Source organism: Neltuma alba, unplaced genomic scaffold, assembly GCF_004799145.2.
Source record: "Neltuma alba isolate B1F8T4 unplaced genomic scaffold, ASM479914v2 tig00007612_pilon, whole genome shotgun sequence".
Taxonomy (NCBI): Eukaryota; Viridiplantae; Streptophyta; class Magnoliopsida; order Fabales; family Fabaceae; genus Neltuma; species Neltuma alba.
The window spans coordinates 1-69,134 of record NW_021634826.1 but is presented as its reverse complement, the minus strand read 5'-3'; the positions used below and the strand labels follow the sequence as shown (position 1 = coordinate 69,134).

General features: G+C 31.7%; 5 protein-coding genes across 9 annotated transcripts; 3 read left to right on the top strand and 2 right to left on the bottom strand.

Moving 5' to 3' along the window:
• Nucleotides 1-12,730: 12,730 nt before the first annotated feature.
• Nucleotides 12,731-17,308, top strand: LOC114752920 (protein IQ-DOMAIN 14-like). The gene is made up of 4 exons (XM_028941615.1): nucleotides 12,731-13,216; nucleotides 15,085-15,282; nucleotides 15,600-15,668; nucleotides 16,214-17,308. The coding sequence occupies exons 1-4, from the start codon at nucleotides 12,821-12,823 to the stop codon at nucleotides 16,904-16,906; spliced, it is 1,356 nt and encodes a 451-aa protein (XP_028797448.1). The 5' UTR covers nucleotides 12,731-12,820; the 3' UTR covers nucleotides 16,907-17,308.
• Nucleotides 17,309-30,560: 13,252 nt separating this feature from the next.
• Nucleotides 30,561-33,490, bottom strand: LOC114752915 (RHOMBOID-like protein 2). Of its 2 annotated transcripts, none has more exons than XM_028941605.1 (5): nucleotides 33,204-33,490; nucleotides 31,915-32,078; nucleotides 31,568-31,731; nucleotides 31,171-31,421; nucleotides 30,561-30,989 (listed from the first exon to the last, which is right to left on the bottom strand). In XM_028941605.1, exons 1-5 carry the CDS (start codon nucleotides 33,488-33,490, stop codon nucleotides 30,875-30,877), a joined length of 981 nt encoding a protein of 326 aa, XP_028797438.1. In that variant the 3' UTR covers nucleotides 30,561-30,874. The 2 variants fall into 2 exon arrangements, with proteins under 2 accessions (XP_028797438.1, XP_028797439.1); XM_028941606.1 differs by having other exon boundaries at nucleotides 30,859-30,989; nucleotides 31,167-31,421.
• A 9,933-nt stretch (nucleotides 33,491-43,423) lies between these two features.
• Nucleotides 43,424-46,981, top strand: LOC114752918 (protein COFACTOR ASSEMBLY OF COMPLEX C SUBUNIT B CCB2, chloroplastic). Of its 2 annotated transcripts, XM_028941611.1 has the most exons (6): nucleotides 43,424-43,680; nucleotides 43,765-43,883; nucleotides 43,966-44,037; nucleotides 45,169-45,312; nucleotides 45,506-45,662; nucleotides 46,492-46,981. In XM_028941611.1, exons 1-6 carry the CDS (start codon nucleotides 43,524-43,526, stop codon nucleotides 46,707-46,709), a joined length of 867 nt encoding a protein of 288 aa, XP_028797444.1. In that variant the 5' UTR covers nucleotides 43,424-43,523; the 3' UTR covers nucleotides 46,710-46,981. The 2 variants fall into 2 exon arrangements, with proteins under 2 accessions (XP_028797444.1, XP_028797445.1); XM_028941612.1 differs by lacking the exon at nucleotides 43,966-44,037.
• Nucleotides 46,982-48,428: 1,447 nt separating this feature from the next.
• On the bottom strand, nucleotides 48,429-50,977 carry LOC114752919 (dihydrodipicolinate reductase-like protein CRR1, chloroplastic). Of its 2 annotated transcripts, XM_028941613.1 has the most exons (10): nucleotides 50,842-50,977; nucleotides 50,491-50,613; nucleotides 50,232-50,306; nucleotides 50,085-50,150; nucleotides 49,705-49,800; nucleotides 49,397-49,513; nucleotides 49,186-49,278; nucleotides 49,000-49,101; nucleotides 48,839-48,925; nucleotides 48,429-48,760 (listed from the first exon to the last, which is right to left on the bottom strand). In XM_028941613.1, the coding sequence occupies exons 1-10, from the start codon at nucleotides 50,959-50,961 to the stop codon at nucleotides 48,728-48,730; spliced, it is 912 nt and encodes a 303-aa protein (XP_028797446.1). In that variant the 5' UTR covers nucleotides 50,962-50,977; the 3' UTR covers nucleotides 48,429-48,727. The 2 variants fall into 2 exon arrangements, with proteins under 2 accessions (XP_028797446.1, XP_028797447.1); XM_028941614.1 differs by lacking the exon at nucleotides 50,232-50,306.
• A 10,762-nt stretch (nucleotides 50,978-61,739) lies between these two features.
• On the top strand, nucleotides 61,740-64,754 carry LOC114752917 (BAG family molecular chaperone regulator 1). 2 transcript variants are annotated; one of them, XM_028941607.1, is made up of 5 exons: nucleotides 61,740-62,007; nucleotides 62,264-62,599; nucleotides 62,705-62,961; nucleotides 63,222-63,368; nucleotides 64,239-64,445. In XM_028941607.1, exons 2-5 carry the CDS (start codon nucleotides 62,407-62,409, stop codon nucleotides 64,443-64,445), a joined length of 804 nt encoding a protein of 267 aa, XP_028797440.1. In that variant the 5' UTR covers nucleotides 61,740-62,007; nucleotides 62,264-62,406. The 2 variants fall into 2 exon arrangements, with proteins under 2 accessions (XP_028797440.1, XP_028797441.1); XM_028941608.1 differs by having other exon boundaries at nucleotides 61,740-62,599; nucleotides 64,239-64,754.
• Nucleotides 64,755-69,134: the final 4,380 nt, after the last annotated feature.

Here is a 69,134-nt window from a genome sequence, read left to right as displayed (position 1 = left end):
ATAATAGCATCGTACAAAGTGGAATTTAATTCACAAGTATGCACTAGAATAAACATTAGTTGGGAAAGGTAAAATCCGTTGCCCTCAAGCCTCAAAAGGGAATTCTCTTTATCGAAAAGAAAAAAAAGAATTATCATGATACTAAGAAAGGAATTTAATTGTTAAGAAGTCTCAATAACAAATTACTAGCATAAACATGTTGTCATCCTCTACTCTACTCTAAAATTTATTATTACATGTTCTTTAATTATCAATAGACTTTAGAATAATTAAATTTTTTTGGACTTAATAGTAATTCTCTCATAAAAAAAATAGAATTGTATTATTTTTATCTTTTTTATTTGAAATATGAAACCGCGTTAGAACTTAGAACTCAGAGGAAGAGATTAAAGTCAACCCAAAAATGTCGTGCGGCGACTGAGCATGAGCATTAATAAGCATGTGGGTCCCATTCATCAACTGACCAGCAACCTCACATGCATGACAGGAGGTAGGAGGAAAGTTATTTTTTCTTTTTCTTTGGTAATTTGCAATTTTGCATAACACACGCACACCATTTTCTTTTTTGGTAAAATCAAAAGTAATGTGATTCCCATTCAAAATGGTTCAATCTATATGCCATCATAAAATAGATTCTTGATGTACTACCCCCAATCCTTCATATAAGATCTAAATAATTAATTTAAAAGATTAAATCAGTTAGTTGTAGTTAAGTTAATTAATTATAATAAATAATTGTTGGTTTTTTAAATTATCATGTTTAATTATGTGTGTTGGAACTCTTTTTGGTGAGAACTCCTTACAACTAATAGAATATTTTAAGGAAAGACATTATAAATTTAAGAGATAAAAGAGATTGATATTTTATATTTAGGATCAAATCTAATATCCAATTAGTTTTTATATTAAAAACTGGAGATGGTATCTATTTCTTTTGGGACTCTCTGGGTGATAGGAAGAAAATCCATATTATCCGGTTTTTTTTCCCCCTTGTTCACGGCGGTTTAGGCATTCTTCCAACTAGGCGCGTTAATAAAACATTAGTAACCAAGCACGATTGGAGGATGCTTTCTACTATTTCCTTGTCCATCGATCCTTGCACTTAAGAGTTAGATATATTATCTGGAACATGCTTGCATTACTAAGAAATCTTACAATTCCTCTTTGATGTGGAAATAAATTATAGAGAATGCCAATATTATAGTTAATAACTTGAAATGGATTCTTAATTCCAATCAATCATCCTCTCTACGGTGGCCTATGTAGGAAAATCTTGCAATATTTCTGAACCTTCATTATATTATGTTGTGATGTTAAATTGTTAAAAAGCATCTGGCACTTACACTGTTAAGGATGAATTTGAAAAATGTTTGACTTCTCCTTCGTCCATCATTGGGACATTAGAATCCTTTTGGAAATTTTTGTAGTTTGTTTCTCCCCCTTACAAGCAACTGCTAATGAGTTGGAAGCTCTTCCATTAAACTCTACCATCTCAAGTATTCTTAGATTTTAGCCATCATCGCCTTGAGTTGCCACTAAAAAGTCTTTTCGTGACATCTTGAGTTGTCATGAAAAACCATTTTCAGTGGCGACAACAAAAATTACCACTAAAAAAAATTTTCAATTGCCATATTAGGTCGCCACTTATACTTTGTTCGACCAAATATTTTTAGACTTTTGATGTTAATATTAGGAGTGGTTATTGAAAGTTTTACTTTAAAAAATTAACCTTAATCAGCGACTTTGAAAAGCGGTTGTTGAAAGCTCTTTTTTTTTTTTTGCGTAGTGAGAGAGAAATGAAATTTTGCATACCAATAAACTTTATATTTTGTGGGTTCTTTCTTTTTCTTTTCTTTTTTTTTTGGGGAAGAAAAGGCAAAATGATTAACACTACAATAAATTATCAGTCTACATCACAAGGTTAGTTACCTATAAAAAAGATTGAGAAAAAGATAAAAAACCTATAGTCATTATATTGAGAAACAGTCACCCTAGAAAACAAAAGCAGGAGTTGTTTAAGTTCACTATCCAATCTCCTTTCTGAGGCTTTGCGAACATGAGTGAGATCCATGAGCTACTTCTTGAAGCAAATCAAGATAAGTTTAGATCCTTCCTTAAACAAGTCTTTTCCCATGTGTGCTACCCATAGCAAGATCTGCCTCAAACAAGAGTTGTTGAAAAACATCTGGAGTTATAAAGATTCGATGGAGCTTGAAAACTTGGATAGGAATGCCTTTAAATAGAATAATAGCATGCATTGAAGTTTGCTCTTTAATTTTCCTCTTGAAAAGCAATATTGTCCATTCTTTACCCGCAGATGATGTATCCAAAGAAGTTGGTATAAAAATTGGTGATCTTTTATCTTTAGAGATCTGAGGAGAAGAAAAAGCCATATTGAAGTAAGAAACCCAACTTCAAATTTCCTTTATCACCTTCATAGCTAGGATGATCAACTTTGCCTTCATGTAGTGTCTGATTTCGATTCCTCCGTATAGCATTTAAAAGGATGATCCATCCTTTCAGTTGAAAGTCAAGCTCATCTCATGAAAGTTGCAACATTACTGATTTCAACCACAACAAAAAAGAGTCATAGCTTTGCACATCAATTCTGATTGAGAGACAATCAAACCAAATGGCACGAACATAAGGGCAGAAAATGAATAAGTGCTCTAAGGTTTCTGGACAGGAACAACCAAAAACACAAAACAAAGTAGTGGGCACATGATGTTGATTTAAGAAATCCCCAGAAGGAATTGATTTGTTAAAGAGCTTCTAGATGAAAAGGAGTGACTTCAATGGAAGGGAGAGGGACCAAAGGAATTTCCGAAATTTGTCACCACAGCTATTTATCTGAATAACTTCTTAAAGATATTTCTTGAAACCATCTCTGGCCTTATAAATACCAGAGCTATTTGCAGTCCAATGAAAAGAATCATGGCTTGTTTGGTATAGAATTGGGGTTCATGTAATTTCACGCAAGGTATTTGCAAAATAAAGAGTCTTTAGCAAAGGGATATTCCATTAGTGAGGAGTCCAATTAAAAGAAGTATGCAATAAGAGATCCTTAACATTAAGTAAGTTGAATACCAAGGCAGATCTCAAGTGCATAGGCTACCAAAGATGATGGTTGAGAGGAATTTGAGAGTCAAAAGAGACATTCCATCAAAGGTTATCCATTATAAGACTCAAATTTTCTAAAAGTCCTTTCCATATCCAAGAAGCATTGTAAGACTTTAAAAGAATTTCCATTTGACAGAAATCCACATACTTAACCTGCAATAATATAATATATTATATCATATTGATTGAGTACAAGGAAGGAGATAAAAGGATAATGATGGCAGCAGTGACACAAGGCAAATCATCTAATATATTATATTGTATTAAAGATATATGGATATGGATAAGAGGCAGTGGCTTCAAGGGAGAGAAGATACAAAACCATTATAAATAGGATTGGAGGAGATGAGAGAGCAAGCATCAGAGAGCATTGCCAGAGGTAGCAAAAGAGCATTGTTTGTGACAGCGAATCGGCTAAGTTACTACCTTTGTTCATCTTGTGACAACAGCTGAGTAGAGGACCTTTATTAGATCCTTCGACAGTTTATTCCTCTTTTGTTCTTCCTTGTTTCTGTCATGTTTGGGGATCTTAGAATAATACTATTTATGGTTTATTTTATTATGAGTTTTTAAATTCTCTAGTTGGGGTAGGCATGTAGTCCAAATGGGAAGCTAGTTTTTATCAGTTCTGTTTTTACTCTTTTTATGGCTTTTATGAATATCTTTTAATTTTTATATCTATTTCTCTTATTCTTCATGTGGATTTTATGACTGACCCCCATTGAATCTAAATTATGGGTGATCTTGATGAACTGGGAGGTGAAGAGAGAACCTAAATCTAGAGAAGTAGACATAAATATTTAGGCTAGGGATAGTTCTAGATATTTATGGTGATTTAAGACTATAGCTTCAAGATTTAATTAGTTGTTTGGTTGTCATGGGAACAAATTCAACTCTAATTAAATAGGAACTAATAATTCAGGAGAATATTAGGACACTTTAGGAATAGTTGTCACTATAATAAATTAAAAGTTAATTCAAAGGATAGAAACTAGCAACCCATAGGGTAAATCCTGAACCCTAACACTTTGAGTGATTGATTTTCCTCTTATATTTGATTTTCTCCTGCTTTTAATTTATTATTTCATATTATCTCATTAATCAATTCATTTATTCTCATTGTTACTTATTTGAATTAATAAAAACGCAACCCCCCTGTGGGTATGACCCTAGATTACTCAAGGATTTTTACTACATTGAGCCGTACACTTACGGGAGCGATCATTCCATAGTGAGAATGCACCATACCTGTTTAGTTAGAAGAGATTGATTGATACATTTGGTTGGCCTTATTCCCAAACCACCATGATCCACAAGTTGAAAGAGGAAATCCTTGTTTTTAAGATGAATGTGATTTTTTGCTCTAATGGTACCCTAGCAGAAATTAAGGCAAAGACTATCTACCTGGTTACATACATATTGTGGCAATTTGATATAAGATAAAACATGCAAGTTCGCCGCAAATAGCACTGTCTTAACAAGTGTAAGTTGAGAGATTTAAGAGAGTAATTTGTTTTGCCAAGCTGCTATTCTTCTTTGTATCGCCTCAAGAGCCTGATCATAGATTATCTTTTTGCTTCTTCCTGGATCAATCCATGTGCCCAAATACTTGCCCAATTTATTGGTAAAGTGAATCCCCAAAGATAGTGAGAAGTGACACTTATTTTGATGATTAATATTGGGCTAAACACTAGTGTAGATTTTGAACAATTGATGACTTGTCCTAACCAGCAACAATAAGCATCAAGGGCAAATTTAATTACTACAATATTTTGATGAGATCCCTCAAAGAAGAAAATAGAGTCGTCTGCATAAAAAAGATGAGAAATCAGTAGAGCTCTTTGGCAGATTTAGATACCTTTCCATTGTCCTGACTTTTCCAACTGTGTTACCAAACAAGATAAGATGTTAGCAGAGAGAATGTAAAAATAGGGAGAGAGAGGATCTCCTTGGCGAACCCCTCTCTAAGGATAAATGGCTTCAGTGAGTTGACCATTAATTAGAATTTAGTACTGAACAGTTGAAACGCATTGATATATTAAGTTCAGCCATTTTCTAGGAAATCTCATTCTTTGCATTGTGGCAATGATGAAATTCCATGACAGTCGATCAAAAGCCTTGGAGAAATCCACTTTTAGAGCACCTATTTTTTGTTGTCCCTGATTTGAATTATGAATTTGATTCATCAGGTTTGTAGCTAACATAATATTGTCATATATTGGTCTACCTTTCAGAAAAGCACTCTAGAATGGAGCAATACTACTTTGCAAGACTTCCTTTAACCTGTTATATAGAACCTTAGAACAAATTTTATAGGACACATTACTCAAACTAATTGGTCTAGAATCCTTGAGAGTTTGTGGCCTGTTAGTTTTAGGGATTAAGATAATATTTGTCTTGTTCATAGACTTTAACAGATGTTCTGTCTCCCAGAAAGAGATCACCACATCATATAGATCACATTTAATCAACTCCCAATGCCTCTAAAAGAAATCAGCATGAAAGCCTTCTATACCTAGTACACTATCTTTTGGTAAACCAAAGACTATAGTGAGAATTTCTTCTAAAGTAATTTGTTTCATCGGGAAATTTACATCTTGCTCATTGAGAGAGGGGATATCAACTTGTAACAAGTTAGAATGAATTTGTTCAACTGAAGGTGTACCAATTTGACAATAAATCTCACCAAAGTGATGAAAGGTCATATTGACAATCAATCATCAATTATATTCTTGAAAACTTGTAACACCCGATTCGTTGAAAAATGGGTCGAATATGAGATTATAAGATCCGAATATCTTTAATTAATGAGATTTAAATAACATCTTAATTGAGATTTAAATATATTGAATTAAATAGGAAACATTATAAATAAATGCAATTTCAAATAGAGATTCAAATAAAGAAATTAATAATTAACTTTCAATTTGAATAATATCTTAATTGAAATTTGAGTATATTAAATTAAATGGGGGTGTCATAATTAAATAGCATGTCAATAAGAGGCTTAAATAGAGGAATAAATAATTAATTTCAAATTTTTATCTACTCGCCATAAATTCTGTATCTCTAATTCAAATTCCATTAAAATGAATAAAAAATATATTCCTGTTAGAAGTAAATTTTAAACTATCTTAGATAATGCAATTTATTAAACTTTGAAATATAATCATATAGGTTAATCTGTGCATCGCACAGGGAGAAATTTTTAGTTTCTTGTAAATCCTCAATCCAAGAGCCATCCTCTTTTTTTAAAGCATGAATTAGGTTCTTAGATCTTCGTCTACTATCTACCGCATGAAAGAATCTAGTGTTTCTTTCACCTTCTGTATGCCATTTTAATTTTGCCCTTTGCACACAAAAACTCACTTCACAATCATATAAGAACTCAAGAGTATGCTTTGCAGAGGCAAAATTGTCCAGAAGGCTATTATCATGAATGTTGGTATCCAATTTGAGAGACAAAGATTGCAATTCATTTGCTTGACAGCTTGAGCAATGTTTTTTTTTTTTTCATAAAAAAGAGCCCGGTAGCATGTTGAAATGTGCAAGTTTTTAAAAGGGGGAGAGAATTCTTGTGAGTCAGCGTATGCAGTGATGAGGTGTGTGTGTGTGATCCTATCCACTAAAATGTAATTAGATCTGATTTCAATTGTTAATGCTTCATTTGCTTATTTATATACTCCTCCGGTCCTAATTATAAGACCCAATTGACTTATTTGAGGAGATTAAGGAAGTAAGTTAAGTTGGTTATTTATAAATAAGTGTTGTTATTCTTAAAATATCCTTGCTAATAAGTATATTGGCTAAAACTATCATTATTAGAATTATCTTGGAAAAAATGCATAATATAAGAGAGAAAATGATTGGGTCTTATAATTAGGACCAAATAAAAGTCAAATGGGTCCTATAATAAGGAGAGAGTACCATTTTAGAGTACACTAGATTGGCATGTCTAGGGTGCGTAGTGCTTTCCCTTTATAAAAATCCGGTCCGGTTGAAAACATTAGTACATAAATTAATATATGAACTTTAAAGAATCTATATATGTCATTTTTTTACTTAAAACTTATGAGTGATTTTTCCTTTTTGTTTTTTTGCCACGAGTAATTTTTCCTTATAATGAATTAGGAAGAGAATTGATTATTACTCAACTTTTGTATAGATCGTAAGAATATTTCATTACATTAATAAAAGTTACCATGAAAAAAATTAGCTAAAAAAGGGAAAAAAATCAAGTTAATAACAATTTAGTCATAAACCATTCTTACTAGAAAATGAGTTTTAAATGTAGATTCTCTTCTATTTTTTTGGTAGGATAAGTCTAGAATCAAATAGTTATAAATGCCAATATGTTAAAAACTAGATTGATAATGTATTTTTCTAAAAAAAGAAAAAAAAAATAGGTGAGTTTGGTTTTGGGATTTATTATGATCAAAACATATCTTTGGATTGAAAAAACACTTACAAAGATACTTATAGATTGTCCACCAAAAAGATTCTTATATTGATAATGGAATTCGAACCCACAATCTTGTGAGTTATGAGCCGACTCCTTACCAACTAAAATAACTTTTGTTGCTGTTGGATTAGTAATTGAATGGATGTACCATCGATTTTTTTGGGCTACGCATAGATATGTTCTTTTATTGTAAGTAATTTTATTCGAGACATTAAATGTGGACACTTCTTTAAACAAAAATTCGAACATTAATTTATCGTATTATAAGGAACTAACCATTTTGTTAGATCCAACCCCATTAGTAATATATTATGCACTTTAAAGAATGCACCCATGATTGAATCTGAGGTTAATCAAATTATAATTAAAATACACAAAAATATTATATATATAATAGGGTGAAGGTGCAAATATACCGATGAACTTATACCAAATGTGCGTCTGGAACTATAAACAAACCTTGGATGTAAAAATACACATGATGATGTCAAAAAGTTATAAAATGACACGACCATTAATTATTGTAATATTGACCGTATGTTTAACCTAAGGTGATGATGTGGATGATGACATGGCTTAGAGAGTACGATAAACAAGAGTGAAGATGCAAATATACCTATGAAATTTTGTCAAATGTGCACTTGACACTATACACAAACCTAGGGTGTAAAAAAACCTACTATCATTCCAAGGAACCCTAAGAGACTATATTTGTTTAATTCATTAAAGATGACTGTCTAACTCAAACTTTTGACTAAATAAGGTGCATAGATGTTAAGTTAGTGTTTTAGTCTTCCTCCTTCAAGTGTAAGCCCCCCCTCTTTGCAAACTAGAGGAGACATGACGAGAGCAACAAAGACAGTAGCACTGCTCTTCTTAGAAAAGGGGAGACTTTAATAGATGAAATGAAGAAGTTTTGTGGAGAGTTTTAGCTTGTTTCTCTTTAATGAAAATGCAACAGCGAGGAGAGAACATCATTGGGATTGGAGGGAGATTGAAACGCGATCACTTGAAAGGAGGAGCAAGTTGCACTTGAAGGAGGGAGACAAAACACTAGCTTAGGGTCCGTGTTATCCTTTTTAGTCAAAAGTATGAATTAGAAAAGGGAAAATTGCAAATAAAGACCCCCCAATATATAAAATGGCAATCAAGGACCCTGAATTTGAGAAATTGCTCACAAGGACCCGGTCCCAATTTGTAATTATGAAATCATGGCTAAATTACCAAAATACCCCTCTTAAATTTTTTTTATAAAAAAAACACCACTGCCTCGCTGGAATTCGGCCGCCAAAGCTCCGATGCCGGTGGCCGGATTCCGGCCATTGCCGGCGGCCTTCCTTTGTTTTTTTTTTTTGAAATTGTTTTTTTTAAATGGGGGGAAGTGAGGTTGGGGGATCAAATCCCCCAACCTCATGCTTCCCAAAATTAGGAATGACCATCGAGCCAACAAATTTTTGCTAACATTATAATACAAAAAAAAATATAAGTTAACTCATTTACTCTTGTTCCAGGTGATACAACAATACATTTAGAAATAACAAGTTCTGATTGTAAAATAACACTTCTAGAATGAAAATTTAACAATATGTTTTTTTTATAACAACAAATTTTGTTGCAAGTGATAACAACAATATATTTGAAAATAACAAGTTCTGATTATAAAATAACAAGTCTGGGATTATGATTTTAACAATATGTTTTTTTATAACAACACACTTTGTTTCAGGTGATAACAACAATATATTTAGAAATAACAAGTTCTGATTATAAAATAACTAGTTTGGAATTAAAATTTAACATCACCTTTTTTTTATATAAAAACACATTTTATTCCAAGTGATAACAACAATACATTTGAAAATAACAAGTTCTGATTATAAAATAAGAAATCTGGAATTAAAATTTAACAACATATTTTTTTATAACAATTAATTATTTTATAATTTTGAAAAATAAATTATTTATAACTTATAAAAAGTATTTTTAATCTATTTAATTTTCTAAAAAATAATTTTTATCTCCAATTTATAATCAGAACTTGAAGTGTAATTTATTATAGATTAAAAATACTTTTTTATTGTTCAAATTCATAAATAAAATTTAAGGAAAATGACAACACACTTTTTTAATTTTTTTTTTTTAATCTATATATCTATACAACTCATTATAAATCAAACTACTTCTTATAAATTATAAATAGTACAATTTATTGTAGATTAAAAATACTTTTTGATTGCTAAAATTTATAAATGAAATTTATCTCTAATTTATAATTAAAAATACTATTTTATTCTTTAAATATAAAAACTATTTTTAATATTTAAAGAATGAAATAATAAATTATACTATAATATTTAAATACTTAATAATAAATTTTAATATTTAAAGAATGAAATAATATAAAAATTTATACTATGATTTATAGATTAAAAATACTTAATTATAAATGCTTTATAATTTATAAGAAGTAGTTTGATTTATAATGAGTTGTATAGATAATAGATTAAAAAGTATTTTTTAGAAAAAATAAATATATTAAAAATATTTTTATAATTTATAAATAATTTATTTTCCAAAATCATAATATAAATAATTTTCTAAAAAACGTGTTGTTAAATTTTAATTCCAGACTTGTTATTTATAATCAGAACTTGTTATTTCCAAATGTATTATTGTATCACCTGAAACAGAGTGTGTTGTTATAAAAAAAACGTGTTGTTAAATTTTAATCCCAGACTTGTTATTTTATAATTAGAACTTGTTATTTCCAAATGTATTATTGTTATCACCTGAAACAGAGTGTGTTGTTATAAAAAAAACGTGTTGTTAAATTTTAATCCCAGACTTGTTATTTTATAATCAGAACTTGTTATTTTCAAATATATTGTTGTTATCACCTGCAATAAAATTTGTTGTTATAAAAAAAACATATTGTTAAATTTTCATTCCAAACGTGTTATTTTACAATCAGAACTTGTTATTTCTAAATGTATTGTTGTTATCACCTGGAACAAGAGTAAATGAGTTAACTTATATTTTTTTTTGTATTATAATGTTAGTAAAAATTTGTTGGTTCGATAGTTATTCCTAATTTTGGGAAGCATTAAGTTGGGGGGATCAAATCCCCCTAACCTCACTTCCCCCTATTTAAAAAAATACAGTTGCAAAAAAAAACAAAGGAAGGCCGCCCGCAATGGCCGGAATCCAGCAGGGGTGGCGGAGCTCCGGTGCCGGCGGTCGGATTCCGGCGAGGCAGTGGTGTTCTTTTTTTAAAAAAAAATTAAAGAGGGGTATTTTGATAATTTGGCCATGATTTCATAATTGCAAATTGGGACCGGATCCTTGTGAGCAATTTCTCAAATTCAAGGTCCCTGATTGCCATTTTATATATTGGAGGGTCTTTATTTGCAATTTTTCCATTAGAAAATCATCTTTGATAAATTAAACAATTGTAGCATTTTAGGGTTGTTTTGAAATGATTATAGGTATTTTTACACCCAAGGTTTGTTTATGGTGTCAAGCACATATTTGGGACAAATTCATAGGTATATTTGCACCTTCACTCTTTTTTATCAGACATGTTAAGCCACATCAGCATCCATGTTAACGTTCATGTCAGCACCTTCAGTCAAACAAACAATCAGCATTACAATAATTAACGGTCATGGCATTTTTGCAACTTTTTGAAATCATCATGTGTAGTTTTGCACTCAATATTTCTTTATGATGCCAAACACACATTTAGTATAAGTTCATAGATATATTTGCACCTTAACCCTAAATAATATAACTATAAAAATAACATTTAGATACAAAATTATTAATTTACAGGTAAATAAAAATAAATATTTATGTATAAATCACAAATAATTAAACAAAATGTTTGATTTATTTTTCTCAAACTCAAAATGACATAATTTTAAGCTCAGTAAGGGGAAAAAAATAAAATTCAACCTAGTCAGTACTTTTAGAATTCTTATTAATTTACATGATGATTTCAAAAAGTTACAAAACTTTCACAACCGTTAATTATTATAATGTTGACCATTTATTTGACCAAAAGTGTTGATGTGGACACTGACATACCTTAGAGAGTATGATAAAAAAGAGTGAATATGCAAATATACCTATAAACTTTTGTCAAATGTGCACTTGATACCATACACAAACCTAAAGTGCAAAAATACCTACTATCATTCCAAAAGACACTAAGATGCTATAGTTGCTTAATTCATTAAAGACGGCTGTTTGACTCAAACTTTTGACCAAACAAGGTGACATAGATGTTGAGTTAGTGTTTCAATCTTTCTCCTTCAAGTGTAAGCCTCTCCTCTTAGCAAACTAGAGGAGATGTGAAAAGAGCAACTAAGAGAGAGCAGTATTGCTCTTCTTAAAAAAAGAGAGACTTTTATATATGAAATGAAGGAGCAAGTTTTGTGAACAGTTTCAGTTTGTTTCTCTTCAGTAAAAGTGCAACAGTGAGGAGAGAACATCATTGGGATCGAAGGGAGACTGAAACATGATTATTTGAAAGGAGAAGCAAGTTGCATTTGAAGGAGGGAGATTGAAACATTGGCTTAGGGTCCATGTCACATTTTTTAGTTAAAAGTTTGAATTAGAAAGTCATCTTTGATTAATTAAACAATTGCAGTATTTTAGGGTTGTTTTGAAATGATTATAGGTATTTTTACACCTAAAGTTTGTTTATGGTGTCAAGCCTTATTTGGAACAAGCTTGTAGGTATATTTGTATCTTCACACTTTCTTATCAAACTCTCTAAACCATATCAGCATCCATGTCAGTGTCCACGTTAGCACTTTCAATGAAATAAATGGTCAACATTACAATAATTAATGGTCATGGTATTTTTGTAACTTTTTAAAATTATCATGTATATTTTTATACCGAAAGTTTGTTTATAGTACTAGACACACATTTAGTATAAGTTTATAGGTATATTTACACCTTAACTTTTTTTAATATGTGATGAGCAAAGAAAAAGAAATGCAGCGCGTGATGCGAACTCTTTCGAAGCGCGTGCAACCGGACCTTGACATCCGAGCTCTCACATCCAAATCCGCAACTGCAACTACATAATCCGAGTGTTCCCTGCCTCTTGAACCATTCCAATTCCTTCACTCCCCCCCCCCCCCCCCCCCTCTCTCTCTCTGAGACCTAAATTCCGGAACCATGCTCTTCTTCGCTACAATCTCCACCCTTCTTCTTCACCATTGAGCCATGGGCTTTCTCCGGCGACTCTTCGGCGCCAAAAAATCGGTTCATTCCTCCGCTTCCTCCGGCAAGGACAAGAAGAAATGGAGCTTCAGCAAAACCAAAAAGGACAAGTCTCACGGTTCGAAAACTAAAGGATCTGATCTCAGTCACTTTGATTCCTCTGCAACGTTCTCCGACTCTTTAGATGCCAATAAGCATGCCATTGCTGTAGCGGCGGCCACGGCCGCCGTAGCAGAGGCTGCACTAGCCGCTGCCCATGCAGCCGCCGAGGTAGTCCGACTAACCAATGGCCCCACCGTCACTCGACCGGTGAGCACGACACAGGCCAGCACTAGCCAACGCCGGTGGGTGGAGCAAGCGGCTGCCGTTAAAATACAGTCCGCTTTCCGGTCTTATCTGGTCGGTACTGAATTTCCCCTTTGACATTATTACCCTGGAACTACGCTGCGTGCTTCTTATTCCCGAGATTAGGCCTTCTTGCTGAATTCACTCGTTTGCTTGGTTTTCCGATTTCAATTTTGAATTCTCAACGATAATTTCAAAATTCACTTGCCTCTCTGTCTGGGTTAGCTGTTGCCGATTTTCCAACATTAAAGTGATTTTTCCCAGTAGCCAAACGCTAATAATATATTCATATTTTACATGCTTTTCAATATCGTAAAAATATTTTATTCATTTAAACGATATTTTTCGCGACAGTGGTCATCGTCCCCTCCTACCGCACCACACAACCTCATTACTTCCAAAAATAATTATTTATAAAACCAAATTTTCTTTAGTGGACAGAATTCTGGAAACTGCGCTCTCCAGTGTGGAGTCTGGACAGAATAAATAAGTTGCCGCCGACAATTCGGCACGTGTGTGATTTCATCTTCTGACTCATCCCACATATTCGTCTAAACTTCCCCCTGTAGTTTTCACTGTAAATTTACAATTTTTAACTTTTTTGTGTGCCTAAAACATAATTGGGGTGTCACACGACGAATTACTGTTCGTCACCAAGTGCTCTAGAAATTTTTTTTATTGTTTTGTTGGGTCACCTTTAAATCGAGAGGGTGTTTCTTTGTGCTTTCTGTCAAAACGTCGGTGTTGTGTGGTGACGAAACTTGGCAATGGGTTTCTGTTTGAAGTTTGAATGTGAGAGAAATGAGAATAATGGTCGAGAAAAGTGGATATAAGAGCCCCACATATTCGGTGAGACTTTTTCTATTGCCTTTCCTGTAGGGAAAGTAGAGTGACCTATATAGCAAAATAAAGATATATCAATTTCAATGACTATTGTTTTGTCTCGAAGAAAAGATGAGAGGATGCTTAACCCCATAGGTGGGTGGCTCTGTGCCAACGCATCATCAACTATGTCCTACTATGAAATGTAAGGGAAGGACACTGAGGGACAAGTCCGGAAGTAAAAATTTTCGGTGCTGGGGTCTCTTAATTTATGAGAGAAATAGAGAGTAGATACAACCATGTAGTGGACTTTGTCTGAATGGTAGGCCTTGCCAAATGAAAAGCACGAAGCTACTTTTGGAAGAAGGAAAAGTGCTTTTCAACATATTTTATATTAAAATTTTAGTCATATTCTAGTCTTCACGTGAAAGTTTCTAAGGGTAAGAACGCAAATAGTTGGGTGTATACTTTTAGGAGGAATTAAAGTAAACAGTAAGGCTGCTAAGTTCATTGGACTTGTGCTAGGACTGCGAAGGTAGGTAGTGTAGCAAAGGAAGTTTCAGTGAATTAAAAGGAAGCATCAATAAAGGAATTTTTTGCCCCTTTCAAAGTGGCTGCATGTGAGTATGGGGTTTATTAATGATTTCATTCACCAGTCTATGCTCCTTTACATGCTTGCTAGTCTGGTCTATCTTTCTTTATTTAATCCTGTTTGGTCCGTGCTATATTTCATACCGAGGCTTCAAAGACTCATGCTTCAACTATTCAATGCTTGAAGTTAAAAGTATATTATTTACTCTCTACTTGTTAATTGCTAATTCTAGCCAATCAAAAAAGGAGGGCAAAAATAATTAATATGTACATGATTTGGGCATTGAAGAATAGTGAGTCAAAAACCTTTAAGCACTAAATTCCACATTTCTGAGATTCAGAGAACAATTAGTTGAGGCTTGTAATTTTCAGCGGCTAAAAATTATACTACCTCATCAAGGATTTTCATTGTTTTTCTTCTGAAAATGTTCCTGAGAGCGTAATTTGATTGTTATTGGATAGTGTTGTTAGAGCAAGAGAAGCTGAAATTTTTGGGATGGATTTTACAGGCAAGGAGAGCACTACGAGCACTCAAAGCATTGGTGAAGCTGCAAGCACTGGTGAGAGGCCACATAGTGAGAAAGCAAACTGCAGACATGCTCAGGCGCATGCAAACATTGGTCAGACTGCAGGCTCGGGCACGTGCAAGTCGTGGGCACGTGTCAGATCATCTGCCTTCTAGCAAGTCTTCACTGCTTTACCACCCTGTAAGAAAACTTATTTTGCTTTCTGCATGATAATCCAGATTCAATTTTTAATAACCAAAGCAAAATGTGTTGGAAAGGCTAATACAAACCTTGGACCTCTGCTCATATACTACCTCGCCCTTATCATCTGAAGTAGCCTCAAATGACCTAATGCAAAACTTTTCTTATATACAAAATGGTGTAACCTGTCTACGTTGGAGCTGAGTGCATTCAATTTCATAAACTTCTCTGCTACTACCTCACGCTAATATTCATTTGCACATTCAAGGACTTTTATATGCAATTTACCTGTCTGATTTTTAATTATTTAACCGCAGGTCCCTGAAGATCATGAGCATCCACTTCGTGCCTATAGTACTAAGGTTGATGGATCATCGATCCTAAAGGTACCTGTGATTCTTCCCATAAATTGCTTTTTGATATCTTTTTATGGTTTCAATGGTAATTTCTTCCCCCAAGAACGAATAATTAAGTGTCCACAATTAATAATCATATAGATTACAGCTCAATTACATTTGGGGGCATGACCTTAAAAAATTACACTTAACACCCTAGGCTATTTCCGAGGAGTGAAAATATTACTAATTTGTCAAAATGAAAGTCTAAAAATCACATGACTACCAGAAAATAAGATGTCTCCACCACGTCCTTCAACTTTACACATGCTTGAGATACTACAACCACGTAGTTTTTAGGCATCAATTGCACATGATATGCATAACTGGAGTCTGATAGCTTGTGGTATCATAGATGCAATTTTGATTATATTGTTCAGGGAAGTTGTGTATGGTTTCTTCTAAAAAAAGTTACTGAAAACAGTTAGACATGATGAAGAAACCGTTCTGCTTTCTTGCTCGTTGACGTGGCATTTCTCTTTTTTGGAATTGATTTATTCCAATTTTTAATTGCATTCTTGTGTATAAACTTGTAGAGATGTAGCTCCAATGCAAATTTTAGGGAGATTGGCCCACAAAGAGCACAGTTTGGATCACATTGGTTGGATCGTTGGATGGAAGAAAGTATTTGGAGCCACTCCAGAGACGCTTCACTGAGAAATGTGCGTGCTGATGATGAGAAGAGTGACAAGATCCTTGAAGTGGACACATGGAAGCCACACCTCAGGTCTCACCGAAGTAGCAGCTCCTTCCACGCATCTCAATACTACATGGCTTCGGACTACCTCAACAGTGAGATGGCATATGACTCTCCATCAAAAAGCTCGGCAAAAGCTCTAAACCAAAGCCTCTCATCACTGAGCTCCTTGAAAATTCAGAAAGGGAAAGAAGTAGCATCAGCTTCAAGAACTGCTGAGAATAGCCCACAAGCACTTTCGGCTTCATCTAGACCTGGAAGTGGAGGAAGGAAAGGCCCTTTCACACCCACAAGGAGTGAGTGTTCTTGGGGTTTCTTTGGCTATCCAAATTACATGGCCAACACTGAATCATCAAGGGCTAAGGTTAGATCTCAGAGTGCTCCTAGGCAAAGGTTGGAATTTGAGAGATACAGTTCAAGTGGGAGAAGTGTTCAAGGGTTCTGGGATTCAGATAGGGATGGAGATTTCAGGAACAGAGTCTATCCATCTTCAACCCACTTGAACAGAGTTGGGAGTGCCAATTTAAGGTGATGCCTGCATGTGTTATTATAACCCAGTAACCTCCAAGAACAAAAGGGAGAAAAAGGAGTTTCCTTTTTCTGCCCGGATTATGGGTGTTTGGAAGCAGTTGGATTTTGCTGTGGAGATCTGGATTTTTTGTTTCAAGTGGTCTAACTTAGATTGGATTTTTTTTGGAACTAACTTTGGCTGAAGTGAGGACCTTGAAATTTGTGTAACAATGGCTCTTGGGAATGGGAAGTATTTTGCAGGGATCTCAGAGATCCAATCTCCGTATCACTACCCTGCAATAGTTTCACATGTAAATTATTTGACCTGGCAATCTAAAGTATTTGTCCGTACACTGCTGGTGTGAGAGATGTATTGTTTTTAAACTGTAAGTGGGTATGGTTTTACCGTGTTGTTTATTTTTAATTTGTTTTTTCTATAGATATTCTTTGCTTTAAATTAATATTTTCGTATTCCTTGACAACGTATTGATAGTCATTTAGTTCTTTTGAAGGATAAAAAGGTCATTTTCTCAGTCCATCAAAATATCCTTTATACGGGATGCATAGTTTTCATCAACCAAGTTAATAAGTCGATCAAATTAATTATACGTTTTTGTTTTTTTCGGCCAAAAATTTATACGTTTCTTTTAAAAGAAATTGTTCCAAACTTTGGTGCGTTCATTAAACGGTGAAACCTCCTTTTGAAAAACAAATGAAATTCAAAATTCTTAATTCCGTTCTCCTTAGGAGCATGAGGACTTGTCAAAAACTTTTTGCATTAATAGAAATGATTATCATTCATGTTTGTGGGGCCACGAAATTATCATCATAATAATTCATGATTATCATTGGTTGGCTGTTAACGTGGGGATTACATTGGCATAAAAGAATAAGATCATTAAATAATGCACTGAAATCTTTTAATATTCTATTACCAAGGGGAAAAAAAGCAACATTTCTTTGATTATTATAACATATTTCATATATAAACTAGAGATTCGTCCCATACATTACATTAAAAAAAAATTGTGACAAGATCATTTTGGGAGACACAGTAACTTATAAAACCTATATCACAAAACAACAATGCACACTGTCTAATACTACCTCTTATCCTTAATATAAGATCCAGTTAATTAATTTAAGATATTAAAAAAGTTACTAAATTACTTAATTATAATATATGTGACATGAACTCTCTAAAATATTTATGTAAATCAATAGATTATATATATATATTAATTTATAACTGAGGCAAACCAATTTAGAGAAAAACGATGAATATAAATAGTTTAAAATAATTTAATAACTATTTTAATCTATTCAAATTAATCAACTGCAACCTGCAAGTCACTGACAAATCGTAATATTATTCACCAGTTAAATATGACATAACTTCGTATACATATAGTATAAATTATATAGATATCTAGATTAATATATCCATGGAACTTCCCCAAATTTTGAATGCTTGAAAATAATTGGAGCTCTTTTCATGACAGGGATAGGATAATCATGATGTACCCACCAATTTCCAGCCCTCAAAGTGACTAGTTCCTGAAGGGACCAATGCTTTGTTATGAAATATGATTTGATGTATTACATTATGACATATCATCAAGTATGTCACACAGTTTTAATTAAATCAAAATCTTAATCATTTGTCTTATTCTTTACTACAGAAGTTCCCCCTAAATTAAGCATGCTTGTGAAATAGCAAGAATCTTGTAAAGCTAGTTAAACTTAGACTTGGGTTAGTTGATAGGTCTTTTCTCTTACCCACGAAAATGGTCATATCTAACTCTTGTAGAACATGATGGCACTTTGAAGCTTTAATTAAAATTCAACTTTAACCACTAAACTTCTAACTTCTAAGTTGTGAAAATTTTTCTCCTCAACATAGAAAGAGACAAATTTTGTGTCTTCCTTTGGGTTTCCAAATCTGTCCAATTTATCATCTTTTGCTGTCTTGAAATACTTGTTCTTGGTTTTTGGTTGCATTATTTAGTCAATTATATATGGCCTATAATTTTACATCTAGGTTATTTCTTTACATTGCATTTAATTTTCTCATTTTGATTTACTACACACCATCCAAATTCTCACAAAATTCTCATGAACTTGATGAAAAATTGAGATAGATGTTTAGAATTCAATTGCCTATAGCCATAAAACCTAGTAGTATGAAAGCTCTTATTTAAATGGGAGGTCGCAAAATCGATCCCATATATAAACCCTGAATCCCATATATAAACCCTGAGTCATATGCAATGCTATAACTTGCATAAGTCATGAGGACTAGTAGTAACCAATTGATCTAAAATTTAAAGGAAGATGCTAGTTCATATATATTGATTAAACATATGATAATTCTATTATAACCAGTTTAAGCACAGTGCATATAATTTAACAACTAACAACAACTAGCTACTTTATCAGTTCATGGCCAATATCAATTAAAAATAACATTGCAGAATTATCCACTACAGATTCACCTGTCGAAACTATTTTGGGTGGTCCAATCTGGGGGGAAGAACGCGAAACAAAAGGACAAGACAACGGAAATATACAAGGAAACATAAAAATCTCCGTACTTGGTTTTCTCTTTTTCATGAAAGTACATTGAAGAATCTGTTACCTCGGATACTCTCACCTCAGTACATAACATAACAGTTGAACAGCATTTAATTTACATTACTATTTATAGGCAACTGCTTCTGATCTTGTGATGTTGGAGAATCAGCTCCCATATTTTCCTCTTTTTGCTGTTGCTTTTTACTTATGTTTGTTAGCCTTGCCTTCGCTTTCTTTTGTTCATCAATGCCCAAATCCTGAATCATAAACTTTCTCTCTTTTACTGCGCTTTTGTACTATAAAGTTTTACGCTTTCCATTATTGCCTCAATCATGTTTCTTTTCAAAGTCTTAGATATATAGATGCTTTTATCTTCAACTGGATACCCAGTAGCTTTTTCTTCTTTTGGTAAGCTGGAAAAGCTAATGCAACCAAAAATAGTATTGAATTTAAAGCAAGAGGGAAAAATAATGATGAGTTACTTACTACTGTAATTTTACTCTGTGTTTGGTAATATATATATATATATATATATATATAGCACAAGTAAAAATCATACGGTGACATCATTTTGGATGTCCACTACAAAAAACAATAAATTAGCAATGAAATTTAATTAGCAACGGATTAAAGACGGATTAGTGATAAAATTCCGTTGCTAATTCCAACATCATTAATTATTTAGTGATAAAATTCAAAATTCTGTCACTAATTAGTACTCCCTCCGTTCCTTATTATAAGAGACGAATAACCGAATTACGTTGATAAAAAAAACAATTAAAATTAGTTAAGAACAATCAATGTGTAAAAAGTATAATTTTTTTTTCCAAAAATGCCCTCATTAATAAGGAGAGAGAGCATGAGAGAGAACAATGATAAATTATTAAAAGAAAGAGAAGTGGGAAGGAGAGAGACTGTGAATTGGAGACAATAAATATGGGTAAAATAAGAAATCAACACAAAAAAGTAGAGACAACTTTTAAGTGTCTCTTATATATAGGAACATACCATAAGCATCAAATGTCTCTTATAATAAGAAACGGAAGGAGTAACAGATTATTGACAGATTAACGACCAAAATTAGTAACGAAAAATTTTTGTTACTAATCCGTCACTAATTAGAAATAGATATCTTATGAAAATTCTATTACTAATTTGTGACGGAAATTTTCCGTCACTAATTTCCATCACTAAATTTTTTTATTCTGTAAATTTAAAATACCACATAGCAATCACTCATCATCATTACTCTCCACCTCGCCACCTGTTCTTTCTCCCTCATGTCGCCACATCATCCCATCGTCTAGGTCATCACCTCCTCTCCCACGATGCCACGTCATTGCCTCTTCCATGGTGTCACCACATCACAAATTGGATTATTTGTGAAGGAGTAGTGGTTCAAACTTAACACCTCCTACATGCATGCTGAAACTTTTGCCAGTTTAGCTAAGAAACACCTGCGAAATTTTTATGCAAAAATATATATATAATGTTTCTAATTACAAATACAAATATATATAATAACTATATTATTATTTATTATTTATTTCAATTTAATTTTTTATTTTACAAAAAAATATTTAATCATTAATATTTCTATTCAAATATTAAATAAACTAGTAAGTATATTATATTTATTATTTTATTTTTATTTATAATATTTGTATTTTTCATTTATTAATATTATTGAAAAATTATCATATATTATTTTTATTTTAATAATAAATGTTAAAAAGAATTGTTATATATTTATATTGTAATCTTTTGTGACAGATTTGTGATGGAATAGTGACAAAAATTAGTGACGAAATTTTTCTATCGCTAATACCATCACAAAATGTTTTGTCAGGGGAGTTAGAGACGAATTAGTAACAAATTCCATCACTAATTTTCATCACTAATCCTTTTACAACAAAATTAGCGACAGAATAAGATTCTGTCACTAATCAGTTAGTAATTTAGTGACAGAAAAATTCTATCACTAAATTCCATCACTAGTTTTTGTCACGGAATTTGTTACGGATTAGCGATGAAACTTAATTCCATCATTAATATCCTGTTTTTTTTTTTTTTGGGTAGTGGTCATAGAGTTGCTGCTGTTAGGATCAGAAGGGTGAAAATTGGGGGGAAAAGGAAAAGAGAAACGCTAGTAATAAATCATATATATTTTTTGTTATTTATTCTGATGACATGCTTGTGGTTGAGATTATGAACAAAATGAAAAGATTTTTAAAAAAAAAAAAAAAAAGAACAAGGGTTAGTGGCCATGATGATATAATGTTTTGGGATTTTCTTCATTGTGACGGCCGGAGAGTATAAGCATTTTCCTGCGAATTGGATAGGGACGATAATGCAATGTCAATGAGTTTTTTTTGTCTCTTATCAAGTTAAGTAATGTTAATGGCTCTAATTCCAAACTGTTTTCCTTTTTTTTTTTTTTTTGGGGCCTTCCGCAGAGAGGACTAGGTATTCAGATAAGGAGACCAAATGCACAGAGAAAGTCAAGTACACTTTAATATCCTTAATAGTTTTCTCTCCTAATATATTTCATTTTTCACAGGAACTACAATTAAAGTTTGCACCAAATTTGGGTAGGAATACTGGTACTCATGTGGATGTAGGACAAGGAAGAGACAAAAGCTTGTTGTATAAAGACATGATGGAGAAGATTGACCAGAAGCTTGAGGCCTAATTAGTAGTGAAAGGCCACTCTCATCAAATTTGGCTTGCTAATTAATGGTTCTCTCTATTTCAACCATTTAGTGGCCTCTACTGCCCAATGCATTTGGATATTCCTACTACATTCAATGCAGTGGGAGACCTCATTATGCATATTTCATAATAATTTGGGCGAATGGTACATTGGTTGGTTGGAGTACTTATATTATACCAGCTCTAATTCCTAATATAAGAGTTCAATATCTAATTTGTGGATACTAATTAAAAAAATTAGTTATTGGCAAGAAATATATATTTGTTTTTCTAAACTGATCTCTTTAATCATATTCATTAAAACTGTCTGATAACAAAAATCCCCTTAATATGTGTAATTAATTGAAATATTTTGAAGAAGAGTATAAATCTTGGGAAATAAAGAGGATTGAAGTATTATATTTACAAGTAAAACAAATCTCTTGTTTACTCCTTATATTTGAGAACCGGGATAGTATTATTTTAATAAAAGTAAGGAAATCAGGTTGTTCAACCAAATTAATAGCTTAGTAAGCCCAGTTCTACCTAAGATATCAGGTTGATCTCCAGGCCAAGCCAAACCAAGCGATGGTTCAAGGATCAAGGTGAAACCTAGTTCCACTTAGCCTGTGATATAATATATTATTTTAATAATTCAATGTTTTAGTTTTGTTTAAAATTCTAAATTGATTTCTTCACTTAATAGTTAATACCGAGTGAAAATAACACAATTATTGAGTATTATTTATAATTGTTGCTTTTGATTCTAATACTATTTTTTAAGGAAACATAATTTGGATGAAGATAATTATATTTTCTTGGTACAAAGATAATTGTATTTTTGTTCAAAGACAAAAAGATGCCTTTGAAGACCACTTTGACATGGCTGATCCCTTGTGCTCTCAACTGCTCTTTTATATGTCTTGGACCACAGTAGCCACTTGTTGGGTCCGTTGGGTTGTGGTCTTGTGGGCCTTCTAGTAGGCTGTGGATGTCTTGCAAGTTATAAACTTGTTAAAATAATACTAACATTAATCATACATATAATTATAATTACACACACGCATATCAATTTTCACTAATTATGAAAATTTTTGCTCTCACAATGAATTTTTTTAATTTATTTTTAAAATAAGCTTGAAACTTGAGTTTTTATAATAGTATTTTCAATTTATAATTATAAATTGTAATTCTTTTCTACGTTATATATTTAATCTACACAGAGAATTTGTATTTTTAATCGGTACCTTATAATAATGAATCATGCCCCATTTGCTTTTTTTTTATTTTAAATAAAAGGACACATTTGTTCAACCTAAATAAACTAATTATATAAAAAGATCAATTAATCACAGTCAGTCAATTTGAGCAAAATTCAAATAAACCAAAGAAGAATGCCAGCTTAAAACATCTAAAGCTTGAAGATAACATACAAAGCAATAATCAATAAAACAAAAAACTAACGGTAGAAAAATATAAGCTCGAAACTGATTCAGCACTTTGAAGACTAACCAAAGTTTGAATCCCATCTTATCCTAACTACAATATCACCAACATAGACACTATTTGAGGTCCCAAAAAGAGAAGTATTTATCAATAAGATAGGGGACTTAAATAGTTATCGAGATGAGATGGGAATGAAATGCAGAATCCCTTTCATTTAGGAATGCTGATTCTTATAAACTTTCTTTTTTGGTCATCATTTACCTAATGGAAAGGAACTCACACCCCAGTTCATAATATTTACAGAGGACCGAATTCGCAACTTCTTACATATTTAAGTCAACAAGGTATTTAGTGTCAGTTGAGGCTTAAAAACGTGAGCTCCATAATAATTTTGATGAAATGTTGATTTGCGATCAGAATGTGGTGGCAAGGTATTAATTTGCAGTTTTCTGTGACAATTAATTTGCACTTTCCTAATGTAAGAATTGAATTACAGAAATTATTTGTATTACTATTGATTATTAAATGATACTCCTCTGGTCCTTAATATAAGACTCATTTAACTAATTTGATTAGATTAAGGAAGTTAGGTAAATTAGTTAATTATAAGAAAAGTAACACATTTTTTCTAAAACACCATAATCATCTTTCTTAATACTTACTCTCCCTCTTCTACTTAATTATGATTGAGGGAGTATCCATAGGGGTAATTTAGAGAAAATCGATAAATATGAGAAATTAGTCTTATATTTAGGATCAAAACCACTTCAAGAATTGGGTCCTATATTTTTTTTGATAGAGAAGGATCGAACTTAGTTTGGAAGAGGATTTGGGAATGGAAGGGGCCTAGGAGAATACAAATATTCATGTGGGTTGCATTTAATGGGGTTTGTTAATCTCTATTCGGAGGAATAAAATGATAAATACTTCCCCAATCTGCGTGCTATGTAGGGAAAAAGAGGAGGATACACTTCACGTTCTCCGAGACTGTGTGATAGCAAGGCAGATATGGAGGGCGATCTTGGGAGGTAGAAGATGAGAAACTTTTTTCAACCTGGCACTGAATGAGTGGTTTATTCAAAACCTTAGCAGGAAAAGAGATGTCTGGAGGGATTGGAAAATAGTGTTTGCTGTAACTGTTTGGTTTCTTTGGCAATGGAGGAACCGTAGCTTATTTGAGACTGATTTTGTTAGACCAAGCGATCCTGTGGCTGCAATTTACAGGCATGTAAAGGAAATTAGAGAGATGTTAGAAGGAAGGAGAAGGGAGTACAAGAGGTGTATATGCAGATCAAATGGAATAAACCTGATACAGGGTGGATCAAAATGAATATTGATGGTGCTGCACGTGAAAATGACGGGATAGCTGGATGCGGAGGAGTTTTTCGAGACAATGAGGGCAGATGGATTGGAGGATTTGCTCAAAAATTGGGAAGATGCAATGTGGAGGATGCTGAGTTGTGGGCACTATTTACTGGGGTGGATCTTTTGAAGCAAATACCCCATAAGAGAGTGATCATTGAATCAGATTCCATGATTGTTATTCGAAAGTTGGAAGAGATGCTACTAGGAGGAGAAGGTAGCAGCAGATTTATGGAAAGAATAAATGGTCTTTTAAGATCAGGGTGGGAGCTGCGGACGAGTCATGCCTTTAGGGAGTGCAGTGCAGTAGCTGATTAGTTAGCCAAATGGAGCTTCCTTTGATCCAATGAAATACAGATGTTATGGGAACCACCTGATGGGGTCCGATGTTGTTTAGATAGAGATGTTTTGGGTTGCACTAAACCCAGAAGCCTTTTACGTTAGTTTTATTTTGGGCTGTTAGCCCCCTCTTGTATAAAAAAAAAAAAGCATTATTTTTTCATTGAAAGTTTTTCCGCCTTACCAAGGCTCCAGTCCAGACTAACTTGATTATTATCTGCTCTAGCCCTAAACCCGCCCCCCGAAGGGGAGGGAACTAGGATATCAATTCTTTTTCTTTATTTATGTTTGATATGCTCTGATCCTTTATAATGTGTAACTACTTTTGAAATCAAATCTTTTAAGGCCACAATTTCAAGGGGTAAAAAGATATTTAAGTTTTATTTTATCTATATTTTATATGTGCATATAAAATTGAAAATACTAACTTAATTATAATTCAATAGTTTGGTTATAGTTGGATTAATAATATAAATAAAATCATTCTTCTTGTAATTATGAAGAGAAATTATTCTTTGACCCTAATTAGAAATACAATTCTTATTTTACCAAAAAAGAAAAAGAAAAATACAATTCTTAATTTTATTATTATGTATGTTGGGAAATAGGTCCACCCTTGGTGGATTGGACTAAGCCCATTTACATTGGGGCACTTGTGCGAATAACAGAACTATTGGGTCACAGAGTGTGATTCTTGCGTTTTGTTTAAATTGACAATTTTGGAGAGAACAGTCATGCAGCTTCAGTTTATTTTGACTGGAGTTCCTGATTTTGGGAGAACGTGAAAAATAGCCAGATAACCGCTTCCCTTTCCTTTACTCTTCTCTGGTGCATTTGCTGTGTAACTCATCTGTCTCAGTTCAATCAATAACTGGACTGTCGCGTGGCCACCTGCAAGAACACGAGTCTTCTCCAGGTATGCCCGAAAACCATCACTATAAGTATCAGTCAAGCACTCGTTTAAGCTTGAAAACTGAAGTCAACATGATGTTAAGTTCTCACTTGACGTATTTAATCATGTTAAAATTTTTCATCTCACAATCATCATTTTATGTTATTTACAACATTAAAAAAATTATTTTTTGTAATATATTTTTAATTTATTTATGATTATAAAGTGTTTGTGGTCCTTGACGGGGACTTGTAATCTTGAATTAGTGGAGATGAGCATCATAAAAGAAGTGTACAGAATCTAAGTATAAACGTGTGGTTATTCGTACGTATGATCATGAACATACCTATATACATGGATACGTTCCAACCACATTTGAAATATTTGATGATGACTGTAAGCTTTTACGAATTAATTTCATGAAAGATTTGATCATAATGACTTATTATTTTCATTTTATATTTTTTTACATATTTAAAGTATTATATTATATTTTAGGATTAAGATGTAAATATATTTATGAATTATTTTGCTATAAGCATGTAACACCATAAATTTTTTTAATTGTAAAAGTACACATAACGGTGCAAAAATCCCTCGGCTATTAAATCATGTAACATTTATTGTTTAGCAAACATATGTGTCAAGAAAGTGATGCAAAAATACACATAACGTTTTTAAAAATGGTGCAAAAATATTATGGTCATTAAAAACTTCATATGTATTTTTGCCGACAACAATAGTGGTTGGTGCGCAAGTATAGAAGCCTAATTTAAATATCAGAAATTTAATTACTATTTATTAATTAGGATTTGACTTTGAATTTGAATTCGGTTAGGTTTCAATTTTATCAACATGATATACTACCTCTAGTACTAAACATAAGATTTAATTTGTAGTACAAATCACGTTATAAAATAGATCTTATATTTTGTATAAAAAGGTAATATATTTTTTATTCGCAAGGCTCAGACTCAAAATTATTCTCTATTTTAATATATGGAATATATTATCAATAGTTTTAAACTAACGTGTAGTTTGCTGGCAAAAAAAAAAAAACACGTGTAGTTTAACTATACGACAAAATTATTGTTACTTATTAGACAAGTGTATATCTCCATTAAATAATCTCATGCATGTACGGACGAAGTGGTAGGTATAGTAATCTTACATTAAAGAATAATATATTCCGCAAATGATGTACGTTTTATTTTATAAGTAAGATTATCACCTGTATTACAGCAAAGATTTCCATTAAATTAATTAATGTAAGCAAAACAGGTGGACTTATTTAAGAGGTTGAATTAAAGGGCACAGATCAATGTACCTGTCAACACAAACAGGCATGTATATTTTATACATACTCTCTCTCTCTCTCTCACACACACAGAGGCAAATATACATATATCCTATTTATAAAGTAGAGAGAGAAAATAGTTTTTGGTCCCATTAATAGAACACTGAGAGAAACTTTTTTGTATTAATATGTAATTTTACCCTTCATTTATTATTGTGGTAATTTTGTTTACATGAGATATAACGTATATTATGCAGGATAAAGTTCGAAAGTTGTTGAATTTTAAATGAATGTCAATAGAGTTTAGGTTTTTTTTTGTCCGTATAAAACATGTTAAAAGTTATTTATAAATAGGATCAGAGAAGTGTATATATGTACATATATGTGTGTGTATATATGTGGAGGAATTCAATAAATGTAGGGTACGTGTATTATATGGAATAACGAGGTCTTGAAAAGAGGGCAACAATAATAATACTCCCTCCGTTCCTTATTATAAGAGACAAATAACCGAATTACGTTGATCAAAAAAACAGTTAAAATTAGTTAAGAACAATCAATGTGTAAAAAGTATGATCTTTTTTCTAAAAATACCCTCATTAATAAGGAGAGAGAGCATGAGAGAGAACAATTAAATTATTAAAAGAAAGAGAAGTGGGAAGGAGAGAGAGTGTGAGTTGGAGACAATAAATATGGATAAAATGGGAAATCAATACAAAAAAGTAGAGACAACTTTTAAGTGTCTCTTATATATAGGAACATGCCATAAGCATCAAATGTCTCTTATAATAAGGAACAGAGGGAGTATGCTACAACGGCTTTGCTGGTTCATTGGGGCATCCATATATGCTTCGTTATTTAATGTGGTCTCATCAAATATTAGAACGTGTCAGATATATGATCATCGCTTTCAATCAATTAGGGTGAGATCATGCATACATATGATTAACGTTTTAATATTATATATCATTAACGATGGATATTTGAAAGTTTCTTTTAAGATCAATATTGTCATGGGAGTGTTAAAAAAGAGCAGATTCATCCTAGCCATTACAAGGCTAACATTGATAGTTAAAAAATTAATGTTAACCGTTAAACATTTTTAACAACCAGGAGTAATATTATTGCTTCTTTTTTTTTTTTTAACACTTTCAGGGTAATATTAACCTTAAAAAAGAAAATCTTCGAGATATCCGCACTCCTATGTGAAGACTTGATAGGCAAAATCATATTGAATCATAATCCATATGGAAAATAAGTCCGTTATTCATTATTTATATTTAAAATCCATATAATATACAACCAGGATCGAGAACTTCAAGCAAATAATATTGTTAATATGAAGGTGGTTGTTATTTTCATGGCCTGAGCTTGGATTTTCACTCCCTCTAGTTGCTGATACAAGGGCTTTACCCATCTGAAGTTTCTCCTAAACGATTCTGCACAGAAATCCGAAAAAGTGAGGAAGTCAAATCGCTATGAAATATTACCCCGATCCTTAATATAAGACCTCATTTGATTTTTATTTTAGTCTTAAATATAAGGCCCCAATCCATTTTGTCTCTTATATTTAAACATTTTTTCCAAGCTAATCCTTCCAACAATAGTAATTCTAACCAATACACTTGATTAGTAAGGATATTTTAGGAAAGACAATACATATTTATCACAAATAACTAACTTAACTTATTCCCTTAGTCTCTTCAAATTAGTCAACTAGCTCTTATAATTAGGACCGGAGCTAGTAGTAAATAGAGAGAATTATAATGAGAAAATAATTATTAAACTGTTCTAATAAAAACCTAAACAGCCTGTAATAACAAGTTTCATAATAGCAAATAACAACTCCTGGGACTTGTTTTTTTTATCTCATTGTAATTCTCCCTAATAAATACTCAAGGTCCTTCTTAGACTGATATGTCTATGCCAATTTAGAACCAATATAACGAAAAGAAATTAATTATTAAAAAAAAGAGAGGGGAAGAGGTGGAGATGAGATGAGAGAAGCATACGAATCACAGTCAAGTTCAGGCTGAATAGTGAAGCCCAAAGAGACGCCACAGAAGCCAGGCAAGGAAGCAATGGAAGTGAATATGGGACTGTTTGAAGCTATGAGGCCCATTACGCATCTGCATGCGCTTTGCCTCTCATAGCTCGAAGAATTGGCTATGAAGCTCAACCCCGACATTGCCTCACAGCACGGCGACCATGGCGTCGGCTCCACCCACCTGCCGGCGCATGTCGAGAAAGCCTCCGCCACGTCCAAGCATTTGAACTCCATGGCGGAGGCCATCCATACGAATGGGGCCCACCATGCAAGTAGTATTAGTGATGCCCCTCTTATCCTTGCCATCTCAAATTCTTCTGCACTCTCATGCTACGTACCCCGTTGGTATAAATATGAGCACTTTTGAAATTATTCAGCTGGTGAAGCATATGGTTGGGTTGGTTGGGAATGTGGAGATTGTGAAGCTTTGCATGAAATTTGGATGAAGTTTAGCATGTAGGGCAAGTTTCGTTGTGAATAATCTCACTCACTTTGATTATTATATTTACATTTAAATGATTAATTAAGTTTTTTATGAGTAACATATAATTATGACGTCAAAGGTAAGTTTCGATGTAAATTTGATCACATTGAGACGGTTTCAATTCAATTCAATTCAATTACACGTTCATGCAAAATAGAAATTAAAAGTAATTATAGCGGTTTGGAAAAAATTAAGACTTTCTAATGATGAAAATGTATTTTGTTCAATCTCTTACTACCTCATTTATAAACGATAAATAAGATCTTATAATCAGAATTAAAAATAGTATTATTTAAGTTGTATATTTGTCTGTTGTCTTTATTTTGTTTTTATAATACAATATTTGATACCCAATTTTATTTTGTCCAATTCAGGCATTGTTTTTATTTTATTTCAGTTTAATAGTTTGGGAGGAAAAAACACTGACTAGTTTTTATTAGAACACAATAAAATTTAAAAAATAAAAATATATATAAGATGACTAAAAGAATTGAAAAATTAATCAAATTAAAACCAATAAAAGTCAAGGAACATCCACAAAAAATTGAGATGATAAAAAAATGTTGAATAACAATTATACATTTCTTAGAAAAATTATATAATTCGGTGAGCACCCAGTGGAGACAAACAAGCGAACATCAGGGACAGAAATAAGGCAGAGAGGATTCCATGTACAAATAAATTCTTTATATATTGGAAACCTAAAGATAAATCCAGAAAGACAGACAGACAAATAATTGATAATAAAGAAACGAAGATCAAACCAACCCACTTTTCTAAAAGCTACAACTTTACATAGAGGCAAAAGGAAGAATCCCTCATGAACAACACTACAAGAAAGCCTTCTCTTTAATTTGTCTAACTAACATCACATTTCCATTTAGAAGTTGGAACACAGCTCAAGTAACGACACCAGTGGCAGTGATCATACCCATTCTCCTTCCTGAATAGCATCACCAATGCAATAACGAATCTGCCATTATATGAAAAAACATGTCAACTCAGTACTTCTTCACAACAATAATCACAGACATTAACGTTGTTTGCTGTAATATGACTTGGATCAAGACCAAGAACCCACTTAAGAGGTTATTTTGTGTTTCAGGTGATAGTGATGTTTGTTATGAGGGTTTTGATTAAGGCAAGGAACTTACCCAGCAATAAGCAGAAAAAGAGAGATAATCCAAAGAACATATTGGTAAGCCTTGTATTTTGACTTGATTCTGACATTGGAGGGAAGATTCCGCTGCTCTAACCACCCGAATTGTGGCCGTGCCAGCAAGATAAAACCAAGGAGGAACCCCGTCAGGAATCCGCCGATATGAGCAAAGTTGTCAACATGTGGCAAAATGCCGATGGCAAGGTTGATGACAACAATAACCAGAAGAGTGAGCAAAGCTGCTGCCTGTAAAAGAAGAGAAGGGCTTCGCATGTTAAGGTTGTTCACAGCCTCAAGTTATGATGAAACTAACTCATGGCAAAGAGAAAATCTGATAGTGTTTCAGTTTTCACAATTAAAAGAAGAGAACAGTTGGATAAGTACAGACAGACCTTATTGGTATAAATAGTCCAGTTGGTAAGAAGTTCAGAAAGCATCGCTCCAAGAAGTCCAAAAAGAGCACCGGAGGCACCAACAGAGATGTTGTTTCTTATAAATAAAGAAGACAATACACTTCCGCCGAATCCAGATATCAGGTAAATGACTCCAATCCTCACTGCAAAATTTTTCACAATAGAAAAATATAAGGCCACATCCATGCGTCCAAGTTAAATTTGAAAAATAGAGTGATTATAAAATTGGTAACCATCATGATGATGTTTTTGCTGGTTTTGTGTACACTTAACAACATGAAATCAATTATATTTAGATCAAACAAACTGGAAAGGGGGTAACATACAGAACCCAAATTGTTGTTCCAGGCGAATGCCGATGAAGACAAGGCTTAACATGTTTGCAACCAAATGAATAACTCCAGCATGCAACCAAATGCAAGTGAAAAGTCTCCATCCCTGATGATGATTCACAACTTTGTCCCATTGAAGAGCTCCCATTTTCGTTAACCTTTAAAATCCAGAAAGAAAAATGCTTCAAGTCAGTAATTTAGCTAAACAGAAGCTCTCCTAGCTGAAGAAACTAGGCATCCAAATAACTGCAACTTATACAATTGGAAAACAGAGCCCACCCTTGCTCAGATTTCTGTTTTTAAATAGAACACCAAATGAACTACATCAGCCAAATTCTAAAGTAAATCCGTAAGCTATCTACCAAAACAAGGCACGCTTCACGCCGATACACCAATTTTTAAAGTCCTTTCTTTTCTACTCGTTTTTCCCTTCCCTGTACTATGTCCGTCCAAGTTCTATACAGGGCAACTTGAAATCATGCAATACTTAAACTGCAATTTGAAGATAATATGTCGCCAAACGATTTTTTCAAAGCTGTTATTTACAGGATTCACACATGAAATACAATAACCCAGCACAGTCACCTATAGCAAGCAACTACATTTCAGTAGGATAGCATATAACCAATTGAAGAGCTTCCTTCTTCCTTTCTTTGTTTATTTTCTTTCCTAATAAGTACCACAAAGATAATTAAGATTAAAGCATCCTTATTTATTATATTTTCTTTCTACAAAAGGAGTGGAAGGGTATGAAGGATTTATTTATTTAAAAAAAAAATCCCAAAGCACTTAAGCAGTAAGAGGCTAGGAAATTAATTACCGTTGGGAACTTATCTACCATTCCCAAGCAGACAATTGACAATATAAACCATGAGACTTTACGGGGAAATTTCCACCTTATGATTAACAAAGTCATGAATGAGATCAGAAAAGGAAACTGGGCTATCCGCAGCCACTAGAAAATAAAATCCCATTTTGACCAAATTAGCCCAGCAATTACAGGGACCAGTAATAGAAAATCGTTCCAATTTCATGCCGTAGAAGTGACAATTTCAACTATTATCATCAATGCAATCATATGGCCCGAAAATCAAATTAAGAAGGACCCAAATCATAAATTCATAAAGTTAGCCCAAAAAAAAAATCCAAAGACCGCATCCAAGAAGCTAAGAATCCCTCCGAAAAGAAAATTAATAAGTTAGCGGCATATTGATACCTTCGGAGTGATAAAAGAAGCATCAAAGTGAAGACAGAGAAATTAACAATGGGAAATTTGATCTTACGTATTAGAAGAAGGGCCAAACAAGGGATTCTCCTGCAAAGGCTGGAACGATAACTTGCCAAGAAACCTAGCGATACACTTGGGCTGATCATCAAAAACTCGATGTTTGGGGCAATTATTGACATACATGGTAACAATGAAAACGGCAATATTGGCTACAACAAACATAGGAACAAGCCATGATGTCCAATGGGTTTCTGGGTCATAAACATAGGACGAAGCAGGGTAGCTGTGGTTGTCTGCTCTGTTCTTGGTTCCACCGCCTCGCTCCAGATCTCGGTCAGCCATAAGAGTACTCCAACTGGGTATCTCCAAAAATGAATCAAGAGTCGATAGTGGAAGAGGTGGAGTTGGTGAAAGGCTTAAATGGAGAGAAGAAGAAGAAATAGTGGGGTTGTGCCGTTGTGGTGTTGCGTTGTAATGGCGATGTGAGTGAGGAATTTCAGGATATATAACCGCGCAGTAATCAATCAATCGAAAAGATATATAAATGATAGAATGATACCGACTTGAGAACTGATTCCCTCCTCTTTCATTTGTACTGCAAACTAAAGTACTTGCAAATTGCAATAATCTAATTTAAATCATTTGAAGGTGATTAGCTAATATACTTTGCTGATGAGTGATTAATAATACTACCTCCTGTCTTTAATATGAAATCATATTTAATTTTTATTTTAATCCTAAATATAAGAGTTAAATCTATTTTGTTTCTCATATTTATTTATTTTTTTTCAACATAATATTTCTAATAATAATAGTTCTAACCAATAAACTTGATTAGTAAAGATATTTTAAGAAAGAGAACATATATTTATAACAAATAACTAATTTAATTTATTTTCTTAATCATCTCAAATTAATCAATTAGTTCTTATATTTAGAAGCGGAGGTAGCATTATTTACTTCTTTTTTTTTGTTAAAGACGCCTACTCTGATGACTTTTATTTTTAATTTACGTGTATCTGCAATGACACAGGAGAAAATCGTTTTATACTATGAAAATTATGGAACTTACTTTTAATAAGGATGATATTAACAGGTATTGTGATTTTAAATTTTTTTTTTTACTAGGGTTGTAATTTTAAATATAATTACTAAACGTACTTTTAACTTCATTTCTTGATTTTTATCAAATTAGTTAAGGATAACTTATATTTAGAACTAAAAAAAAATATGTTGAAGTCGCAAAATTTTAGGAAAAATAATTTTGTACCTATAAATAAAAAATTTTGTGTTTATCAAATAATGGATTCTTTTTCCCCTAATTAAATAATAGATTCAAACTTTGTTAAGAACACATTACCTGCGATATGATAACTTGAAGAATATCATTTCAATAAATAATTTGGTTTTATATTAATATATTGTTAATAAATAATAAACAAATAGCAAATAGACAATGATCATCAAAGCTAACTATCAATATTCTGGCCTAAACCCATGGGCATGAATATTCCCAAATGTTGGCTTTGTTGAGTCTGTAATATACACGTGTGTATGTATACAAATATATATGTGTGTGTATTCATAACGAAGTACCTATCTACATCTCATTCACAGTAATTTTATCAAAAAAATATGAATAAATTATTTTGATAAATATTTATAAATTATTTAAATTAAATTTAGATAATATTGGCACACGATAATGTGAACGTTGATTCCTATTGCTCATGATAAATGGACAAAGGTTATATGATTTAAGTTATTAAAAAAATAAATAAACCGGGTGGCCCTTATTAAAAAGATCGGCCAGATGTTGACTACCACGTGGCGGGTAATGAGTGGCTAGGAAGACGACAGAGAGTTGGCGGAAGGAACAGGGGATAGTGGCCAGCGAACGCGGTAATTCGCTTTCAATTAAAGATGCTCTAAAGGTACGGGAAGGTTCCGTTGAAGGGTTGGGAACACAAAAACACGCCTTCCGAACTTTCGAAGTAGGCCACGTGGAGCGTCGTTGTCGGTTTACTTCTCACCGCGTGGTCTAAACCGGTGAGCTTAAGTTTATCCCTCCTCTTGTCGGTCTCGGTCCCTTGGCAGTTGGCTCTTAGCCCATTGGCCTATTAGGCTCCTCATATAAGCTTATAGTTTTACACATGCATGCATACATACATATATACATATATACATATATATTGTTTGTTACAGTTTTTTAGCAAATTGAGATGATAAAAATTTCATTAAACACATTTAAGAATATTAATTTTTTTAAAATCCAGTGTATCTTTTATGTAAGATGTTCTAAGTATTTTTCATGTATATTAAAAAATAGTTAGATTGTACATTTGTTTTGAAAACCCAATAATGATGGTAAAAAAAAATTATAATCCTATTAATTAAAAGAAACTCTCCGGAAAAAGAAAAGGGAAAATCTCTTATGCCTTCTTAAGTTCAGAAAGCTATTAAAATTATAGGGATAAAAGTGGAATGTCACCCAAATTTTACTAAGCATCTTGTAGTAGTCACAAGTTTGATGGAATACATTAAAATATATATAAATTTAATTATTTATGAATATTTAATAGTAGTACTCTTATAGGACTCAATTCTTGAGTTGGTTTTGGTCTTAAGTATAAGACCCATTTTTTATATTTATTTTTTTTTTTTAATTACTTTTATGGATACTCCCTCAACCATAATCAAGTAGAAGAGGGAGAGGGGTATTAAAAAAATGATTATGGTGTTTTAAGAAAAATGTGTTATTTTTTAATAATTAACTAACTTACCTAACTTCTTTAATCTAATCAAATTAGTTAAATAGGTCTTATATTAAAGATCGGAGGAGTATATCTAGAAAATAATTCAACTCTTTTTCCTAACTAATCAGTTGTCACAAGGTAAAATACAATGCTTAATTCTTATAATTTGTCTTTATTTTGGTTTTAGTCTCTAGACCATAAGTTTTAATTGCTCAAATTCTTATTAAAATATAGAATTAATGTTTTGTTTGAAAAAAATTGAGGAATAAAAATATATGATTTGAAGTTCTAAGAACCAAAATCAAAAATAAAAGTTGGCCAAAAAAACCAAAAATAAAGGCACCAAATGTTGTGTTAACACAAATAAATACTATGATAAGTTTTACCACTTCACAAGTGAAATTTATTACTCTCTTCGGTTCAAAATATAAGTTAAACTTTATCTATTACGTGTATCAAGAAACTAATTAAAATCAATTTAAAATAATAAATGTGTAAGGTATATATTTGTTTTTCCTAATATACCCTTATTAATAAAGAGAATAAGTAAAAAATATAATAAATAAATTAAAAAGAAAAGAAAATATATGGGAATAAAATTGAAAAAAACTCATTAAATACTTGGATAAAAATGAATGTTGTTTTATAATAAAAAAACCAACTTTTTTTTTTAAAAAAATGTAGCTTATGTTTTGCTCCGGAAGGGAGTAGTACGGGCCAAAAACAAGTGAAATTTATTATTTGGTCTTTCAATCATTCAATTGAATAAAACGTGTTATACTGAGAGAGACACGATTCTCTTCTGTTGTACCTACTTTTTGTTTACTAATAATATACGCCTAGCTGTAATGATTCCATTAGTATTTAAATTGTGTAAAGAAGGGAGAAACAGAGGACAAGATGGGAAGTGTGAACATGAAAAGAAGTTGGCCATAGCCATAAGAGAACGTAATTCAGAATCTCAAGTAAGTTGCCAGCTTTCTTAAAACTGGCAACTTTCGTGAATGCCTCCAACGCGTCTGTCAAGTGTCAACTCACTTTTTATTGCGTCTAGCATCTCAATTATAAGATATTTCATATTTATTTAATTACTAAACTGTTTTTTTTTTTTAAATATGTATTGATAACTGAAAGAGAGGTTGTTAACAATTTAAGACACATCACGGCAAGTATTAACTATATATTTTTTCAGCGTATTACAAAAATATAATGCTGAGTTGTCAATACCTTTCATGATAGCTGTTAATCATTACGCCTTAAATTATTAACGACTACTCTGTTAATTGTCAATACATACTTTAAAAAATATAAGAACAAGTTAGTAATTAAACAAGTAAAATTTCTTGCAATAAGGTCTTTTAGAACTTTAGATTAATTTGATGATTTTAAAAAAAAAATATTTAATTATCTTGAATGGTACTTTATTACAATTTTGTTCAAAATTTCCTGTGAAGTGATGGCTTGGGTAGTGTGATCAAGAAACTGAAGAAATCCCTTATTGATACGATGAATTCCCAAAGACGGCCTATTTTGAATTTTTGAAGTACGCCCGCTTTATCCAAAGCCAAGATGCCCGTGGCACTTGGAGTGGAGAGCCAGCTAAAAGAAATTCTTTAAGAAGCTTTCCTTTATAGCATATTATGTCATGATAAAAAAAAAATTTTTGGGACTGAAATGTCATGACAATAAATTTAACAAAGTTACAATGACAAGTTTGTTTGAAAGTAAAATTTTTAAAATTAATAATTCACAATAAATTTAACAAAATAAAAATGTTATACAGAGAAATGAGAAAAGTGTTCTGCAAAAAACGAAAACGAATCTACGTAATTATACTATTCTAATACTTTTCTTTGAATACTTATTGATTATTGATTACTATTCTCTGGGGAAAAAAAAAGTTTAGCGGAATAAAAATCTAATGAAAGAAAAATGCAATAGTATCAGTGCTCTTATTTCGAAAAACTTCAATGGGTGTGAGATGTTGATTAGAAGAAAGAAGAGAGAATGTGCATCATTTTTTTTTCAATGCAGTTATATAATAATATTTGTTAAATTTAAGTACTCCTCCGCCTCTTAATATAGAACCTAATTATTAAGTTGATTTTGATTCTAAATATAAGACTTATTTCTTATATTTATCAATTTTTTCTAAATTATCTATATGGATACTCTCTTAACCATAATCAAGTAGAAGAGGGAGAGAAGATATTAAGAAAGATGATTATGGTATTTTAGAAAAAACATATTATATTTTTTATAATTAACTAATTTGCTTAACTTTCTTAATCTAATCAAATTAGTTAAATAGATTTTATATTAAAGATCGGAGAGGCATTGTTTATGCCCAATTAAAAATAGCTCTCTCAATGTGATAATTTTCCTATTAATAAGATTTAGACCCAAATTTTTGCTTAACAAGGCTGTCCCCTCCTTTCAATCCAACCACTATTGATTGTACCTCGTGTTTTTAACTCTCTAAATAATGATCTTACTTTATATTTTGAATCAGTAACATATTATGTGCAACAATATTTTGAAGTAAATATTTATTTATGTTTATATGTTACTCCTCCGGTCCTAATTATAAGACCCAATTGACTTATTTGAGGAGATTAAGGAAGTAAGTTAAGTTGGTTATTTATAATAAATAAGTGTTGTCATTCCTAAAATATCCTTGCTAATTAAGTATATTGGCTAAAACTATTATTATTAAAAGGATTATCTTGGAAAAAAAAGCATAAATATAAGAGACAAAATGGATTGGGTCTTATAATTAGGACCAAATAAAAAGTCAAATTGGGTCTTATAATAAGGACCGGAAGAGTATAATAACAGTGCGTTATCAATTCAATTATAAGACATCATTTCGATTAATTGTGAGCCACGTAATTAATTAAGTTACCCCGCGTGACAAGTTTACATTTAGTCTAAGCGTGATATGGATGCGAAGCGCGTGAATATGATTAGAGAACTTGAGGCGGCAACGATACGCCGATGCCCAAGCAGAGCAAAGAAACCCCTATGCACATAAAGTAACAACCATAAGAGATAATTTAGGTCATTGCAAGCTGCAACACCCAAATTATGGTGCTTAATACCACTTGCGGATCTTAATATAAGAATTAGTTTGATTTTTAAATCTGAATCTTTTTTATTTCTCATATTTTTTCATTTTTCGTAAAGTAGTCATTATAATAGTTACACATGTTAAATATTTTATCAAATAATAGTTCTAACTAATATGTATGATCAGCAAAGATATTTTAGGGAAGACACCATATATTTATTACAAATAACTTACTTAACTAATTTTCATAATTTACTCAAATTAGCCAACTAACTCATAACTTACTTAACTAATTTTCATAATTTACTCAAATTAGCCAACTAACTCTTCTATTAAAAACCGGAGGTAAGATAAGAATTAGTTTTATATTTAATTTGGACCAAATATAAGATCCAAATTCACTTTGTTTTTTATATTTATCTTTTTTTTTTCAAAGTAGTCTTTATTATAGTTGTATACTACCTCCAATCTTTAATATAAGACATCGTTTGATACCTATTTTGTTCCTAAGTATAAGACCTCAATCCACTTTGTCTCTAATATTTATGTATTTTTTTCCAAGGTAGTCCTTTCAATAATAATAGTTCTAACCAATATACTTGATTAGTAAAGATATTTTAGAAAAAAATAACATCTATTTATTACAAATAATTGACTTAACTTATTTTCTTAATCTCCTCAAATTAGTCAACTAACTTTTATATTTAGGACCAAATGTAGTATGTTAAAAGTTTAATTAAATGGTAGTTCTAGCCAATACATATGATTATTTAGGATATTGTAGGAAAGTAAGCACATTTTTATTACAAATAACTAACTTAACTAGTTTTCTTAATCTATTTAAATTAGTCAATTAGTTCTACTATTAAGGACCAGAAGTAATATTAACTATTTATTTATCATAAAATACTACTACCTCAGGTCCTTAATATATGACCTTGTTTGATTTTTATTTTGGTCCTAAATATAAAACACCAATACACTTTGTCTCTCATATTTATGGATTTTTTCCCAAAATAATCCTTCTAATAATGATAGTTCTAATCAATACACTTGATCAGTAAGGATATTTTAGGAAAAACAACACCTATTTGTTACAAATAACTAACTTAATTTTTTTTTAATCTCCTCAAATTAGTCAACTAGCTCTTATAATTAGGACCGAGGTAGTACTAAAATCGAAGTGTTATTATAAAACAGGGAAAGTTAGACAGTGGAAGAAATAAAAGAGAATAGCAAAATAAGAAATTAGATGACAAAGCAAGGGAGTACTACCTCTGATTTTTAATATAAAACCTCGTTTGACTTTTATTTTGATCCTAAATATAAGACCCCCATCCACTTTGTCTCTCATATTTATGTATTTTTTTTCAATATAGTCATTTTAATAATGGTTGTTTTAGCCAACACTTGATTAGCAAGGATATTTTAGAAAAAACAATATATATTTATTACAAATAACTAACTTAATTTATTTCTTTAATCTTCTCAAATTAGTCAACTAACTCTTATAATTAGGACCGAAGACAGTATTTCTTATTCACTAGTATCGATGCTAATGTTTTGTACGTGACTTTTATTTATAAGTCTCAAATAATTAATGTCTAATCGTAGGATTACATACTGGCAAAAGCAAATCACAGGGCTAAATAAAATAAAATATAATGGTACAATATACAACATTTGAACGTTACAAGGCATGAATTATGAGAAACCCTCTCCGAGCTGTTTATTAGGAAGATTAGAGAGTTTAGGACAAAAGCAAGAGTTATGAAAACAGATATAGTATTTATAATAATAGGACGCTAGTTACTGTGATAAGTTTGTCAATTGACAGTCACGTCCGGATATTTCATTAGATTGTCATTAAATAACTTATATTATGGTAAAATTAAATGTCAATTTACTAAAATATTCTTTATTTAAGGTAAGAATATTTTAGATGGGGATGGATATAAATAATGTAAAGACATGCCACCTACGAGATTGTTTGGATTGACATTAATAAAAATAACTTTTATTTTATTTAATTTTTAAAAAATTTAATTTAAAATAAAAATCAATTAGGATAACATAATTTATGTTTGAATAATTTTTTTTAAAAAAATTGCTTGATAGAAACTTATTCAAATTATGATATATTGAAAAGTCTCAAATCTCAAGAAAAGTCAAAAAGTTTACAAAAAATTACTTCAATTTTAAAGTGAGTTTTAAGAAGAACTCAATTGCTTTTAAAGCCACGCCAAATATATGCATATATATAAATATTGCCATTTAATTTGAGTCTGAAGTCCTTTTCAAGTTTAGAAGCATTGGTCCCATTTGGTACAAAGCATTAAAAATGAAGGATTGACATTGGGATTGCAATTAAAAAAATCATTAAAATAGTATTTAGTATGAGTAATTGTTTATTATACGGAATTAGGCAAAACCATAGAGGTAAGATTGGGGAATACTACTTCTCCTCATGATATTCTCCAATCCCACATACATAGGTTTGACAAATCCCATATAACAAGCAATCTCTTATATTAAACACTCTTTTAATAATTTTTTTCAATTGTAATCTCAATCTTAATCCTTCATTTTCAATGTTTCTTTTCAAACACAACCAAAGGGTAATGTTGCGGTGAAGGAGAAATTCTTGTATACTCTAGGAGTGCCACCTCGTATGCTCTGACCAGGAAAACAGTGACAAGTTTCATTTTATGGGTCTCACCACTTTCTTAACTTTTCGCAATATTAATGTTACCCTTTTCCCCCACCTTCCTCTCAAGCGTGACACGGCAGGAGAGACCAATATCTCAAGCAACGACTATCTCTCTTTCTTCCTTCTTTCTTCAGAGCAGTGCTAAATGAGCGTTTGATGAGCTTTTGATCCATTTGAGCTACTTTTCATTGCTTCGTTGTGGTGACAGAGAAGTAGAACCAAAATAAATATCTATATTTGATTTCTATGACTCCTTAAATATTTAACTTACTTATGCTTCGTTTTCGTTTTCATTGTCTCTACTATTCTATCACTTTAATTTTACTTTTACATAAAATTTCAGGTACCCAATTTGCTCCCTTCCTTGAGTAGCAATCTATCTTTCAAAATTCAATTTTGTTATTTTAAATAGAAATTGCAATCCAAAGCTTCAAAGGAAGCATAAATAGTACAGAGCAACATCTAACCTTCCTCATCAATCTCCTTATCATGGTAAAGAGATGGAGTCCACTTGTGTTTTCCAAACACAAAATACTTATCCTTATTATTATTCCTCCTGTCCTAAGTATAATACCCATTTTGCAGTGTAATCATTTTGTAGTGTAATTACACTACAAAATGGGTATTATATTTAGGACCGGAGGAAGTATTTCATTGCTTCTATACTATGCTTTTTTTTTAATGCCTAATTATATGTTCACCCCTTATCTCTCTGTTTTTTTCTAAGACATTTTTGCTAATTGTCTATTGTCCTTGTTTTTTTTTTTGACAAAAATACTCTTATTAATGAAGGTGTTCCCACGTTACTCCCTCCATTCTTTTTTATAAGAAACAATCTCTTTCATAATGATGTCTCAAAATATAAGAAACAAATTATCTTTGTCTAAGATTTTTCTACTTTTATCCCATCAAATATATGTCATTTATTATATCTATAATAAATTTTCATTCATTATCTCTCATGTAGTCTCGTTACAAACAAATGTATAATTAAAAAAATATATATTTATCTTATACATTTATTACTTTTAGCTAAATTTTATTAACATTTTGAATTGTCTGATCCTAATAGTTGTTTCTTATAATAAACGATGGAAGGAGTAATTAAAAAGGCTAGTATAAATAAAGCAAGTACTCCCTCCAATCCTCATTACAGGGCATTTTTAGCTAATTCTCACATACTAAGGGAAAAAAAAATTAAAACATTAAACTTGTTCTAAATTGATAATTTTTTCCGAGTTATCCCAACTTAAATAATAAAGATAGAGAAACAAGGAATTTGATGGGCTTATTAACACAAAACATTAATTAATGATAAGAGTAAAATTAAAAAAATTATGAGTTAATTGATGATTTATATTTATTATTTTGAACAAAAAATAGTTTTAAAAGATACATAAGAGAGAGTGGTAATTAATACTCTTCCTATCCTTAATATATGATCCAATTGTTGAGTTAGTTTTGGTCTTAAATATAAAACTCATTTTTTATATTTATTAATTTTCTCTAAGTTATTCCTATGGATATTCCCTCAACCATAATTAAGTAGAAGAGAAAGAGAGTATTAAAAAAGATGATTATGATATTTTAGAAAAAATGTGTCATATTTTTATAATTAACTAATTTATCTAACTTTTATAATCTAATAAAAGAGTAGTAAAAGACAAAGTGTTCCTTGCTACTATCCTAATTCCTACTCACGCCCGTGGCCTGAGCCCTATGGTTGGTTAATGGACTTGGGGTCACAGTCTCGAATTCCAAAACCCAAACATCCCAAACCAGCAAATAACTGCCGAATTGGGATTCTTGCTAATCCTTGACCCCGCCATTTCTTAGACGATGAACGGTATCTCTTTATCTCAGTCAATCCCGCTGAAACCCCGTTCTGCATTTCGCGCCAAAACTAGCTCCAGAAAATCCTCTGCAACCATCTGTGCTCGTCTTGAGGATTCTCAACAGCAACAATTAAACCTCTCCGTGCTTCGCTTCACGTTAGGTGAGGAAGCTTCTGACGCTTTTTTTCTTCGCCTGTAATCGCGTTTGATCGATTTCGTCCCCATTTTGATCGTGTTTGTTTCAGGAATACCTGGATTGGATGAATCGTATTTGCCCAGATGGATTGGATATGGGTTGGGTTCGCTTCTGCTCTTAAATCATTTTGTTGATTCTGGTTCAACTTCTATCACTCCAGCGCAGTTTGTAAGCAAATCTCTGCATCTAGATTCTCTTAATTTTATTTCCGTTATGGGTTTCAGTTGGTCGTTTATCTTTTGATTTGTAGACCACAGAAATTTTGGGGCTCTCTCTGGCTTCTGCTTCTATTGCTTTGCCTTACTTAGGAAAATTTCTCAAGGTAACTTTTCTATCTAATACTTGTTCATTATGTTTACCTGCGTTTGTGACCAATGCTCCCCGTGTTTATTCAACTGTAAATAATTGATGATAGCAAAAATGCTAGTGACGTTCAACTTGAAATTTTGTATTTTCTAATTTTCTTCTACCAATGGAAATTTTGGCTTGTCTTCTTCAATTATGCGAGAAGTAAGAGAGTTCTAAACTAAAATTCCACCGACGTTTAGAATGCTTGAATTATGTTAATGTTTTGGGTTCATGTTTGATCAGAAAATTTCCATTTTTGGCCATTTCTGGAAATTGCAAGATGGTGGAAATATGAACGGCTTGTAATTTAGATTTGCCAAATTACTGATGTTTCTGTCGGGAGAAATACAGCATAGAATCTCAGGTCATTAAGTAGATTTGGGACCATGGGTGACACAAATAAGATTAAAAAAATGAAGAAAAGGAGAAGCTTTTGTGTTAAAGTTTGAAGTAACATCTTATCTCTACAAGTCAGAAATTTTGAGAAGCTTTTGCTTGCTAAGGAATAATTCGCTTCATGGATAAGCGTCCCTGAAAGAACCACAAATGGTGTGCAGAAGTCGGACACTTTTGTAACATTTGTTTATCAAATTTAATGGAAAATATACCACCCACACATATTTTAAGATTACTAGCATACTAGCGGAATTTATTATGTTCTTTTTAGGGATGTGAATATGAAATTGAAACTGACTAGATGCGCTCAAAAGTACATTAAGAACTGATTCATCTCCTGAATTCTTCTTCAAGTTCCTCTTTTTAACTGTTATTATTTTATGCAGAGCTAGTGCATGATATTCACTATAGGTTTATACTGTAAATTTCCAAATCATAAGGTTGAATAATGAATAACTACGTCTGCTTACCTTTCCAAGATATTTTCAAAATTTTCATACTTTAAATTTTAAAAATTATTTGAGAAACCAAAAATATAAGATTTCCTTTAGAATAATAGCATAATGCGTGCAGAAATGGTTTAGTATATAATGTTCTTTTTCAAAAAATTAAGCTGTATTAACTTTTTAATGTAAATTGCATCTGGAGCTCACATATAAAATAATCATGAACATCACTGATCCTCAAACTGGTCTCCGAATCTATTCAGGGTGCTCAGCCAGCTTACCAAAAAGCTCAACCTGATGGTGCTGAGCAAATATTTGTTATGTCTCCCAGTCTAGCGGGTATTCAGAAGGAGGACCTGGCCTGGGCATCATATGTTCTATTGCGTAATACAAATGCCATAGCCGTGGTATGTCTCATGCTTAATGATTATGAGTTTTAATGAACAGTTCACAGGTTGACTAAGAAAGCAATGAAATGAAAGAAAAATAATAGAAATTACAGATGTACAGTAAATTTTGCAATTTAGTGGTAGAGATCATTTTCAAAAGGAAAATTTGTCAATTGAGTGTTCACTGAGCATATGATTTTAATGTGTTCAGTTAATTTCAATTCAAGGGGCTATATGTGCACGGGGCTACTGGAACATACCAGAAGAAAACTCATCAAAAGAAAGTCTTCTTGGATGGTTTCAGGAAAAAGTAGAAAAAGTTGGTCTCTTTGATTTGAAGGACACACTTTATTTTCCCCAAGAAGCAGGTATGGCCATTTTCTTACTTCTGGTTAATTACATAGTGGAAGTTGAACTATGATGGCCAGTTCATCTGCTTATGTTATTGGCACTATGCAATGACGTTTAAAAGCATCCGTATGTTGTGTTAAATTTTGTAATTGTGTGCAATGTCCTTAGAAAATTTTAAGTGGTTGATGCTGTTCTCTTTCCTTCTACTGGATCGATGGTAGAACTGTGTCTGGAACCAATGTAGTTTTTACGATGTCCTATGTTTCTCTGGGAATTGAGTGGTTGAAGATTTGTCTGGTATTATTGACATAAAGATCACGAAGGTTCCTATTCAATTCTTGCTCATCAAACAGAAAATGATAGTTGGACATTTTGTGATGTTTATGGTGATGTCATATCTTCAGATGCTAGTCTGTAGTTGTCTACAGTCGGGTATAGGTTGTATATGATATGAATCTTATGGTTAGGTTCCGTTGGGTGCTCGAGGCTTTTTATCCTCACACCTTAAAATTTCTTTTCCTGTTTACTGACCAAACTAAATGTACTAGAAAGAACCTGGAAATTTAACTGGAATGATTTAGGACTTTGTGCTGGAAATTGCAGATTTTAAAGAATTTTTATTGAGATTTATGTGCATTATCTGTGGTTTCAACTAGCAATGCGCTTGAGTTTGAGTCCTGCTAATATGAGGCTGAAATTTATATTATCAACTGATGTCTTATTCTATTTTTTTGGGTGAAAATTGATATCTTATTCTATCAAGTCTACTCCATAGTATGAATGCTGTTCACTCTGCAGATTATAAGGCTTTGTTCATATAAACTGAAAGTCTGATAGATATATCAGATTCTGAGTTTCAGGAATTTCTACCGAAAGGGGCTTGCTCTCTCCTGGTGCAACCATTGTTACAAGTTCCAAGCCAGACTGCCAACGGACCCCAAAATCCTGAAGGTTTTATTCTTCTGGCCTCGACTATGACGTACGCATTTACCATGAAAGACAGAGCCTGGATTGCAGCTGTGGCCGACAAGTTCAGAGACATGGATAAACTTGCCAATTTGTGAATGCATTTACATCTTTCAGGTGATGAGTCAGCAAGTCTGCAATTTCGATATGTAACCTTTTTCTTCGAAATATCTGTGTATATGTAATCCTGGTTTAGTGTAGAAATAGGTATTGGTTTCCTCATTTCTTTTTTTATGTTTCAATGTTTAAAGTTGAAAGAAGCAGCATGTAATTTGATAATTTTGCTAGCATTCAATGAGAAAAATGTTGAGCATTTAGAAGTTTTGCAAGAGATTTTTCGTATGATACTATTTATTTGTTGTTGGCTAGAGATAAAGGGAGTGCCTTTTTTTTTGGTCTAATTTGTTTAATACTCGTAGTCCTCATTTTTTCTTAATTGTCATGTATTGTGGAGAAGTTCCAGGACTTGCACCTGCCTCTGATGTTGCTGGTGAATAACTGAAATCACATTAAGTCATTGATCTGCATAGCAGTGGGATTATCCAAGATTGATAGAACAATAACTTGATTTAATGATAACTAAAAAGATGAGATGCAGCAAAGTATTAGACTTGTTTGGCCAGAAAAAGCAAAGCATTGAACTTTCGTGTCGGAAGTTTTTGATAACTTTGATACAATTTGTCTAGCAGCATCATGGTGATGACCACTATGATATATATATTTTTTTATATATATAGACATTAAAACCCCACAAAATGTAGAACTACAATGATAAAATTAAATAATGCCGTGAAGGGTCTAATCATCTGGGTCCTCATCAAGGTAATGCAAGTTATTTGGATATTGAAACTCGGATAAAACTGAGCAAGAAATACATACATACATATATGTATGTGTGTATTTATGTCTGTATATTCAAGGACTAATATGGTGTTTTGGAGATAACTGCTACAAACATCCACACACCATATTTGCAGAGACCTTAATATACATCTGTGATGGAAGGCCACGAAATTGGGAAAGCTGAATTTTTCCCACTGTACAGAACCATGAAGATATTTCACCACGAAGGTTTACTGAAAAGTAAACTGCATATGCTTATAATATTATAATGGGCTAAGTTTCATGAATACAATTCCTAATTTCATCTCTTCTCCAATGGAAGAGTAAAACACACGCATACGCTCACATAGTTGTGAAACAGTTTGTCGTCGTAGAAGTCTAAGAGTGGGCAAAGAATTAATTACTTAAAGTCTTTTATTTTTACATTTTTTTGCAGATAGGCTCAATTTCCTTCCTTTAACTCATCAGTTTGATATTTAAAATAAGTGAAATTTAATGATTTCTTATGAAAGATAATACTGTTAAATATCCTCAAATAATGTTCATAAAAACGAAGTATATTTATGCACACTTTGTAATTCAAGCTGTAGCTCACTGAACTATGGAGAAGGGTTTTCTTATGAGTCTGGTATGCATGTTGCATCCATAGCGGTTGTTTTATTTGCATTTTGTCCTATGATTTGATTGATTCTATGCTTTCAGCAAAGGCATAAATCTAATATGTTTGTTGCTTTGATGAGATGATGGCAAGCCAAAAGCAATATTGTTTTTGTTAGTAAATCGTAAGCTATGTTAGAAGGCAAAGTTTAAATTTTTGCTTTTGGTTAAATGGTCTCAAATGCGGCTCCTTATATGTGACTTTTCAAATTATATTCTAACCTCTAAGGAGAGGGGATTGGAAAAGAACACATTTATAGACATGCTAAGCTTTGGTCTTAAAGAACAAAGAACCCGTCTAGGGGGGAAAAAAACAGGAGAACCTCGGTTTTGGTTTGCCATGTTACTATCTCTGTTGGTGCAGCCCCTACTTTCTTTTTCCCCCCTTGTCCCGTTTCAATTGTGATTGCTATTACAAAAGCTCTAAAAGAATGCTTTCTTCATGTCTGAATCCTCTTTGGATACATTAAATAATCTCTGACAAAATGTCTGAATTCTCTGAAATAATCTTTCTTTCGACCATATCCGTGATGCTTGTTTCCAGGCTGATGCGGACGCCCATTAAGTTTCAAACCGCAAAGTTTCCTTCGAGGATCTCAAAAGGATCTGAATGCTTTTACAGAAACTTCTCCAGGCCATATACCAAATTCTGCAGGGGTAGCAAGAATGAAATGGTTGAAGCTCAACGATTGATCAAACTAAAATGTACGACTTTACATTATATTACCTTGAGGCGAACTACCCTTCTAATTGCTAGAAGCAGGCCTGGCATGAGACACTGTACATTTGTGATATCATGTTTCAGAGTGTAGATCTGCAGCCAACAAATCTGCTTATCTGAAGACGCATTTCTCAGAAGTAGAATCAAATTAATTCATGTTTATATACCTCTCCTGGACCTGAGAAGTGAACTGTTGTGCTGGATGGAAGGCCTGGAAGGACCAAGCTGTGCACTCGAATTCCATCTTCTCCCAGAACTTGACCCCTTGCCTAGTGGGACAAATACTTTATGACCATGTTTTCCTTTTATCTTTATCAATCAAGGCTGTATTATTGACGTTATTTTATGCTTACCAAGACTTCTGTTGAAAGATCTTCTCTGTTGTAGATTTGACCAAGGTTAGAGAGATTGTTGGCAATTTGGTTTGCGTTTACCGATGGAAGATCCTGTTCACAAAGGATATGTTCATATATCACTACCAGCTATATCTTATCTTGAGGTTGGTCTCCTATGCTGGATACACTTTTTCGTAGTAGATTTATAGATAAAAGAATGAAATCTTACATTTGGAGTAGCCTTTGATTCCACAATTTCGACATTGCTGTAATGAAAGGAAGCTGAAATGGCAGCTTGTTGGAGTAATATTGATCCTATGGATAGGGTTGGTGCAACCAAGACACCCTAGAATTGAACACAACCAATGGCGCCACAAAACAAACACGACTTAGGAGCATTGTTTAGTCCAAATTTGGAACTCTTTCAATATCATTATGGAGAATAACAAGCACAAAATGTTGACCCCCAAAACAGAGGAAACACAAAGGTTGAAGTAGACATTGTGTCATTATCATTATATCTCACCCTGTGCTCACCATGCTGGCCTTCTCGCAGAATGCAGATAATGCAGCCACTGTATCTACTTTAAGTCTAGGCACGTACACCACACTTCTCATTCCAAATGCTGTCGCCTGTTTTGAAGAATGAACCACCACTTTTCACCTCAGTAGTAAGTAATGCTAGAATCTAATTTAAGAGTGCTATAATCTTTATTAGAATTAAAACATGAGGAGAAATTCTTATGGATGAACCGATGAAGACTGGTACAGTTATAAAACAATAAGCGCCTTAGAAGCTGCATATAAAATTTGTGCAAGTTTTTGTCTTTTTGAGTGTATTTGAGCTATGATTACTAGATGATTTATACAAGCAAACTGAGCAGAAGAATGAAGGGTGGTAGCTATGAAGACCAAACCTGCTTTACGTTGTCATAAACTGAGGAGGGGTCAGTGAAATCGACGACTACTGCATTATCTTTGGACTGTCAAAAAATAAAATGCCATTCAGTACCCAAAACGTTTATCACTGGAAAGTTTCTTAATGAATATTTGATTCACATTACCTGAGATATTGATCCTAAAACCATAGTGAGGTCATTTAGTATTGGAATCTCCAGAGGCTCTTCCATGTCACTCACCTATGAAGCACAATGAATTCATACCGGATTAAGGATTAATATTCTGAAGGAAGGTAGAAACTCAGTTAAGATAATCCGTCTACATTATATCATAAACATATGTTTATAAATATATAACTCATTTATTTTTGTTTGTTTATATTTTGTTAGATTTTATGTACCAAAGGGACTGAAAAGCAAAGACCTTTCCGATATCTTCTCCAACATGGTAATTATCCACTGCTCCGGCCACCTCCATGCCTCTTGCTTTGGTCACTGCCACGACAGCTGCTCTTCCTATTTCCTTTGCAGCTCCATTTATCACAACCTTCTCCACATATCAGAACAGAAAAAACCACTCATGAGCTCATTTCATTATGTTTTTGGGTCAACTAGATGCAGGCCTCATGCTTTACAGAGTCCGATACCAGCCACAATGTTCATGACTTGTGAGTAATGTACCTTTTTATGGATTTTATATGTTTGATATATGATACATGATATATTGATTCGATGAAGTAGTAGTGTGAGAATAATGCATTTGTAAAGCCGGTACCTTTATGTTGCTTTGTGTGAGTTGTGCTGAGCAGGATTTGTAATGCTTGCTTCTTCTGGTTTTGACGCTTCGAGAAATGAAGAAGCTGGAAGGATAAAATTGGCAGCTTAAGGCTGCCATGGCTGCTTCAGTCCAGCCACGAACCAAGATAAGCCTTTAATTTTCGTGACCATTTATATTTGCGCACGCCATGATAAGGTGTTAAGGGGGTGAGCTTTTTGTGATTATGTGGGCCAGTGAGTATTGAAATGGCCATCTGTTGGCAGGGTAAGTGGCCCATTATGTGCGACCCAATGGACGATAAACCCGTCATGCTGGCATATAGGCACTCAAATATGCAAATACTACCAACGAGAGTTGGGTCTAACGGAAGGGGTTAGGTTCTCACAATATGGTGAACCAAGGTTTGAATCTCTGCTGGGAGATCTGCCCACATTTAGTGCCCGACAGTGCCTCGAATAGGATTGCCTCCAATAGGAGAATACCTATGCTTTAACAAAAAAAAATTATACAGATACTCCAATGCCGGAATCACAAAAATAAATATAAATATAAATAAATTAAAATACACTTTTTTTCAATAAAACAAAATATACTCGAATGCCCAGCATGCTTATCACCTTGATCAACCGGCCTTGTCTCCTCTTTTTTCTTGTTTTGTCTTCTTCTCATCTGCATTTTCTTTCATTTGAATCTGTGAACCTTTTTGGCCTGAGAATCCGTGAACTATTGAGGTCAAAATTGAGGGGCTGGATTTCTTTTCCCCATGTTTCTAAAACTGAAATGGGAAAGAAATTTTAAATTGAAAAAAAAAAAAGTGTAAACAAATCCAAGTAGACACACTAGAGAAGCCGAATAGCTTTGGTCGGTTTTGGTCGGTTGTAGGCGGGGAGCCTTAGGCTGCGAACTCTCATAAGGCGACAAAAATTATCATCATATTTTTTGTGGAATTTTTACTCATAATTTTCAATTTTTAAAGCTCTAATCTTTTGACGCTTGTATATAAATTTGTTAAGTTACAAGTAGGATAGGAGGAATTGGTAGAGACTAAAGGAGTTTACAAATTAATTTTAATATGCAAACTTGTTTTGAAAGTTTTCACTTGGAAGTGTTAGGTACCTGAAAGTTTAAAATCGTAACAATATTATCACCTACCATTAAAAATTTTAACAACTAATATCATTAGTTTAATGGTTAATGTTAATTATTTAATGATAGGAGATAATATTATTACAATTTTAAATTTTTGTGACAAATTTGTACCCAAAAAAACTTTTAGGTGCCCAGTGCTCCTTAATGAAAACTTTTAAGACAAATTTATATCATAACCCTTATTTTTAATACCCACAATACTTGAATCTAATAATAATATATATCAAATAATGAAATAAAAATTCGGTTTTTTTTTTTGTAGAGGGAAAAATAAAAGATGGAGGGAAATGGTTTGGTTAAGGCTGGAGAAAGAAGATGTCAAAATCAAAATGGTCAGTTTTGCAAATGGGAAGGGAGCATGAAAGTTCATGAAAGACTTTGACTTGTGAAGGATCATAATTGCCAATATTGCGTGCCAACGATGGCATAACAATACAAATACATATTGGCCTTTCAATTCTTTCTGCGTCATATCCTTCTCAGATTGCCTTCCTTTCTTTGTTCATCATTGAAACAATTTCGTCTCTGCTTAATTAGTTAATATCATTATTATTAATTCCTCTGAAAATTGTAATTTCTGTAAGTTTTAGATTGAACAGGACTTGTGGATTTTGGTCATATCATGAAATGTACCCATTTGAGGATGTTGCGTGTTGTACGCTTTTGCAGATTTAAGTTTTCATCATCTCATGAATAATGATGAATCTCCCCCTCACAAAGAAAGGAATTGTTCTGCTGAGTCCAAACTTTTCTTTTTCTTTTTCTTTTTGGAAAGCTAATTATTTCCCTGCTTCTTTGGGTTTTGCCTATGAACATTTCAAACTTGATCGAAATTTCATCAATTATAGACAAGACTTATCAAGAAAGTATTTTTATAATTTGAATACTTCTTTGGGTTTTGTATGGTACTCAATATTATTGAATCTTGATTAACTAATGTAAATCCGATTTGGGGCAGTTTTCCCAATATAAATTTTTTAATGTATAAATTTTGAAATATCAATCTTTTAAAAAAATTAAAATAAAATGCATTCCAAATTAACCTCCAATTTAAAAAAAAAAAGGTGGTAACTTCAACTCTGGAAAGTGCTTAGTCCCAAAAGAAAAACTCAGTTCAGTTGAAAAAGTTCCCATCAAAGTATCAATACCTTAACCATAACAATGAAAATAAAAAAGCTATTTTGATTAAAAAATAAATTTTTTAAAACAATGAATGTATTTATTTACATATGTAAGCTAAAACATATCAATACAAAAATATATAAAAATTTTAATCAAATTATGCTATTTGGCATTTGCAAATCATGAATGCTAGACCTATATGAGTTACCATTTTTGCAAGAGGGTTGGATAAGAGGGGGTATATAATTTTAGAAAATGATGGTCCAAATATATAATCATTTTGTATTTTGTAAAAAAAATAAAAATTAATAATTGATAAATATTCTATTTTGAAAAAATTATATATTTAATGCAATAATACATAAGAAATAGTAAAGATTGATTAAATTTTGATGACAGAAAAATAACATTAAATTTCAGAACCATTAAAATTATTTTTTCTAATACTATAGAAAGAAGTAAACTAAAAGTATAAAGATAATTTTAAAAGGATTTATATTTATTTTAAAAATTAATATTATTGTCAAAATTATTTTGGGATTATTTTAATTTTAAATGTAAATTTTTATTTTATTTTATCTCATAAATTTACAATGTTCTCCTAAATAATACTAATGATTGCATGTGTTAGAGGAAGTTTTATTAATTAGGTAATTTTCAATGAGAATAATTAAATGAGATATTTTAAAAAAATTAGCAAAAATTTATTATAAACAATTAACTGAATTTTCAAACTTTATAAATTTATTATAACTCTTATATTTAGAATACGAAGGAACAAATGCTTGGTCTCAAAACCTCTCAAATCAACTGCAAAAATAAAAGAAAAAATTGGGAATAAATTTTTATTTGAGAAATTAATGACAAATGGTTTTTAAAAATTTTATGTAACTCAGTTTTTATTATGTGCAATTTATCCCTTTTTTTGTTGTATGACGTGAAACTCAACTTTTTTGGGTGTAAACTTCTTTTCCGTGCAACCTAATTTTCCTCTCTTGCAATTCACCGTGTATGCATGCCAGGATGTTAGAGCGTGCCGAACTGCCTTTGCCTCGGGGGAAAGTATCGAGCCAATAGACTTTGGAAAAGGGTTGCGATTTTGGAAAATTTTCCCTTCATCGGACCTATCTAATCTCATGTCGATATTACACTAGTTCAATTCTTAATATAAAAATTAGTTAATTAATTTGAGTATATTAAAAAAATTAGTTAAATTAGTTATTTGTAATAAATAGATGTTTTTTTTTTAATATTCTTGTTAATTAAGTGTATTGGATAAAATTATCATTATTATAAGGACTATCTTAAAAAAAATAAATATAAGAAAAAATAGATTAGGTCTTATATTTAGGACTAAAATAAAAGTTTTATATTAAAGACATGAGGTAATAATTCTTTAAAACCAATTTATCTTATTCTAGAGTACTTTTTAAGGTAACTATTTCTAATTTTGATCATAAATAAAAATCTTTTAATAAAATAAAAAGAACCACTTATCATGCCATTTTCATCTCATGAACTGCTTCATTACGTGTATGCATTTCCAATAATGTAAGAATTCATTAATTTGAATAAGTTAAAAAAATTCTTTGGTTTTCCTAACATACTTCCACATAGTATCAGATTATATATGAGTTTATGAGTAAGATAAATTAATTTTGAAGAATAAAAAAATATAAAATATATATATATTAAGATCTTACCTTTAGTACTAAAATCAACTTTTCAATCAACTCATATAAAAATTTTAATAAATTACATAAGTCACACGGAATGCGATTAATTTTTGTGACATAGTCTGCACTCATTGAACCTACCCTTATTTTGTTAAACAAAGCGAATTGCCTCTAACTCTAAGAAATAAGAATTTTGTGACTAACTTCGTTGTTCATTTATTGTTCCCACAAATTAGATTAAGGCATTGCTAGTTTTAGCTGGTGGACGCAACTTATGAAGCTTGCATTATTAAGAACTCTTTGTTAAGATGTTGTTAGCTTTTAATTTAAATCTAGACATCATACATATTAGTATATTACTATATGTACGGCCGGATGTCCCCTTTTTTAATTAATATTTCCTTGTTTACAATAATTATTTTTCTTCCTGACTTGTTTCTTAGAAAAAATTTCAAAAATCTCAAAATCTACAAAATTCCAAGTCAGCTATAATGACTAGATTAGAATTTTAAAATATTGGTAAATATATAATGTTATCCTTTAATTTTCTTTAAAACCTCAAGTCACTCTCACCAATCACAGGAGACAGTAACTTTTTTTTTTGAATTTTTTTAATATTTATAATATAATTAACAACTCTCGCAATAATATTTAGTTTTTTTGCCATGTTGGATGACACAATGTTGACGTGGAATGAATTACAGATAATAAAGATCAAATTATCAAAGTTAAAAAAGTTCAAGAACTAAGTTTCAAAGGAGTTACAGATTTAGGGACTAAGTTACAATAAATTATAATTGAGAGACTAAGTATTAAGTGAGTCAAAATTTTAAAGATTAAAATATTATTTTTTCCTTTTAAAAATTAAATTTAACACGCCAGAAAATATTTTATTAACATTTAAAAATTCAATGTCAATTTTTTATTAAGAATATTAGTATTAAAAAGCTAAAAATATACTTTATAAAATTAAAAGATCAGAATAAAATTTTATGTAAAATTAAATAATTAAAAGTACACTTAGTTTTGACTAATTTAAATAAGTTGGATGAAGTTGAAATGTAAAAATAGTTCCCTTAAAAGTGTCTTTTATGCACACAACTCAAATCCAAACTATTGTGTTTAAAGCCTAGCCTCTTAAATTTCAGCAGATATGGCACACATTTTAATATAATAATTATATATATTAAATTAACATAATTATCAAGGGTAAATAAAATCTTAAGAGGTAAGGAAACCTTGATTGCCTATTTGGTCTAAGCAAAGACAAGCTACGCAAAATATAATTACGCAAGTGAAGTGAAAATATGACAATTTAGTGACTTCTAGAATGAAACTGCACCAAATAGAAAAGCGACAATTGCATATAATTGTATTTGATTTCTTTAATTGTTTTGATTAACTAAATTTATTCCAATTTTATCTAGAGAAGAGGTCTTGTGTTTCTTTTCTCAAACCCTGTCAAAGAGGAAGTTGGAAAGCAGTTGAACAACGTCAATATTTTAAAAAACTCTATTAATGGTAATCCTGACAAAATGCTACATATTCTCCTATCAAGTTTGCACAAACAAATAAAAATTTAATACTTTTTGGATAAATTTAGTTATGCAGTAAATTGTTGTAAGAAAAAGACAAAAACTCGAATATAGTAATTCTTTAATATTATAAGTGATTAAAATTTAAGTAGATAGTAGAGTGTATATTTATTAAAAAAAGAGATTTTTTTTTCTATTTTCCACAACATAAATTTTTAAAATGACTAAAAATAAAATATTTTAGCAAGAATTTATAATCAATATAATGAAAATTGGATCAATCAATTGTGATTGGGTTGAGTGAGAAAACTATGTTGTGAGATATTCATACTATAGTTCAAATAATAATATGATAACATTTAAATTTGTACAGGCTATTATATCTGTAATTGAAAATACATTAATTAAATTACAACTTCACAATGACCAAGCTATTAAATATTAATATCAATCCTCAATATCCTATATAAAATGTAGAAGTTGAAAGTGAATTATTTTATTCATTATTTTCTACATATGTAAATGTGATGTCACTTAATATATTTTAACTTCTTTAGGCATAAGTGTTCCTTTATTAGAGGCAATTATATTCGAGATACTGTCGAGCATTTCATGTGAGCATCTCTCTAAATACAGATTTGAACTTTGTTTATCCACATTGTGAGAGACTAACTTTTTTTACTGGACTCTATGCTGTTAATTTTTTAAATCTTACTTTTGGTACAAAAAAAGACAAGTTCTAACTATCAATCCCCTAAAATGGGTTAGATAAGGATCCCTAGATCATGGTATGTTTTTAATCATATAGGACTAAATAACAAAAAAAAAAAGCTAAATTTGAAAATCCCTTAATAGTAACCTGAATAATAAAAATTCCTTTTTAATCATATGGGACCGAATAAGGATTTTAAAGTTTCCTAAAATGACTATATTGCTTTTTTTTTATTTTCTTAAAAAAACATCTTGTTAACGGTGATATCAATATTGTTAATAGTGATAATAAACTTGTTAATCACATTATTAGAGTTGTAAAATTTTCCATTTATGATTTCATAACGTCACAATCTCTCAAATCATATTGTTAATGGTATTACGTGAGTTATTAATATTATTGCACAACTTGTTAACATCGTTATTTAAGTTGTAAAAGTAGCACTTTTTTAATTTCTTAAAAAACCTATGGTTAACAATGGTGCCAAACTTGTTAATAACATCAATAAACTTGTTAACCGTCTTACTTAGGACAATTTGGTCTTTTTTTTTATAGGTCATTTTAGTAAACTTGAAAATCTCTATTTAGTCATAAGTGGTTAAAAAAAGAATTTATCTTATTCAAATGACTGTTTAGGGATTTCCAAATTCAAAAATCTTTTTTGTTATTTTTTAATTTTTTTATTTCCTGGAAGATGAGCATTTTCAAGGCCATATTCCAAATTTTGAAAGTTTGATATTAAGAGCTCTATTGGTTCAATTACAATACAATGCACTACAATCTAATCCGACCTAAATGTATTGCAAACCTTATCATCATGAAGATGTTTGGTATGATATTAACTGGATTGGCAACAAATTTGTGTTTTATATCAACATAAATAAAATATATAAGATTACTAAATTACCCTCAACCAAATTTCCTTTTCATCTTCCCCTCCTCCTTCCCTCCACATTATTTCCTATCTATTATCCACCCAAAGTCAACCTCATTCTCCCTTCTAATGTTGCATACATCATCACCGTCTTCCCTAGGCTCAGGTGAGGGGCCGATAATGATGGTGGAGGGCGCTGATGGTCAGAAGATGAAGAAGGGAGAAGCCGACAATGGTGATGAGAATACTCTGAAGAGAAGCTTCTAAAAATAGTTTTGAAAAAAAAAACTACTTTTGGGAGTTTTTCCTCCTAGTATTTTTTCTTCCCTAGTTTTCCTTATCCAAACATAGGGTTAGGATTAAAAATTATGTAGATTACTACCACTTTTAATTCTTAATATAAGATCTAGTTAACTCATTTAAAGAGATTAAAAAAGCTAAATAAATTACTTAATTATAATATATCTTACATGACCTCTATAAAATGCTTATATGTATCATTATATTATACTACCTCCGATTCTTAATATAAGATTTTGTTTTAGTTTTATTTTGGTCCTAGATATAAGACTCCAATTCATTTTGTCTCTCATATTTATTTTTTTTAAGATAATCTTTCTAATAATAGTAGTTCTAGCCAATACACTTGATTAACGAGGTAATTTTAAGAAAGATAACACCTATCTATTATAAATAATTAATTTAACTTATTTTCTTAATTTTCTCAAATTAGTCAATTAACTCTTATAATTAGGACCAGAGGTAGTATATTAGTTTATAAGTTAGGCAAATTAGTTTATAAGAAACTAATAAATAATATATACTTTAATAATAATACACATAAATATTTTAGAGATATAATATAACATGTACTATAATTAAGTAATTTATTTAGTGTTTTTAATCTTCCTAAACCAGTGAACTGAGTGTTATACGATGGAGCAGAACTATTATAAATATTGAAATAAATTATATGACATATAAAGTTGTCTAGTTGTTTTTTTTTACGTGAAGCATGCTGAATGGTACCCATGACTTCCAGAGTCAAACCAATATATTATATATATGCAAGCAGCCAGCCACGAGTTCCAAAGGCAAAAGGCAATTCTACATGACATGTGAATATATCAGAATATCAACACATCTTTTGAGAAGTTTTCTTCAGGGAATGATTATGGAACACTACACGCGCGATTCACCTTAGTGCAGCTTCATCACGACTCACGAGCAAGCAGGGACGCCGTACGCCTGTGACCCATTTCCTCCAAAGGGAAGAAGCTTCCGCGGCACAAAACTCGCCATGGAGCTCTTATCTTCCTCCACCTAAATCATCGCTCTATTTTTACTACCCAAACTACCCCTGGTTGGACACATGTAAACATCTAAATACCGGAGCACAATTTTAACCTGTGCTGCACTCCACCTAATGGCCTCCTAACAGCTTGCTTTTGTCTTGCGTAACACTTGATCCCCCAATTGTCCTGTTCTCGTGATCTTCTTATCTCTTCCCAATAGTTCCGTCACTTCCGCGTCTGCTTTCTCTTTCTTTTTTTCCTTTTCCTTTTCTTTTTTAAAAATTGGCGGCTTGGGTGGCTGCTATTCGCTTCTCCTTAATTTCATCTCTTCACCCAATACACGAAATTTTCTGTGGAAAAATAGTAAATAAAAACCCTAAAAAGTATAAAATTATAATTTGAGTTCTTGACCAAGTCTTATAAATTAGCAAATATTGTGTAAATAATCAAATTGTCTTATTGTTTAAATTTGTTATCTTCAAATGCAAACTTACTATCTTCCGGTCCTAATTATAATAGCTAGTTGACTAATTTGAGAAGATTAAAGAAAGAAGTTAAATTAGTTATTTGTAATAAATAGGTAATGTTTTTCCCAAAACATCCTTATTAATCAAGTGTATTGGCTAAAAGTACTATTGTTAGAAGGATTACCTTGGAAAAAAAATACTACCTCCAGTTCTTAATATAAGATCTTGTTTGACTTTTATTTTGGTTCTAAATATAAGACTCCAATCCACTTTATCTCTAATATTTGTGTATTTTTCCTCAAGATAGTTCTTTTAATAATAATAGTTCTAACCAATACACTTGATTAGTAAGAATATTTTAGGAAAGATAACACCTATTTATTACAAATAACTAACGTAACTTCTTTTCTTAATCTCCTCAAATTAGTCAACTAGCTCTTATAATTAGGACCAGAGGTAGTATATATATATGAAAAACAAAGTGGATTAGGGTCTTATATTTAGAACCAAAATAAAAATCAAATAAGATTTTATATTAAAGGCCAGAGATAGTATTATCTAGTATACTTAGTAATTTTTAGCACTGTACTTGTAACTTAGTAGTACAGAGTTATTATTTAGAATATTTGTAATTATAATTTTTAACATTGTACTTATTATTTTCAATAGTTAATTTGTTATTTTCAAATTGGTCATTTATAGAATATTTTCTAATCTCGTAGCAATTTTTTAATTCAAAAACTCAAATCGTAATTTTTAATCTTTCAAGGTTTTTCCTTGCGATTTTTTCATTTTTAAAATTTTTTTTTTTCATAATCATTATTATTTAACCAATTAATTGATTGCATTCATATTCATTAGACTATGGCTGCTTTGCACGTATGAAGTTTAATGTGAACCATAATTAATGAATAAACTTCTTATAAATTGATATTTAGAGATAATTTAGATGGTAAAGATGAAATGGACATGTATAATTATCGGATTTAACACTGCTAATGTAATAAAACATCTTCCAACAAAATGACATTATATATTAATAATGATTTTGATGATGATTATTAACAATACTTTTTTTTGTCTGAACTAAATATGTTATGAGGGATGAATCACAATATTAACGAGCTGCAAATAATATAATAATTTTCTAGAATATCTTGCTAATTAGATATATTAGCTAGAACTTACCATTTGATGAAATTTTTATCAGGTGCAAGTGTAACTACTACAAGAACTGCTTTAAAAAATATATATAATAAATAAAGTAAATTTGGATTTTATATTTATGACCAAATTGAATATCAAATATTACCTCCAGTTCTTAATATAAGATTTTGTTTAACTTTTATTTTGATTTTAAATATAAGATCTCAATTCATTTTGTCTCTCATATTATCTATTTTTCTCAAATGGTCTTTGTAATAATAGTAGTTATAACCAATATATTTGATTAACAAGTATATTTTAAAAAAGACAATACTTATTTATTACAAATAACTAACTTAAGTAATTTTCTAATTTATTCAAATTCGTAACTAACTCTTATTTTAAAAACCGAGGGATGTATTATTAAGAATGAAAGGTAGTATTATTTAATTTTTGTGAATATACAATGTCCTACCCATTTCTCTTTCACACTTAATGAGTAGATACTAATGACATGAGATTGTAAACAAGATTAAACGTCCATTTATGAGAAGCTTTCATATTATTAAGTTATATAATATTGGTATTTTTGTTTTCTTAATAAATCGATTCGCACTGTTTTGAATATATAATATGAATATTCTAAATATATTGATTGATGATTGATTATTGTATTAAAATAGTTCTGAGTTTAATACATTGCATGTGCATTGAGAAATTAGCAGTACCACTTATTAGAATTTTCATTTATATTATGTATAGGCAGATAAGATTATTATTATGAATGATTGGCATTGATAATTTATTAATAATTCTAATTAATTAATATTTAATATTGTGTATATATTATCAAAGTCACAGCCTGCCAACACACTTAGCTGGCCACTCGTTTATTTTTCTAAATTCATTTTCATTTTCTTCTCCTCTCTGTTCTTCACCGAGCCCTCCAGAAGAGGAGAGAGAGACAGAGACACAGACTCCGAATCATTCCGCGTCATTGGAATTCTCTCTCTCTATCTCTCTCTCGATTTGACCTCACATTGATTCATCTGCATTCTCCTCAGAATAATCGGGGTTCAGATTCTCGTCTCGGTGCTCATTTTCTCGGGAAAGATTTGGGCGAGAAAATTGTCACACACACATTCGGCCTCATTTTGGGGAAAGATCCGGGTCTTCACCTTTGGCAGGTTCAACTTTTTCATTCCCCTGTTTTGTCACTTTTCCCTGAAGGAAATCAAAATTTAAAAAAAAAAAAACAAAAAAGGGAATAAAAACCTCTGCCGGAGCTAATTATTCTGGTCACCGACCGGCAATTTCGTGCGGTTTTCTTCAACTCCAAGATTAGGATATTGATAAGCTCCAATTTGTCTTCTCCAAGACGTCACCGACTAAAGTCTCTTATAGAAAAGCTTTGTAATGCTGGGTCACCTGTTTGTAAAACAGGGTGTAATAGCCATTGGTTCAATTCGGTAGCTTCAAATTCAAACGCAGATCGCTGAGACTCGCAGTCGCAGCAGCTACGAGAGATCTAAGCTTCGTTTGACTTCAGGATTCAATTCACCCGCAGTTTGTCTCGCGTCACGAAGATGATGAAGACAAACGGAATCTCAGGCGAGCCGCCGGCGGCGGCGGAATGGGAGATGAGACCCGGAGGAATGTTAGTTCAGAAGCGAAGCGCCGAGTCGGATCGGAACTCGGTGCCGGCACCGACAATCAGAGTTAGGGTTAAATACGGGTCAACCTACCACCAAGTCAACATTGGTTCACAAGCTACATTTGGTAATTCCTTCCTGCCTTCTTTACTTTATATTCCTATTTATTCCATGTTACTTTTTTGAAAACATTTGTTTATTACGTGGGGTTAAATGTTAATACTAATTACAGGGGAATTGAAGAAAATGCTATCTGGGCCTACTGGTTTACACCACCAAGACCAGAAACTGTTCTACAAAAAGAAAGAGAGAGATTCAAAAATGTTCCTGGACATAGCAGGAGTGAAGGACAAGTCCAAGATAGTATTAGAGGAAGATCCAATTAGTCAAGAAAAGAGATACTTAGAGATGAGGAAAAACGCAAACATGGAGAAAGCTGCAAAATGCATCTCACAGATCAGCTTGGATGTAGATAGACTTGCAGGCCAGGTATTTAATTTCGTTCCTTAGAAGTACTGTTGTTTGTTGGGTTAAGGGGTCTTTTTCTTACCCTGTAAGAAGGGTGGTATTACCCTTTTTCAACACTTCCAGGTGATGATGTTGAGCCAAAAACAAACCTAGATACCTATAGCTTCTTCTCAAATACTTTCATGGCAAAAAACTACTCTTAACCCTGGTTTGTTTCAGTGTTCTTGAGTGGTAGAATGGAATGGAATCTGAGTAGTGATTGATTGGAAATTGGGCTACAGGTGGGTGCTCTTGAATCGATTATCAGTAAAGGGAAGAAGGTTGCAGAATCGGATGTGATTAGTTTGATTGAGCAGCTGATGAACCAATTGCTTAAATTGGACGCTATAATGGCTGATGGGGATGTCAAATTGCAGAGGAAAATGCAGGTAATTGTTTTATTTATTTCCTAAATTGCTCCCAAGTTTTACACACTCATGTGATTTCTGATCACTATTTTCCTGAACTACACTGCATTAATCAGTTTTCAGCCAGACAATTAGCAAAATACGGCTTGGTTTGGTTTTGAGTGTTTTTAATAGGCCTGGTCCTACTTGGTCATATATTAGGTTGGTCTTGAAAACAATGATAATTAATTATGGATTGGAAAAAATTATACTAGTATTTATAATTTTTATATAAAAAAATGAAAAAGTTTATTAGTTTAAGTACTTATTGCGGTGAGATTGATTATGGTATAATTATGGTTAGATCAATACTCCTCTGATAGAAGAAATTTGTAGTTCTCTTATAGGGTAGAGAGAGAAAAAATTTATATAAATATACAGTTTTACCTTTTATTTATTACTATGTTGACTTTGTTCTCATAAAATATGTTATATATTAAATAGGAATAAGTTTGAAAAGTTAAATTTTAAATAAGAGTTAATAAAATTTCAGGTTTTTATTGGATCATGTGAAATACGTTGAAAGTGACTTAAGGACGAGATGAGTAATTCTTAGACAAATAATTGTATAAATGTGCTGGCAAAAAAAAAGTGTATAAATGTAGTGCAATACGTGAGTTTTCAATTTAATGGGGCTGGAAATGTTTATTGGGCATGTTTAGACATGTCGGTTGTTGTTGCGTTACATAATTTATTGCACCAAGGGAAACGGTGTCATTACGAGACACCTATGAAAAAAAAACCGATGAGAATCTTCTCAACAAAATTGAATTGAAGACTTGCCAATTCAAATTTGCTTTAGATTTTGTGCAAAAATATGAGGCCACATTGATACTAAATTATGATGAGCAGGTGAGAAGAGTGCAGAAGTATGTGGAAACACTGGATATGCTGAAAGTCAAGAACTCACTGCCACATAACAATGGAGGTCCCAAGCATAATAGCCAACAAAAGCAAAGACTTGCCCCAGTTGCAGAAGAGCAACCACAAAGGCACTCAAACTCTGGAGTGGTAGTCACGACCAAGTGGGAGACGTTTGACTCTGCCCGTCACCATTAATCCCCGCCACGTCAGCATCCGCTTCCATGTCAGTCACCAATAATAATTATAATAATAGTAATAGTAATAATTCGGTTCGTCCCAGGTTCAATTGGGAAATATTCAACTAAAAAGATTAATAGGAGTACCACGTATTTTGTTGATGAGGGTGTGGAGTCTTGGGGTGTGGCATTTTGTTCTTTATTCTTTTCTGTATTTAGATCACTTCACCAAACCCTTTCCTTTGTCACTTAGCTCATGCAGAGGAAATCAAATTAGAATAATTGGGGTTGATATGTTATATGAAATGATAGTGATATTGCCATAAAATTTGTACCCCTTTTGTGATATGGCTATCATTTGTATGGTCCAATTTTTGTTTGTCATGTAAATATAATAATATATGTACTTGTAGTTTCTCTTATTGTAAAATTGGCGCAGCCATGTTCCTATGTGAAAAAAAAAAAAGGAAGGTCATTCTTAGCTTACACTTATTAGGTGAGGCAAATGTGGCCCATTGAATAATGTAAATAATTTTGATCCTTGCTTCTCCTGGGGGATATTAACCAAAAAAGCAAAGAAGTTTTAAAAAATTAAAATAAAATAAAGAGAAAGACTTCTAAGGTGAAAAGTCTACCGAATTGATAGTCCAAAATATTCAAATTTAAAAATTTTCAAGGGTTGTACATGTAACTTAAGTACCGGGGTCATATTATTTATAAGCTGTGAATGATACGCCTTATAAATTTACTTGGGAATGTTTTCCCCTTCATCGCCCAACAGATCTGAAAAAGGTATCAAGAGTAGAGATGATCATATGACAGTAATGGATTAGTTTAACTAATTACTGTGTGGTTGGGTATCTTTACTGTTTTTATCCAACTAATTATCCAAACTAAAAATTATTTTTTAGACAACAAAATTACGTCACTAATGAGTAATCTATAAGAGTTCTCTTTAAATTATAAGACTTGTCCGAATTGTGGTGGGTTTCTAAGATTTAATCATCTAAACTTTCATTTAAAAAAAAAACTGGCCTTTTTTTTTTTTCTATTTTTATTGTTTTGACATAACCAATATATTTTTTTTAATAAAATCAATCAATTTAAATTTGATTGTCTTGAAACCTAAGTGAGACCACCTTTTTGAGGCCTAAGCAAAGCCTGAAGGTCATGATGACTTGCAGTAAAATAAAGCTATGGGAAACACGGATTCACGTTTGTGTTTAACTAATCCCAACAGGTCATACCTGTTATGATTAATTAGTGACACAACAGAATCTATTCTAGTATTATATATGCCTAAGAATCTCAACAATTTTTAATGCTGAAACTTTCATTTTCTCCCTCATTTGACGTAGTCTAAGATGACAATGTTTAGGTAGTGAATGCCAAAACATAGAATATTTCTATAATTCCATCCCCGTATTAGAGATATAAATAATTGTAACTAAGACAACTAAAATTAATACGAACGTCTAAGCATGATTCGTGAATTTTAATTGGAAAAAATATATAGACACAAACTCTTTCATGCCGCATAACCAACAGATGATTAGTTTTCTAATTATAATCAGTAGTTCTAAGTTGAGACCTATTATTACAGAAAGGACCCCTTTTTAGGTGTCGAAGGTTTTGCACTTTCCATCCCGATTGTTCAACTGGCGCAGAATAGTTATACCTATACCAATTGTAGAGAACAATCACTGTGTAAAAACTACATTTTCTACATATTTATTATTTTTAATTATTTTTAACAGTTTTTCTTAAATCACACAATTTTAGTTATTTGATTTTTAAATAAGCGGTGGAGGGATTAGCATTTGATTGATTGTTTTAACAAGTAATGACTTGTGCCAATAAAAAAATTGAGCATTTATTAGGGATATTTTGGTGTGAGAAAGCGCTTAATGCATGGGACAAAAATGAATGTGTTCATATACACAATTATGCTTGAATCCTAAATATTGTAAAAACTTTGCGATTCACTCCCCGCATTTTTTCATTTCATTCATTTTTTTTTTATATCTCTGTTTACATAAATTTAAAAAAAAATTTCGAAGCAATTTAATAAGGAAATTCTAGCACGTTGCATAGAGTATGCAATTCGTTCACATGATTTAACCACTTCACGCATAGTTCAACTTGTAACTTATTTTTTGGTATTAAAAAAAAGTTTAAATGTGTCAGGTTCTAAAGACTCACAAGAACTAAGGCATACTTTCAAGTTCAGATAACACTTATAGAGGTACTTACAAATTGTCTAACAACAAGGTTCCTCACATCAGTAGTGGGATTCGAACTCATGATCCCATGGGTTATGAGCTGACTTCTTATTAATTAGATTAATTTTTATAGGATTATACTGATTTAACTAGAGTTTTAGCCTTTTAGGAATGCAGCCCTTTAAGTATTTTCTTGTTACATATATGTATTTTCCTATTAAAGACAATTCTATTTGAGATACTATCAGGGTCGTTAAGTAGTGGGTAAGTTTTTGCCGATCTTTGTGGTCTTACTTAACTTAAATTAGTTTGGGGCTTGGGCCCTTTAAGTCCTCGGGCTGAAGCAAGGCCCGCTTAAGATATCGCCGATTCAGTATTAAGAAAAACCTTTTCTCGTGATAATTAATTGTCGGGTGAAATCATAGGCCCATAACTTGAATGAGACTCGCCCAGATTATGCTTGACTCATAAAAGAATTGGCTTGGCCCGATTTTAACAGCACAGGATTTTGGTCCTCAGACCAAACCAATCTTAATTGCTTTTTCTGGGCTTGTATAGTGTTTGGGCTATAGTTCACGAAGGCCCAAACCATGTTTTTTTTGAGTTAGGCTCAAAACTGTGAACGTCAGGGATACGCATCAGAATGTGGATTCACTTTTCAGCCCATGTTGAATTAATTCGTTACCAAACAAAACTTTGGGGATATGAATTCGTTCACCTGTAGTAAAAAGTTTAAGGCCTTAAATATAAGCCATTTATAGAACATTTAATTATCATTTTCCAATTTCGCCATTGTTTAATTCTCGCTGGAGAGAGAGAAAAGAGGTAAGAATGGTTTGTTAATACATAAAAGGAAAAAAAAAATTCTAATGAAAATAAATTTTGAAAAGTTTATCAATTAATGCATTTTCTAGTATGTGAAAATAAGTTATAATAAGGAACAGAGTGGCAGGTAGTGAATTCTGATGAGAGTAATTAAACTTGCGCTTATATTGCAAATTTCAGTGAGCAGTTCCTTTTAATCAATGCAGTGTTTCTTTAATTTAAAGCAACATATTTTAAACCTAGGGGGCTGGTAAGACACAAAATGGGAACGAGAAAGATAATAGAAATTTTACAAACAAACAAAAACATTTTCCATTTCTTACCTCAAATTCTTTTCCCATTTATATATGCACCAAACGCAGCCTTAGAGTAAGAGACCACTCCTAATCAGCATTGATCTCATCTACCTTCGTTAGATTACTTCACCCAAATTCTTTTTTTTTTTTTTGGTTGAATGAACCCAAGCTTTTAAAGTTCAATGTTTATATTGTACATATTAAGTTACAATATTTATATTTCGGCTGAAAAAAAGTTAAAATATTTATATATCCTTCCAATTCTTAATGTAAGACTTAATAAACTAATTTGAGTAGATTAAGGATACTAGTTAACTTAGTTAATATAATTTTTTTTTATAAAATACTCTAATTATGTTCATTAATTTCCTCTCTAGCCTCTCTTTTCTATTTGATTATTATTAAGAGAATATTAATAGGACAATTTAAAAAAAAATTGATAAACATATAAAATGAGCCTTAATGATCAGCATCAACTCTTAAATTAAGTCGACATTAAGAATCAAAGGAGTGTCCAGTTAAAAGAATCAAATGTGTCATCCTTGTTGGACCGTTAAAATGTCCTCATGCTGTCCCTCACCAAACAAATGGTTCAATAAATTTATTGAACATTGAAACAGAGAGATCAAAATGGAAACAGTATTTTTGAACTTTGCCGACACAATGTATTATAATGTTATACTTATATGTGCGTGTGTGTGTATATATTTATATTATATGATTTTGTTTGGACTTGCTTTTCCAATTTTCGGCTCAGAAACAGGCCCCCGGGTCATATATATATATAGTGTGTGTGTGAGCCATCAGAATTAAATTCAGATTTTGATTCCTTTGTCAATTGGAGGAAAAAAGACCATATGAAACATTAGTCTAAGATCGTTAATAATAATATATGTAAATAAAAAAGGAAGAATCAAAACTTACATTCTATAGACAAGTTGGTAGTAGTTGATTGCCAGATTCCAGTTCATGCAACTTTCTCATTTCTTAAATCTTAAGCATTCAACGACGGCATGTTTATGACATTTTAGGATACGAACTATATATATACGCACACCCACTCTTACGTTAATTTATTATGCCGCATTTGAAGAATAAGCTAGTTTCATTGTATGCGGCTTATAATGGTATGATTTACATAAAAATTTTGTTATATATATTATTTATAGTCCTAATATAAAAATTAGTTTGATATTCAATTTGGTCCTGAAAATAAGACTCCAGTTCACTTTATTTATTATATTTATCGTTTTTTTAAAGTAGTCCTTGTAGTAGTTGCACATGTTAAAATCACATTAAATGGTAGTTCTAACTAATATACTTAATTAGCAATGATATTTTAGGAAAGACAACATCTATATATTA

Coding starts and splice junctions, on each gene's coding strand:
- LOC114752919 (XM_028941613.1), bottom strand. CDS start 50,961: ATGGCAGCCTTAAGCTGCCAATTTTATCCTTCCAGCTTCTTCATTTCT. Junction 50,307..50,490: donor TTGGAGAAGATATCGGAAAG/GTCTTTGCTTTT, acceptor TGTGCTTCATAG/GTGAGTGACATGGAAGAGCC. Junction 48,926..48,999: donor ACTTCTCAGGTCCAGGAGAG/GTATATAAACAT, acceptor TGTTGGCTGCAG/ATCTACACTCTGAAACATGA.
- LOC114752917 (XM_028941608.1), top strand. CDS start 62,407: ATGATGAAGACAAACGGAATCTCAGGCGAGCCGCCGGCGGCGGCGGAA. Junction 62,600..62,704: donor TGGTTCACAAGCTACATTTG/GTAATTCCTTCC, acceptor TACTAATTACAG/GGGAATTGAAGAAAATGCTA. Junction 63,369..64,238: donor AATTGCAGAGGAAAATGCAG/GTAATTGTTTTA, acceptor TATGATGAGCAG/GTGAGAAGAGTGCAGAAGTA.
- LOC114752918 (XM_028941611.1), top strand. CDS start 43,524: ATGAACGGTATCTCTTTATCTCAGTCAATCCCGCTGAAACCCCGTTCT. Junction 43,681..43,764: donor CGTGCTTCGCTTCACGTTAG/GTGAGGAAGCTT, acceptor TGTTTGTTTCAG/GAATACCTGGATTGGATGAA. Junction 44,038..45,168: donor ACTTAGGAAAATTTCTCAAG/GTAACTTTTCTA, acceptor GAATCTATTCAG/GGTGCTCAGCCAGCTTACCA.
- LOC114752920 (XM_028941615.1), top strand. CDS start 12,821: ATGGGCTTTCTCCGGCGACTCTTCGGCGCCAAAAAATCGGTTCATTCC. Junction 13,217..15,084: donor CCGCTTTCCGGTCTTATCTG/GTCGGTACTGAA, acceptor TGGATTTTACAG/GCAAGGAGAGCACTACGAGC. Junction 15,283..15,599: donor CTTCACTGCTTTACCACCCT/GTAAGAAAACTT, acceptor ATTTAACCGCAG/GTCCCTGAAGATCATGAGCA.
- LOC114752915 (XM_028941605.1), bottom strand. CDS start 33,490: ATGGCTGACCGAGATCTGGAGCGAGGCGGTGGAACCAAGAACAGAGCA. Junction 32,079..33,203: donor TTTGGCCCTTCTTCTAATAC/GTAAGATCAAAT, acceptor TGGATTTTAAAG/GTTAACGAAAATGGGAGCTC. Junction 31,422..31,567: donor GGACTATTTATACCAATAAG/GTCTGTCTGTAC, acceptor CTTCTTTTACAG/GCAGCAGCTTTGCTCACTCT.